The following is a 62175-nucleotide window of genomic DNA, read 5'->3' as shown; positions in this document are numbered from 1 at the left end:
ATCTATCTATCTATCTATCTATCTATCTATCTATCTATCTATCTATCTATCTATCTATCTATCTATCTATCAAGCACTGGGTGAGAACCTTATTTATGATTAATGTTGCAAAAAACGCTCTTTTTTATAAACCTTGAAGACATTTAAAAGATCAATTATGAACAGAAATGTGATTGAAAAAGTCAAATAAAACAATACAAATTTCATTGATTAAAATAAAAGTACATTTAACCAAAGTTTAATAATTTACACACAAAAGCATAAAGTCATTTTAAGAAGACAAGAAGCTGAGCAGCATCAGATATGAGTTATAATAAATGTTATAAACATTACATCATAACAGACCATAGACGTCATGTTGAGTTAATCTGCAGCAGCTGGAATCCATTCCTACACAAGGTGGAGTCTTCTGGCACGGATGGATGTGATCAATTCAAGTGAAATCATCGTTGTTGATGAAACACCAACTTGCAGATGTTGAACAGCTGTGAGACATTATAAACTACAGCATGGGGAATAACTGATTATGAAATATAGTATTCAGTTCAAGCTGCAGTGTTTTACATCCAGGGGCTTGTGAGACTGAACTCTGCTGCATAAATCAGACTGACGTAAAATTCATCTGAGAATGTTTTCATATCTTCAACCCAAAACAGAGAAAAATCTGATGTTTTTCTGCTGCTGAAATAACGCAGATAAAGAAAAGGGACCATAGGATTAATTTGTAACTTATAGTCCCTGATGTTCATATCATTTCAAACGTTTCCACATGTTGTCATGTTTCAGCCTCAAACCTGAACATTTATTTTATTACATTTTAGGGAGGTTACATACTGGCAGTTTTAGATTAAAATGATCTTCAACTAAAACATTGTATTAGTTGTAACTTTGTTTCATTATTCTATTTATATTTTATATATTGCTTTTGAGATGTATTATTAATAAATTAATTCACATTATTATTAATGTTATTATTAACTCACATTCAGCAGAAAATCATTTTTATTTCTGACCAGTTTTTCTCCTGTTTCCACTGATATTTTAAAGTAGAATTTATCTTTAAATGATCTTTTGGTGATGAGCTCCAAGTCTTTGTGGTTGGAACATTAAAGTTCACCGATGCTGTTCATCTAATCTAATATGCAAAGATCTAGACACGTAAGACTGGTGAACATGTAACCTTGACAACTATGCACCTGAACTGGTCTGTCACAAAAAGATCGGAACAAAAGCACTGAATCTGTGATTGTAGCGTGAAAACGTTCAGATGATGAAATTAAGACATTTTAAAAGAACCACAGCAGAGTTGTTGCTTGATCCAAATATTAAAATATGAAGATGAAGAAAGACAAGACTGAGCAGTTTGGAAATCATAAAATAACTGGAAAATCTGAAATGATAAATACAAGAAGATTTTAAAACAATAAAATGATTGAATATTATGAATTTAGATGATCGTTTTAATCTGCTTCTAAACCAGGAATCAAATTTCTGAAGAAGTTTCCTTTCAAGGAATCAGAGCAGAAAACGAGAAACGTTGCTCCAAAGTCTGGGCAGGAATTTAACAATAAATAAACGTCTAAAATGAAAACTTATATTTCATAAACAGCACAAACGAAGCACTAAAAGAGTTCTGACTATTTACTGGATTTTTCATGAGGGTGTGGAGTCCACTTCAGGTTGTTTTCCATTAAACGTCAGATTGAATAAAACCAAGAGATTAAGAGAAGATCAGAGATTCATGAGGAGAAATGATCCAACTGTAAGAATTATTCAGGCTTCAGGGCAGAAAAAGGAGATTTGAGCAGAAATCAGGAGCAACAAAGATTTATTTGAAGGTCATCAATGAAACCAAAGTAAGAACATCTCAGCACTGCTGATGACCTCCATACTATTCCAGGACTGACAGCAGCTGTTGGACCTTCATCCCTGCTGAGATGATGAGGAAGATGATACAGAGTAAAGAGCTGTGATGAAGATCTGCTGAGGTTCTCCTGAGGTCCATGGTGGAGAACACCTCAGACCCTGAAGACATCTGGTCCTACTCTTACTGCTGCTGGACAGACAGACGGACCTTCACTTCAAACCAACATGAGCTCCTCTGAGGAGGTTCTTCAGGGTCTCAGATCAAACACTGAACTGATGAACCAGGCTTTGGTTCTGGATGGTTCTAGATCTCCATCAAACGGTCCTCATCCCAGATGATTCTAACAATCATGAAGGAGAACTTGATGGAAATCCTGGAGATGTTCTGGTTCTGATCAGAGTAAAACCAGTTTGTTGGATAAATTCTGACCTAAGAGGAGGAGCAGCATCATCTGGCTCCAGTTGGTGTTGTTCTGAAGTCCATCTGGAAGCAAAGCTCCTCCTAAAATCACCAGAACTAATAAAGTCGGGTTTTATAGAAGAAGGAACTTTCCAGATGAAATATTTGCTCTAGTTTGAAATATGTGATAAAAAGTCAAGAAAATGAAGGAAAAGTTCTTCAAGAACCCGACTGAGAAGAGACGATTTGAGGCTCGTTAGTTGGAGATGATTGAACCACAAAGCAGACGGATGTTTTCTGGACCTCCTAGAAGACACCATGTCTGAGCTGCAGGACAGAAGTAATGTTCTCTGTTCACAACGTTGGAAGCAAATCTTCTGATTTCTTCATCATCCATGTTGTTAGATCATCACTAGACGTTGTTTCATCGTCACAAAGTTCATGTTCAGCATCTAAATCGACCACTTTATTAGGAACAGTGTTCAGAAGACCTGCCAGAAACCATCAAACATCAACAGCTTTTAAATCTGACTTATTTTTATGGTTTAATCTGCTGTAAAAACCAGTTGATCAGCTGCATGAAACTGGGAATGGTTGAATAATTAAAATGGTTCAAGGTTCATTCTGCAGATTCAGTGTCGAGTTTAAAACTCAGAAAGACACAAACTACGTCTCCATGATGAAGATTTAATGAAGCTTTGGTTGCAGGAGACCTCCTCTCCGTTCAGCCTGCTGCTCCTGATGAAGAGCAGCAGACCTCCTGGAGAGAAGGTCCCGTTTCATACACAGCAAACATCTCAGTGCAGTAGATACATGTGACAACTTTATAATGACTGGATATATAGAAGAGAGGAGGAAGAGCAGCAGAGTGAAGAAGAACTTAGAAAAACACTGAAACATCCAGGTTGACTCCACAGAAATCCTGGAGATACAAACTGCTTCTCACACAGTAACAGAGGTCCGTAGAAGATCAAATATGGATCAGAACATTGACAGGACATAGAAATACAGAACCAGAAGCGTTGATCAGAACTTGATAAAATGAGTTGATCAGGTAACAGATGTAGAAAAAGCTGCTAGCAGTTTAAAACCTGGACTAATGGCTGCCTGGATAGAAGAACTAATATTTAACATGTGAGCTGCTGTTGATCAGGACTGGAACCATCTCTCTCTGCTGCATCGTCACACTGAGGAGAACAAGTTCTAACATGGTTCTGGAGGATCAGTCAAACTGGACCTGAAGTAAACCCTAAAGGAACAAAATATTTACAGCTTTTCTTTGGTCAAAACATCCAAATTATTAACTTGAAGTAAACAGTTTTCATATTTTTCCTCGTCTGGATTTGAGTTGATGAGAAAATAATGATGGAGAGGTTGTTCCTCAGGAGGTTCTGGCTGGTGCTGGGTCAGATTTCTGGGTCCGATTGGGCTCAAATGTTAAATCTGTTGCTGTTCTGACTGCAGCATTAATAAATCCCACCGTTTCTCTCCATTTAAAACCAGAACCAGTCCTCATAAAATGGTTCTCCAGCTCAGACACAGGCAGCAGAAATGATCCAGTTACCTTCATACCTTCAGCTTGAGAACAACTGCTGGATTGGACCTCATAGAACCTAAAGTGGTTCTGATCTTTAACTGGAAACATCCACCTGACTTATTCACACCCAGGTTGAGTCCGATTCTTCTACCTGAAAAGGCTTCAAGTTCTCTATAATCAATACTGATCAAGGTCTGCAGACTGGATCAAGGTTCCTCTGATGATCCATCAGAACCTTCACTGAGATCTTCTCTCTGATCCAAAGTCAGATTGGATCAGTAATCAAAGATGGATCAACAAACTGATCAGACTTGATGTTCAGCCATCAGAGGAGTCGGATCAGTGGAGCTGGTTCTGGTCCTGATGTCCTTTGGTTGGTTCTGGACCGGAACTGTTGGTGCTGAGGAGACAGAAGACAGTCAGTCAGAAGACAGATGGACAGAAGACAGATGGACAGAAGACAGATGGACAGAAGATAGATGGACAGAAGATAGATGGACAGAAGACAGATGGACAGAAGATAGATGACAGAAGATAGATGGACAGAAGACAGATGGACAGAAGATAGATGGACAGAAGATAGATGACAGAAGATAGATGGACAGAAGACAGATGGACAGAAGATAGATGGACAGAAGACAGATGGACAGAAGATAGATGGACAGAACATAGATGGACAGAAGATAGATGGACAGAAGATAGATGGACAGAAGATAGATGGACAGAAGATAGATGGACAGAAGACAGATGGACAGAAGACAGATGGACAGAAGATAGATGGAAGGAAGACAGATGGACAGAAGATAGATGGACAGAAGACAGATGGACAGAAGATAGATGGACAGAAGATAGATGGACAGAAGATAGATGGACAGAAGATAGATGGACAGAAGACAGATGGACAGAAGATAGATGGAAGGAAGACAGATGGACAGAAGATAGATGGACAGAAGACAGATGGACAGAAGATAGATGGACAGAAGATAGATGGACAGAACATAGATGGACAGAAGATAGATGGACAGAAGATAGATGGACAGAAGATAGATGGACAGAAGACAGATGGACAGAAGATAGATGGACAGAAGATAGATGGACAGAAGATAGATGGACAGAAGATAGATGGACAGAAGACAGATGGACAGAAGATAGATGGACAGAAGATAGATGGACAGAAGACAGATGGACAGAAGATAGATGACAGAAGATAGATGGACAGAAGACAGATGGACAGAAGATAGATGGACAGAAGATAGATGGACAGAAGATAGATGGACAGAAGATAGATGGACAGAAGATAGATGGACAGAAGATAGATGGACAGAAGACAGATGGACAGAAGATAGATGGACAGAAGATAGATGGACAGAAGATAGATGGACAGAAGACAGATGGACAGAAGATAGATGGACAGAAGATAGATGGACAGAAGATAGATGGACAGAAGACAGATAGACAGAAGATAGATGACAGAAGATAGATGGACAGAAGACAGATGGACAGAAGATAGATGGACAGAAGATAGATGACAGAAGACAGATGGACAGAAGACAGATGGACAGAAGATAGATGGACAGAAGACAGATGGACAGAAGATAGATGGACAGAAGATAGATGGACAGAACATAGATGGACAGAAGATAGATGGACAGAAGATAGATGGACAGAAGATAGATGGACAGAAGATAGATGGACAGAAGACAGATGGACAGAAGATAGATGGACAGAAGATAGATGGACAGAAGACAGATGGACAGAAGATAGATGGACAGAAGATAGATGGACAGAAGATAGATGGACAGAAGATAGATGGACAGAAGACAGATGGACAGAAGATAGATGGACAGAAGATAGATGGACAGAAGACAGATGGACAGAAGATAGATGGACAGAAGATAGATGGACAGAAGATAGATGACAGAAGATAGATGGACAGAAGACAGATAGACAGAAGATAGATGACAGAAGATAGATGGACAGAAGACAGATGGACAGAAGATAGATGACAGAAGATAGATGGACAGAAGATAGATGGACAGAAGATAGATGACAGAAGATAGATGGACAGAAGACAGATGGACAGAAGATAGATGGACAGAAGACAGATGGACAGAAGATAGATGGACAGAAGATAGATGGACAGAACATAGATGGACAGAAGATAGATGGACAGAAGATAGATGGACAGAAGACAGATGGACAGAAGATAGATGGACAGAAGATAGATGGACAGAAGATAGATGGACAGAAGATAGATGGACAGAAGACAGATGGACAGAAGACAGATGGACAGAAGATAGATGACAGAAGATAGATGGACAGAAGACAGATGGACAGAAGATAGATGGACAGAAGACAGATGGACAGAAGATAGATGGACAGAAGATAGATGGACAGAACATAGATGGACAGAAGATAGATGGACAGAAGATAGATGGACAGAAGATAGATGGACAGAAGATAGATGGACAGAAGATAGATGGACAGAAGATAGATGGACAGAAGATAGATGGACAGAAGACAGATGGACAGAAGACAGATGGACAGAAGATAGATGGACAGAAGATAGATGGACAGAAGATAGATGACAGAAGATAGATGGACAGAAGACAGATGGACAGAAGATAGATGGACAGAAGATAGATGGACAGAAGATAGATGGACAGAAGATAGATGGACAGAAGATAGATGGACAGAAGACAGATGGACAGAAGATAGATGGACAGAAGATAGATGGACAGAAGACAGATGGACAGAAGATAGATGGACAGAAGATAGATGGACAGAAGATAGATGGACAGAAGATAGATGGACAGAAGATAGATGACAGAAGATAGATGGACAGAAGACAGATGGACAGAAGATAGATGGACAGAAGATAGATGACAGAAGATAGATGGACAGAAGATAGATGGACAGAAGATAGATGGACAGAAGATAGATGGACAGAAGATAGATGGACAGAAGATAGATGGACAGAAGATAGATGGACAGAAGATAGATGGACAGAAGATAGATGGACAGAAGATAGATGGACAGAAGATAGATGGACAGAAGATAGATGGACAGAAGACAGATGGACAGAAGATAGATGGACAGAAGATAGATGGACAGAAGATAGATGGACAGAAGACAGATGGACAGAAGATAGATGGACAGAAGATAGATGGACAGAAGATAGATGGACAGAAGATAGATGGACAGAAGACAGATGGACAGAAGACAGATGGACAGAAGATAGATGGACAGAAGATAGATGGACAGAAGATAGATGGACAGAAGATAGATGGACAGAAGATAGATGGACAGAAGATAGATGGACAGAAGACAGATGGACAGAAGATAGATGGACAGAAGATAGATGGACAGAAGATAGATGGACAGAAGACAGATGGACAGAAGATAGATGGACAGAAGATAGATGGACAGAAGATAGATGGACAGAAGATAGATGGACAGAAGATAGATGGACAGAAGACAGATGGACAGAAGACAGATGGACAGAAGATAGATGGACAGAAGATAGATGGACAGAAGACAGATGGACAGAAGATAGATGGACAGAAGATAGATGGACAGAAGATAGATGGACAGAAGATAGATGGACAGAAGATAGATGGACAGAAGATAGATGGACAGAAGACAGATGGACAGAAGATAGATGGACAGAAGATAGATGGACAGAAGATAGATGACAGAAGATAGATGGACAGAAGACAGATGGACAGAAGATAGATGGACAGAAGATAGATGGACAGAAGATAGATGACAGAAGATAGATGGACAGAAGACAGATGGACAGAAGATAGATGGACAGAAGATAGATGGACAGAAGACAGATGGACAGAAGATAGATGACAGAAGATAGATGGACAGAAGACAGATGGACAGAAGATAGATGGACAGAAGATAGATGGACAGAAGATAGATGGACAGAAGACAGATGGACAGAAGATAGATGGACAGAAGATAGATGGACAGAAGATAGATGACAGAAGATAGATGACAGAAGATAGATGGACAGAAGACAGATGGACAGAAGATAGATGGACAGAAGATAGATGGACAGAAGATAGATGACAGAAGATAGATGGACAGAAGATAGATGGACAGAAGATAGATGACAGAAGATAGATGGACAGAAGACAGATGGACAGAAGATAGATGGACAGAAGATAGATGACAGAAGATAGATGGACAGAAGACAGATGGACAGAAGATAGATGGACAGAAGATAGATGGACAGAAGACAGATGGACAGAAGATAGATGGTCAGAAGACAGATGGACAGAAGATAGATGGACAGAAGATAGATGGACAGAAGATAGATGGACAGAAGATAGATGGACAGAAGATAGATGGACAGAAGACAGATGGACAGAAGATAGATGGACAGAAGATAGATGACAGAAGATAGATGACAGAAGATAGATGGACAGAAGACAGATGGACAGAAGATAGATGGACAGAAGATAGATGGACAGAAGATAGATGACAGAAGATAGATGGACAGAAGATAGATGGACAGAAGATAGATGACAGAAGATAGATGGACAGAAGACAGATGGACAGAAGATAGATGGACAGAAGATAGATGACAGAAGATAGATGGACAGAAGACAGATGGACAGAAGATAGATGGACAGAAGATAGATGGACAGAAGACAGATGGACAGAAGATAGATGGACAGAAGACAGATGGACAGAAGATAGATGGACAGAAGACAGATGGACAGAAGATAGATGGACAGAAGATAGATGGACAGAAGATAGATGGACAGAAGACAGATGGACAGAAGATAGATGGACAGAAGATAGATGACAGAAGACAGATGGACAGAAGATAGATGGACAGAAGATAGATGGACAGAAGATAGATGGACAGAAGATAGATGGACAGAAGATAGATGGACAGAAGATAGATGGACAGAAGATAGATGGACAGAAGATAGATGACAGAAGATAGATGGACAGAAGACAGATGGACAGAAGATAGATGGACAGAAGATAGATGGACAGAAGACAGATGGACAGAAGATAGATGGACAGAAGATAGATGGACAGAAGATAGATGGACAGAAGACAGATGGACAGAAGATAGATGGACAGAAGATAGATGGACAGAAGATAGATGGACAGAAGATAGATGGACAGAAGATAGATGGACAGAAGATAGATGGACAGAAGATAGATGGACAGAAGATAGGTGGACAGAAGACAGATGGACAGAAGATAGATGGACAGAAGATAGATGGACAGAAGATAGATGGACAGAAGACAGATGGACAGAAGATAGATGGACAGAAGATAGATGGACAGAAGATAGATGGACAGAAGATAGATGGACAGAAGATAGATGGACAGAAGACAGATGGACAGAAGATAGATGGACAGAAGATAGATGGACAGAAGACAGATGGACAGAAGATAGATGGACAGAAGATAGATGGACAGAAGATAGATGGACAGAAGACAGATGGACAGAAGATAGATGGACAGAAGATAGATGGACAGAAGATAGATGGACAGAAGACAGATGGACAGAAGATAGATGGACAGAAGATAGATGGACAGAAGATAGATGGACAGAAGATAGATGGACAGAAGACAGATGGACAGAAGATAGATGGACAGAAGACAGATGGACAGAAGACAGATGGACAGAAGACAGATGGACAGAAGATAGATGGACAGAAGATAGATGGACAGAAGATAGATGGACAGAAGACAGATGGACAGAAGATAGATGGACAGAAGATAGATGGACAGAAGATAGATGGACAGAAGACAGATGGACAGAAGACAGATGGACAGAAGACAGATGGACAGAAGACAGATGGACAGAAGACAGATGGACAGAAGATAGATGGACAGAAGATAGATGGACAGAAGACAGATGGACAGAAGACAGATGGACAGAAGACAGATGGACAGAAGACAGATGGACAGAAGATAGATGGACAGAAGATAGATGGACAGAAGATAGATGACAGAAGATAGATGGACAGAAGACAGATGGACAGAAGACAGATGGACAGAAGACAGATGGACAGAAGATAGATGGACAGAAGATAGATGGACAGAAGATAGATGGACAGAAGATAGATGGACAGAAGATAGATGGACAGAAGACAAACCTTTGACTTTGAGATGAACTGTTTTCTGTCTCCAGATGTTCTCGCAGTAGACTACACATGTGTACTCTCCACTGTCTCCATCTGTGGGACGTCTCAGAACCAGACTGAGGTCTCCAGTTTTCAGCAGTTCTTCATTCATCTTGGTTCTGTTTTTGTAGAACTGGTCCTGTTCGTCAAGCTGATCAGAACCGTTCTTATACAAATGGACCTCTCTGTCTTTACTGTCCCACACCACGTTAGCATCTTCTGGCAGATCAGGTGTTGTTCTGAACGGCAGCAGGACAGACTCCGCCCCCTCCTCCACCTTCACCTGACAGACTGAGAGAACAACAAAGAGGAAGATGAGCTGTAGAGACAGCAGCAGCAGCAGCTCTTCATCACTTTATTGACTGATTGTGTAGAAAGCTGAAGGCCAGAAGAAGATGAGAGCAGAAGGTAACAGAAAGGTTCTGCAGATGATCAGAATCCTGATGCTGAGATGTTTAGTCCATGTGCTGCTGCACGGCAGTGTGCAGCTGCTGCTTTTCTTTCTCACATCTACATCTGTGTATCTAGAGAGGAACACTGAAGAGAAGAAGAGTTCACCTCCAACATGTCTTCTATCAGAGTCTACACAACATCTCACATCTTCATCACATCACAGCCTCCTTGTTCCTGCAGCAGCAGCAGGATCTACTCAGATCATCTCTACATCTCTGTCAGATCTATCCAGATGATCTTTCTCACTCTGCTGCTGCAGAACCAGAACCCATGAAGAACTCACTAGGTTCTGGTTCTAAAGCTGCAGCTGATCTCTTTGTTCTTCACCAACATGATGTTTGGAGAGAAGAAGCTGGATCCCTGCAGAAACACCAAGTTCTCATCAACATCACGTGAGAAGCAGCCTGAAGATTCAGAACCAAACACCATCACTGGTTCTGATCCAGTTTACTCTGGAAATGATCTTCAGTGGATCAGCTGCTGCTCAGACAGACCTCAGATCTGCTGCTTCTTCCAAACAAACTCCATCACTGAGTGGTTCTGGTCCATTGGTTCTGTTGGACCTTGGAACATGTTTGCAGGATGAAGCAAACGGACCAAAGCTTCAGTCTCAGAGCAGAACCACAGCTTGAAGAGACAAAACTCTCCTGATCCACATTCAGTGGGACTTCTGGACTTTAGGAATCCAAACTGTCTGCTGGAATCTTCCAGAACTTCACAGCCAAATATCTGGACCCGTCTCCTACAGAGGAACTTCTACAGATGTTCAGGAGAAAGTTCTTCAAGGTTGAATTTTGACTTTCACTGATGCAACATCTGCTCCCTGTTGGACCTCCAACTAGTTAATGAGAACCAGACAGAAATGTTCCTGTGCTGATCCAAACAGTTCCCTTGGAAGAACCTATCAGAACCTGGGCCTCAGTTCTTCTGCTATCATGTGAATTTAGTGAGAAATGCAGCAAATCTTGATGTGATGTTGGTTCTGCTGATTTCAGGACAAATGTTCCTGTCAGATGTGAAACCAGCGGTTCTGGTTCTAAAGCTGCAGGAACTTAAATGCTGATGTTTCTCTTCTGATCCGTCTGTCGGTTCTGAACCCAAACCCGTTTCTCCAGCAGTGGAAATGGTCCCGAGTCAAAGCGTCCAGCTGCTTCTTCAGTCCCACCAAAGCTTCCATTGATCAGATTAGTGTTTGTCATGAGAAGTGATGAAAACCTGGAGCTGGAAACTGGTCCCTGTCTGGACTGGACCTCTGCCTCCTGCACTGGTTCCTCATCTTCATCATTCTAATGTGTTGCTATGGAAACATGCTGCACTCATTACATCACATTTACTTTGACTCTTCCACCTTCTAATGAGCCTCTGATCACTATTGATCACAACTAATCAGCTGATTGGAAAAATACAACAACATCAGATTTAAACCACTGACCTTTGACCTGGAGATGAACTTTATTCTTCATCAGGATGTTTCCCTCACTGCTGGAGACGATGCAGGTGTAGATGTTACGGTCTTCATCTGTGGGATGTTTCAGAGTCAGACTGAGCTCTCCAGTTCTCAGCAGGTCTTCATTCATCTTGGTTCTGGTTCTGTAGAGCTGGTCCTGTTCTTTAGGCTGATCAGAACCGTTCTCATACACATGGACCTTCCTGTCTCCTTTGGTCCTCCACTCCACTGTAGCATCTTCAGGCAGGTGAACTGTGGTTCTGCAGGGCAGCAGGACCGACTCCACCCCTGAATCCACCTTCACCTGTTGGACTGAGAAGACAACAAAGGACAAGATGAGTTGGACAGACAGCAGCAGCAGATCTGAGGACATTTTCTTTGACTGGATGAAGGTCCAACATGCTGGACTGGTTCCAGTCTCAAATGGGCCCCATGTCTCCACTGAACAGAGACAGTGTTGTCTTTGCTGTGGGTCCAATCAGCAACAGAACCGACTGTTGGACAGAAAGTCCTCAGTGTGGACAGGAGACCCAGCAGAACCCTGCAGACTGACCCAACCAGCAGTCAACACTGTGTTCAAGCTGCTGCTGCAGTTCTTCACAGCTTCAACATGTTGATCCAACATCTTCATCTAGCTGCTGGTTCCCTCAGACTGGCAGAAAGACAAGGACAGGTCCAACTGGAGACCAGAACCAGACAGGCTCTCAGTGGGACCAGTTTTCAGCAGCTCAGTCTTTTCAATGTGGACCAACCAGAAGAAATGAAGCAACACTTCAGATGTTCTTGTCCTCTAGTTTGATTCCTGACATGTTGGAGGAAGAAGATCCAGTTGAAATGAGGTCCGTTAGTTCACTGCAGCACTAACAGGGTTCTGGTTCTGTCTCATCATCAGAGGACATGAGGACGTCCTTTCAGTCCAAATGAACATGAAGCTCTCTGAGTTCTCCTGAGTCCATCAGCTTCTTCCTGGTCCTCACAACCTTCAGTGAAGAGAAGATTCTCTCTGACAACCTGACCGGGTTCTGGTAGTGTTGATGAAACTACTGTAAGGTGATGGTTCTGATCCAAGATTACAGTTACACAGCACAACACTGAGATGTTGGATGTGGTTCTGAAGCTGTGCAGAGATCCAGAACCTTCCAGAACAGCTGACAGGAAAACTGGATGAAAGGTGAGAGGAGCTGAAGCTTCTGGACCTCTGAGGCCTGGTTCTGCTGGATTCTGGAAGGATTCAGGTATTTCTGATGGTGGTCAGAGGTTAAATGTCTCTGAAACAGAACCAGAACCACCTCTCTGTTGGACCTCCAACTAGTTAATGAGAACCAGACAGAAATGTTCCTGTGCTGATCCAAACAGTTCCCTTGGAAGAACCTATCAGAACCTGGGCCTCAGTTCTTCTGCTATCATGTGAATTTAGTGAGAAATGCAGCAAATCTTGATGTGATGTTGGTTCTGCTGATTTCAGGACAAATGTTCCTGTCAGATGTGAAACCAGCGGTTCTGGTTCTAAAGCTGCAGGAACTTAAATGCTGATGTTTCTCTTCTGATCCGTCTGTCGGTTCTGAACCCAAACCCGTTTCTCCAGCAGTGGAAATGGTCCCGAGTCAAAGCGTCCAGCTGCTTCTTCAGTCCCACCAAAGCTTCCATTGATCAGATTAGTGTTTGTCATGAGAAGTGATGAAAACCTGGAGCTGGAAACTGGTCCCTGTCTGGACTGGACCTCTGCCTCCTGCACTGGTTCCTCATCTTCATCATTCTAATGTGTTGCTATGGAAACATGCTGCACTCATTACATCACATTTACTTTGACTCTTCCACCTTCTAATGAGCCTCTGATCACTATTGATCACAACTAATCAGCTGATTGGAAAAATACAACAACATCAGATTTAAACCACTGACCTTTGACCTGGAGATGAACTCTATTCTTCATCAGATTGTTTCCCTCCCTGCTGGAGACGATGCAGGTGTAGATGCCACTGTCTTTATCTGTGGGATGTTTCAGAGTCAGACTGAGGTCTTTAGTTACCAGCAGGTCTTCATTCATCTTGAATCTGGTTCTGTAGAACTGGTTCTGTTGTTCAGAATTATCAGAACCGTTCTTATACACATGGACCTTCCTGTTGTATCTGTCCTTCCACTCCACTGTAGCATCTTCAGGCAGGTGAACTGTGGTTCTGCAGGGCAGCAGGACCGACTCCACCCCTGAATCCACCTTCACCTGTTGGACTGAGAGGACAACAAAGGACAAGATGAGTTGGACAGACAGCAGCAGCAGATCTGAGGACATTTTCTTTGACTGGATGAAGGTCCAACATGCTGGACTGGTTCCAGTCTCAAATGGGCCCCATGTCTCCACTGAACAGAGACAGTGTTGTCTTTGCTGTGGGTCCAATCAGCAACAGAACCGACTGTTGGACAGAAAGTCCTCAGTGTGGACAGGAGACCCAGCAGAACCCTGCAGACTGACCCAACCAGCAGTCAACACTGTGTTCAAGCTGCTGCTGCAGTTCTTCACAGCTTCAACATGTTGATCCAACATCTTCATCTAGCTGCTGGTTCCCTCAGACTGGCAGAAAGACAAGGACAGGTCCAACTGGAGACCAGAACCAGACAGGCTCTCAGTGGGACCAGTTTTCAGCAGCTCAGTCTTTTCAATGTGGACCAACCAGAAGAAATGAAGCAACACTTCAGATGTTCTTGTCCTCTAGTTTGATTCCTGACATGTTGGAGGAAGAAGATCCAGTTGAAATGAGGTCCGTTAGTTCACTGCAGCACTAACAGGGTTCTGGTTCTGTCTTATCATCAGAGGACATGAGGACGTCCTTTCAGTCCAAATGAACATGAAGCTCTCTGAGTTCTCCTGAGTCCATCAGCTTCTTCCTGGTCCTCACAACCTTCAGTGAAGAGAAGATTCTCTCTGACAACCTGACCGGGTTCTGGTAGTGTTGATGAAACTACTGTAAGGTGATGGTTCTGATCCAAGATTACAGTTACACAGCACAACACTGAGATGTTGGATGTGGTTCTGAAGCTGTGCAGAGATCCAGAACCTTCCAGCACAGCTGAAAGGAAAACTGGATGAAAGGTGAGAGGAGCTGAAGCTTCTGGACCTCTGAGGCCTGGTTCTGCTGGATTCTGGAAGGATCAAGGTATTTCTGATGGTGGTCAGAGGTTAAATGTCTCTGAAACAGAACCAGAACCACCTCTCTGTTGGACCTCCAACTAGTTAATGAGAACCAGACAGAAATGTTCCTGTGCTGATCCAAACAGTTCCCTTGGAAGAACCTATCAGAACCTGGGCCTCAGTTCTTCTGCTATCATGTGAATTTAGTGAGAAATGCAGCAAATCTTGATGTGATGTTGGTTCTGCTGATTTCAGGACAAATGTTCCTGTCAGATGTGAAACCAGCGGTTCTGGTTCTAAAGCTGCAGGAACTTAAATGCTGATGTTTCTCTTCTGATCCGTCTGTCGGTTCTGAACCCAAACCCGTTTCTCCAGCAGTGGAAATGGTCCCGAGTCAAAGCGTCCAGCTGCTTCTTCAGTCCCACCAAAGCTTCCATTGATCAGATTAGTGTTTGTCATGAGAAGTGATGAAAACCTGGAGCTGGAAACTGGTCCCTGTCTGGACTGGACCTCTGCCTCCTGCACTGGTTCCTCATCTTCATCATTCTAATGTGTTGCTATGGAAACATGCTGCACTCATTACATCACATTTACTTTGACTCTTCCACCTTCTAATGAGCCTCTGATCACTATTGATCACAACTAATCAGCTGATTGGAAAAATACAACAACATCAGATTTAAACCACTGACCTTTGACCTGGAGATCAACTTGTTTCTTCATCAGGATGTTTCCCTCCCTGCTGAAGACGATGCAGGTGTAGATGTCACTGTCTTTATCTGTGGGATGTTTCAGAGTCAGACTGAGGTCTTTAGTTACCAGCAGGTCTTCATTCATCTTGGTTCTGGTTCTGTAGAACTGGTTCTGTTCTTTAGGATGATCAGAACCGTTCTTATACACATGGACCTTCCTGTCTCCTTTGGTCCTCCACTCCACTGTAGCATCTTCAGGCAGGCGAACTGTGGTTCTGCAGGGCAGCAGGACCGACTCCACCCCTGAATCCACCTTCACCTGTTGGACTGAGAGGACAACAAAGGACAAGATGAGTTGGACAGACAGCAGCAGCAGATCTGAGGACATTTTCTTTGACTGGATGAAGGTCCAACATGCTGGACTGGTTCCAGTCTCAAATGGGCCCCATGTCTCCACTGAACAGAGACAGTGTTGTCTTTGCTGTGGGTCCAATCAGCAGCAGAACCGACTGTTGGACAGAAAGTCCTCAGTGTGGACAGGAGACCCAGCAGAACCCTGCAGACTGACCCAACCAGCAGTCAACACTGTGTTCAAGCTGCTGCTGCAGTTCTTCACAGCTTCAACATGTTGATCCAACATCTTCATCTAGCTGCTGGTTCCCTCAGACTGGCAGAAAGACAAGGACAGGTCCAACTGGAGACCAGAACCAGACAGGCTCTCAGTGGGACCAGTTTTCAGCAGCTCAGTCTTTTCAATGTGGACCAACCAGAAGAAATGAAGCAACACTTCAGATGTTCTTGTCCTCTAGTTTGATTCCTGACATGTTGGAGGAAGAAGATCCAGTTGAAATGAGGTCCGTTAGTTCACAGCAGTGGAAAAAGGGTTCTGGTTCTGTCTCAGTGTCAGAGGACACGAGGACGTCCTTTCAGTCCAAATGAACATGAAGCTCTCTGAGTTCTCCTGAGTCCATCAGCTTCTTCCTGGTCCTCACAACCTTCAGTGAAGAGAAGATTCTCTCTGACAACCTGACCGGGTTCTGGAAGTGTTGATGAAACTACTGTAAGGTGATGGTTCTGATCCAAGATTACAGTTACACAGCACAACACTGAGATGTTGGATGTGGTTCTGAAGCTGTGCAGAGATCCAGAACCTTCCAGAACAGCTGACAGGAAAACTGGATGAAAGGTGAGAGGAGCTGAAGCTTCTGGACCTCTGAGGCCTGGTTCTGCTGGATTCTGGAAGGATCCAGGTATTTCTGATGGTGGTCAGAGGTTAAATGTCTCTGAAACAGAACCAGAACCACCTCTCTGTTGGACCTCCAACTAGTTAATGAGAACCAGACAGAAATGTTCTTGTGCTGATCCAAACAGTTCCCTTGGAAGAACCTATCAGAACCTGGGCCTCAGTTCTTCTGCTATCATGTGAATTTAGTGAGAAATGCAGCAAATCTTGATGTGATGTTGGTTCTGCTGATTTCAGGACAAATGTTCCTGTCAGATGTCAAACCAGCGGTTCTGGTTCTAAAGCTGCAGGAACTTAAATGCTGATGTTTCTCTTCTGATCCGTCTGTCGGTTCTGAACCCAAACCCGTTTCTCCAGCAGTGGAAATGGTCCCGAGTCAAAGCGTCCAGCTGCTTCTTCAGTCCCACCAAAGCTTCCATTGATCAGATTAGTGTTTGTCATGAGAAGTGATGAAAACCTGGAGCTGGAAACTGGTCCCTGTCTGGACTGGACCTCTGCCTCCTGCACTGGTTCCTCATCTTCATCATTCTAATGTGTTGCTATGGAAACATGCTGCACTCATTACATCACATTTACTTTGACTCTTCCACCTTCTAATGAGCCTCTGATCACTATTGATCACAACTAATCAGCTGATTGGAAAAATACAACAACATCAGATTTAAACCACTGACCTTTGACCTGGAGATGAACTCTATTCTTCATCAGGATGTTTCCCTTCCTGCTGGAGACGATGCAGGTGTAGATGCCACTGTCTTCATCTGTGGGATGTTTCAGAGTCAGACTGAGGTCTTTAGTTCTCAGCAGGTCTTCATTCATCTTGGTTCTGGTTCTGTAGAACTGGTTCTGTTCTTCAGGCTGATCAGAACCGTTCTTATACACATGGACCTTCCTGTCTACTTTGGTCCTCCACTCCACTGTAGCATCTTCAGGCAGGTGAACTGTGGTTCTGCAGAGCAGCAGGACCGACTCCACCCCTGAATCCACCTCCACCTGTTGGACTGAGAAGACAACAAAGGACAAGATGAGTTGGACAGACAGCAGCAGCAGATCTGAGGACATTTTCTTTGACTGGATGAAGGTCCAACATGCTGGACTGGTTCCAGTCTCAAATGGGCCCCATGTCTCCACTGAACAGAGACAGTGTTGTCTTTGCTGTGGGTCCAATCAGCAGCAGAACCGACTGTTGGACAGAAAGTCCTCAGTGTGGACAGGAGACCCAGCAGAACCCTGCAGACTGACCCAACCAGCAGTCAACACTGTGTTCAAGCTGCTGCTGCAGTTCTTCACAGCTTCAACATGTTGATCCAACATCTTCATCTAGCTGCTGGTTCCCTCAGACTGACAGAAAGACAAGGACAGGTCCAACTGGAGACCAGAACCAGACAGGCTCTCAGTGGGACCAGTTTTCAGCAGCTCAGTCTTTTCAATGTGGACCAACCAGAAGAAATGAAGCAACACTTCAGATGTTCTTGTCCTCTAGTTTGATTCCTGACATGTTGGAGGAAGAAGATCCAGTTGAAATTAGGTCCGTTAGTTCTCTGCAGTGGAAACAGGGTTCTGGTTCTGTCTCATCATCAGAGGACATGAGGACGTCCTTTCAGTCCAAATGAACATGAAGCTCTCTGAGTTCTCCTGAGTCCATCAGCTTCTTCCTGGTCCTCACAACCTTCAGTGAAGAGAAGATTCTCTCTGACAACCTGACCGGGTTCTGGTAGTGTTGATGAAACTACTGTAAGGTGATGGTTCTGATCCAAGATTACAGTTACACAGCACAACACTGAGATGTTGGATGTGGTTCTGAAGCTGTGCAGAGATCCAGAACCTTCCAGAACAGCTGACAGGAGAACTGGATGAAAGGTGAGAGGAGCTGAAGCTTCTGGACCTCTGAGGCCTGGTTCTGCTGGATTCTAGAAGGATCCAGGTATTTCTGATGGTGGTCAGAGGTTAAATGTCTCTGAAACAGAACCAGAACCACCTCTCTGTTGGACCTCCAACTAGTTAATGAGAACCAGACAGAAATGTTCCTGTGCTGATCCAAACAGTTCCCTTGGAAGAACCTATCAGAACCTGGGCCTCAGTTCTTCTGCTATCATGTGAATTTAGTGAGAAATGCAGCAAATCTTGATGTGATGTTGGTTCTGCTGATTTCAGGACAAATGTTCCTGTCAGATGTGAAACCAGCGGTTCTGGTTCTAAAGCTGCAGGAACTTAAATGCTGATGTTTCTCTTCTGATCCGTCTGTCGGTTCTGAACCCAAACCCGTTTCTCCAGCAGTGGAAATGGTCCCGAGTCAAAGCGTCCAGCTGCTTCTTCAGTCCCACCAAAGCTTCCATTGATCAGATTAGTGTTTGTCATGAGAAGTGATGAAAACCTGGAGCTGGAAACTGGTCCCTGTCTGGACTGGACCTCTGCCTCCTGCACTGGTTCCTCATCTTCATCATTCTAATGTGTTGCTATGGAAACATGCTGCACTCATTACATCACATTTACTTTGACTCTTCCACCTTCTAATGAGCCTCTGATCACTATTGATCACAACTAATCAGCTGATTGGAAAAATACAACAACATCAGATTTAAACCACTGACCTTTGACCTGGAGATGAACTTGTTTCTTCATCAGGATGTTTCCCTCCCTGCTGAAGATGATGCAGGTGTAGATGTTACTGTCTTTATCTGTGGGATGTTTCAGAGTCAGACTGAGGTCTTTAGTTACCAGCAGGTATTTATTCATCTTGGTTCTGGTTCTGTAGAACTGGTGCTGTTCTTCAGAATGATCAGAACCGTTCTTATACACATGGACCTTCCTGTTTCTACTGTCCTTCCACTCCACTGTAGCATCTCCAGGCAGGCAAACTATGGTTCTGCAGGGCAGCAGGACCGACTCCACCCCTGAATCCACCTCCACCTGTTGGACTGAGAGGACAACAAAGGACAAGATGAGTTGGACAGACAGCAGCAGGAGGTCTGATGGTCACATGACTGTCTCCTCCTTGTCTCTGAGTCTCATGTTGGTGGAGGACTCTCAGGATGAAGAAGGTCCAGCAGGTTGTTTGAGGACGTGGACCAACCAGGTGACCTGAGCTCACCTGACGTCTGTCTCTTGTCTGACAGAAACCAGTTTAAACCAGTTTCTGATGAAGACGTATTTTCTTCTTCAGGACATTTGGAGGAGCTACCAAAGGAGTCAGAAACTATCAAGGAGCCAATCAGATGGATGAGTGAGAAGATTGTGGAGCAGATGATGATCAGAGAGCTGAGAACCCTCTGAGATCCTGAGTTCATGAACCATGATGGAAGCATCAGGTCAGAGATATCTGTCCAGCTTCTGATGAAGATCTGGGAATCAGCTGCTGACTGACAGCAAACTAAAAAGTTCTGCTTCATCCTCAGTCCCTGACCCATTAGGTTCTGGTTCTGTTTGTCCTCAACCTGACAGAGACATGAAGCTGCTGAGATCTGACCCAGAAACCACCAAAAGGTTCCTCAGAGACACAGAGAGGAGCTTCTAGAGTCCTGCTCTGGATCCTCATGGAGAAGGTTGTGGCAATGACAGGAGATCAGTTAATGACCATCAGCATTATGGGTAATGTAGTTTTAGAGACTCACCTGACATGAAATAGTGCCGAAAATGATATAAAAGACCAGCAGCAACAATTAGAACCAGGAGAACCAGGAGAGCTATGGCCCAGGATGGAAACGGTTCTGTGGAGACACATGAAGAACATCATGACCTTTGACCTGGATCTACAGCAGCTGTCTGTTTATATTTCTGACCTTTAACCAGCAGTTCTACGTCTGTAACTCTGTTCTTCTCACTTTAAATTTCCCACTGAGAGACAAATATTGGACTATTCTTCTGTTCTTCTTCTAACTCGATGTTCTGGTTCTGGTTCTCTGCCTCGTTGTGTAGAACTTCCTGGGTTAAAGGTAATAATTCTAATGTTATTAAGTTATTAAATTATTAGAATATGTAAATCTATCATGGAGTCAGGTTTTACAGTGTAAGTTCTCAGCAGGTACGTTAACTGAACACAGAGCTGTCCTTGTTGAAGATGAAGAAGATGATAAACTGTCCCATGATGACATCTAACGTGTCCCTGATGGGAAGAAGAGTTTAACTTATTGTTTTAATAATGTTGCAGCAGCATCTAAAGGAGACAGGAGCCTGTTTTAGCTGCCGGGCCGCAGCCACCGGATCTGGGTTCTGTTGGGGATTCAGAACCAACTTTCTCTATTAAGTTCTCAGAGATTACTGATCGATTAGGAATCAGAAATAAATCCAGTTTGATGTGGTCAGAAAACTGTTCATTGATGCTGATGAAATGGGCTGAATATCAGTTTAATGAGCAACCAGACCAGAACCAGGAGGAACCAGTGGCGTCCCTCTGGTCAGACGTTGTCCTGTAATGAGAGGTGATCTAGTGAAGACTGACGGAGCAGTGGTTGCAGCTGAGGAGTCTGAGGACCAGAGCTTGGTGAACGTCACAGGGCTGGAGCTCAGCCAAGCATCAATTTTTGCTCTGAAAGAGAGGACAGCTGGATCTCTGGGTTCCTGTCTCTCAGCAGACTCTGTACTGGTACCGGTACTGAAGCTAAGACCCAAGAGGAAGATCTTGAACTGCTGGAGAGTCAAGTTGTTTAGATCTTTCTAAAGTTTCCATTCTGTCCATCATCTGCTGTTTAGTTGTAGGACCTTTCAGACTGCAGTCATAATCTCAGCACTGGGGGTGAAACACAGCTAAGGTTAAAGGTCAGTTAAGGCTGCAGGAGCCCTGAGACTGGATGATGTAATCCAGTGATTTATTAGAGCACAGCGTTGTGTTGCTGTGGCCAATGGGATGTTTGAGTTAGACGTGGTTCTTGGTGAGGAGTCGGTACACCTGCTGCAGGCCGTGTGGCTGGGCTGGGAACTGTTGGACCTGGTTCTGTGTCTGGGTTCTACACCAGAAGGCATCATTATTACAGTACTGCAGTATGTGAACAGGTGGAAACTTATCCTTTTTTTCTTGCAAATGTACAACTTTGTGACATCAGGGAAGTATTATCTTGAAAAGATGTGAAGTTAATCTAGAAATCTCTGATTTCTCTTCTAGTCCAGATTATTTTTATTCTTTATCAACAATGACCCCAATTCTCCATCTTAGCTGTATGACCTGATGATGAAGACACAGAAACAAATATTAAGATGTTTAAAATAAATGCTTCCAGTGTCAGAAACGTCCTAAATGCAGCTGGTTGAATCTGAGAAGGTTTAAGATGTTAAATTTACTTTTAGTAACGAGTCCAAACTGTCAGGAATCTCTGACTGGATCAGGGAGAAACTATCAGGTAGAAATGAGTTTTATCCTTCATGTTGAAAACTTCTCACAGGTTGTCCTGGATGATCACCTTCATGGTCCAGTCATGTTCTCAACTTCAGATTCTGATAATGGAGGTGGGTTCGGTTTGATGATGAATATTTCTGTCTTCTACGGCGCAGCAGAACAGGAACAACAGCAGAACCAGATCAACTATCAGTCCATTCCTGTTCCCTCCATCCTCTTTGTTCCCTGCAGAACAGAACCAGGTGTGATTCTGATCCGTCAGGTAGGAGGTGACTGATGATCTGCTCTCTGATCTCAGACCAGCTGCTTTCTACAGAGTCTCATCAACACAGCAGGTATCTCGTAGAAGAACATGTCCACCGGTTCCCAGGCAGCATGGAGGCAGATCAGTGAAGAAGACAAGAATTAACTCCATTTTAAGAAGATTTCAACTTGTCTGCATCTTTCTGGAATCAGTCAAATTTAACTCTAAAAGGTTCTTTGAAAAGCATCTCAGCACCAGCTGCCTGGACTGGCCAACTAGACTGGATCCATTCCTGAAATGTGGTCCAGGGGCCACAAAATCCATCCTAGGGCCACAAATGGCCCCTGAGCTACAGTTTGGGACCCCTGCCATGACCTCTATGAAACAATCTGAGATGAATGCTGTTTTGGTCTCATTTTATTCTTCAGGGGACGTCATCCACATAAACAGCCCAACTTTTAGAGCCAACAGTGGAACCAACAGCCTGGTGGGTCAGAAGGTTCTGGGACGTCCCGGTCCGGTTTCAAAGCTGGAAAGTGCAGATTTCTAACCCTCTCCTAGTTTCTAACATTAACAGGTGGAGATATGATGATTTTTAGCCTGATAATAAACATAAATATTTCTCCAGGTGTAAAAGTTGGATGGATGAGATGGACAGGTCTGACATGTCTTTAGATGTTTCCATCAGTAGAATCAGATCATATTGATTCAATCATCTTCCTTCACTTCATTTGGTTCTAGTTGATGTTTGATTGATTGATTTTCTAGAGCTGCAGCTGATGAGGTAAAAACACCAACAGATTTACAGTTTTACAGGAAATATTTGCTTCTAGTTTTACTTCATTTCAACGTTACCTTCATCTTCATATCTGCAACCATTGTTGACTTTTTCTGATTCTAAAACAGATAATTGATCATTTTTGTGGTTTTTATTGTAATAAATAGTATTTTTAAATTCAGATGAGATGATTTCAGAGTTTCTTTGAGCCTGATGTGTTTAGAAAGTAGATTTAGGTGAAAATGAACCATCAGATCTCAGTTCTGTTGGACATGAAGACCATGAATCATTGAAGTGTTTGTGTCTGTCCATCTAATGCAGACAGAAGCTGCAGACCTGGAGAAACAGAGCTTAGAAAACACAAACATCTGATCTGAGATGTTTCTCTCATGTCAAGAACCAGGAAGCTGCTGGAAGTTCTGATCCAGAAACAAACAGACTCACTTGGTTGAACCATCAGATCAATGATGCTGATGAGGTCAGTGTCCTGATTGGATCTCTTACTGCAATCATGTCCTCCCTGATCAACTCGACACTCATATCTTCCTGTATCATCAGTCGTCACTTTCTTCAGAACCAAAGACACGTCTCCATTCTTCACGTCCTTCAGATCCACCCGGTTCTTAAAGGATGGAGACTGAACCTCTGGATCAACCTGCTTGGATTTGTATAAAAGAACAAACTGATCTGACTCCAGATCAGTTCTGGTCCACTCTACAACTAGAACATCTTTCTTCTCAGCTGGTCTACAAGGCAGAATGACTTCTTCTCCATGTTTAGCGCTGATGATTTTCTGATCTGCAGGAGAGGAAACATCACAGAGCAGAGATGTTAAAGCTCCACATTCAGAATAAGAAGATTAATAATTTACTGTCTAATGCTGCTTTAGAAACAGACTCTAGTTGATTAAAACATTATAATTATTGTCTATTTATAGCTGAAACCAGATCTTGACCTTTTATGGCCCCCAGGCCTCACCTGACCTTTGACCTCTCCCAGACCAGAGAAGAGTAAAACCTCTCAGCTTCATCTCTGGCTGATTGATTGATTGGTTCTTCTCTGATATAAAGTTTCAGATAATTATCAGCTGATCAACATCAGATTTAATCTACAGTGAAAACCAAGAACAGATGATTGAAGTTAAAGTTTTCAGATCATGTTAAACATTGTTAGTGTTAATATCACGGTCCGGTAGAACCATGGTATATTTATTGAAGGTTATCCCACCATGAGAATCTCAGTTACTATAAATGTATGATATTTAAACTAAGATTTTCTCTTTCATTGTAAAGTCTGAAACTTGAAGGTTTTCTAAATTATTTGCAACATAAATCCCAGAAGTCCTCTAAGGTTGAGGTGGAGCATTTATGGGATGAACATCTGGATATTTCCCAGCATGTAAACAGCAGATCCAGACTCCTCCAGAATCAGAACATCTCCCAGCTGCAGACTGGATGCAGCCATGTTGCAGCTTCTTCCTCGCTGCTACAGGCGGGTTTTCCAGAACCTCTTAGAGACGTTCATGGTGGGTCTGAACCCAGGAGAAGTGGTTCTGATACAGGACAAGAACACGGCTGTACCATTTAACCTCTGGAACATGTCCAGATGTGCAGCTCCTAAATTTACCATTTTAATCTTAGAGGACTTCTGGTACTTTAGTCTGACTTTATAATCTCAGTAAACTTCTACGTTTCTTCATGCAAACATCTGACTTTACAACATTAGAGAATATCTTAGTTTTAATATCAGAAATTTATGTCTTAAATCCTGGAAACTTATCCTTTTTTTCTTGCAAATGTACAACTTTGTGACATCAGGGAAGTATTATCTTGAAAAGATGTGAAGTTAATCTAGAAATCTCTGATTTCTCTTCTAGTCCAGATTATTTTTATTCTTTATCAACAATGACCCCAATTCTCCATCTTAGCTGTATGACCTGATGATGAAGACACAGAAACAAATATTAAGATGTTTAAAATAAATGCTTCCAGTGTCAGAAACGTCCTAAATGCAGCTGGTTGAATCTGAGAAGGTTTAAGATGTTAAATTTACTTTTAGTAACGAGTCCAAACTGTCAGGAATCTCTGACTGGATCAGGGAGAAACTATCAGGTAGAAATGAGTTTTATCCTTCATGTTGAAAACTTCTCACAGGTTGTCCTGGATGATCACCTTCATGGTCCAGTCATGTTCTCAACTTCAGATTCTGATAATGGAGGTGGGTTCGGTTTGATGATGAATATTTCTGTCTTCTACGGCGCAGCAGAACAGGAACAACAGCAGAACCAGATCAACTATCAGTCCATTCCTGTTCCCTCCATCCTCTTTGTTCCCTGCAGAACAGAACCAGGTGTGATTCTGATCCGTCAGGTAGGAGGTGACTGATGATCTGCTCTCTGATCTCAGACCAGCTGCTTTCTACAGAGTCTCATCAACACTGCAGGTATCTCGTAGAAGAACATGTCCACCGGTTCCCAGGCAGCATGGAGGCAGATCAGTGAAGAAGACAAGAATTAACTCCATTTTAAGAAGATTTCAACTTGTCTGCATCTTTCTGGAATCAGTCAAATTTAACTCTAAAAGGTTCTTTGAAAAGCATCTCAGCACCAGCTGCCTGGACTGGCCAACTAGACTGGATCCATTCCTGAAATGTGGTCCAGGGGCCACAAAATCCATCCTAGGGCCACAAATGGCCCCTGAGCTACAGTTTGGGACCCCTGCCATGACCTCTATGAAACAATCTGAGATGAATGCTGTTTTGGTCTCATTTTATTCTTCAGGGGACGTCATCCACATAAACAGCCCAACTTTTAGAGCCAACAGTGGAACCAACAGCCTGGTGGGTCAGAAGGTTCTGGGACGTCCCGGTCCGGTTTCAAAGCTGGAAAGTGCAGATTTCTAACCCTCTCCTAGTTTCTAACATTAACAGGTGGAGATATGATGATTTTTAGCCTGATAATAAACATAAATATTTCTCCAGGTGTAAAAGTTGGATCCAGAAACAATCAGACTCACCTGGCTGAACCATCAGTCCAATGGTGCTGATGAGGTCAGTGTCCAGATTGTTTTCTCTCTGAACTCGACACTCATATATTCCTGTATCATCAGTCGTCACGTTCTTCAGAACCAAAGACACATCTCTATTCTTCACATCGTCCAGATCCACCCGGTTCTTAAAAGATGGACACTGAGCTGCTTTAACAAACCTATTCCCTCTGTATAAAAGAACAAACTGATCTGACTTCAGATCAGTTCTGGTCCACTCTACAACTACAACATCTTTGTTCTCAGCTGGTCTACAAGGCAGAATGACTTCTTCTCCAGGTTTAACTGTGATGATTCTCTGATCTGCAGGAGAGGAAACATCACAGAGCAGAGATGTTAAAGCTCCACATTCAGAATAAGAAGATTAATAATTTACTGTCTAATGCTGCTTTAGAAACAGACTCTAGTTGATTAAAACATTATAATTATTGTCTATTTATAGTTGAAACCAGATCTTGACCTTTTATGGCCCCCAGGCCTCACCTGACCTTTGACCTCTCCCAGACCAGAGAAGAGTAAAACCTCTCAGCTTCATCTCTGGCTGATTGATTGATTGGTTCTTCTCTGATATAAAGTTTCAGATAATTATCAGCTGATCAACATCAGATTTAATCTACAGTGAAAACCAAGAACAGATGATTGAAGTTAAAGTTTTCAGATCATGTTAAACATTGTTAGTGTTAATATCACGGTCCGGTAGAACCATGGTATATTTATTGAAGGTTATCCCACCATGAGAATCTCATATGTGTTGGTTTTAACCAAGGAGACGTTTAGGATTCACTATTTTCTTCTCATAGGCCTGATCTTAAATGAGGAAATTACGTGTGCTACTGGTTGTCATCATGGAGAGCATCGGAGAGCAGAGCAGCCATAAATGAAAGATGAAGGTTGAAACCATGGAGATTTTTAACAAAACCTTTATTTAAATGAAGCTCAACTATAAAAACCAGTTTAAATTAATCAATGGTCACAATATTCTGATAAAAATCAAATCAGCAGCTTGTTGTACTGCAGCTCTTCTTGTTCTGACACTGTACATAAAATGTCATTATGCGTCCACAGCTGCATAAAATCCAAAAGGAATCCCGACCAAGTATTGAGTGCATAACTGTACATGATTATTTGAAGGTTGATGTTTTTTGTATTAAAAACACGTTTCTTTTATTGGTCGGATGAAATATGCTAATTTTGTGAGATAGGAATTTTGGGTTTTCATGAGCTGTATGCCAAAATCATCCGTATTAAGACAATAAAAGACCTGAAATATTTCAGTTAGTGTGCAATGAATCTAAAATATATGAATGTTAAATTTTCATCATGACATTATGGAAAATAATTAACTTTATCACAATATGCTAATATTTTGAGAAGGACCTGTATAAGGAGTTTGTAAAAAGTGTCAAAAAAGCTAAAACAAAACCTTAGTCTCTTACAATCAATAAAAACATGAAAAACATCTTCAGACAAACCACAGAAAGGACACTCGTTTAAAACACCTGGATTAATAACTAATAAAAAGAGTTGATGGCAATAGCACCGTGTAAATTTCTCCATTGGAGATCACCAGTTGGTTTTTTTAGCGGAGGTATAAAGTCCTCCACTGGGGAGCTCGTCCTCCAAGTCTGTCAGACCACACGCTTACAGCTCTAGTCTGTAGGTTTCTCTTATTTAACGCTTTCATACAGCACCTGTGAAGCATGAGTTGCACGTTTTTGGATCAATTAATGTAAACAGGCAACACGATCTAAATACTCCTTGGTAAAATCCAGGTAACATTTTTAACTTTAAAAAGACTGAAGTCAGTTAAAAACAGAGCAGCATCCAGTCCCAGGTTGCTCACACACCTGAAAATGCAGCTGACCACGTCCCTCCACACTAACTCAGGAGGTCCAGCCAGGTATTTCTGAACAAAGATCACGTGAAAAGCAGCTGTTCTGCTGGTCAGGTGGACAAGGCCCTGGCCCACTTCTTCTCTGGGTAAAAACATCACCGACTGCAGGACCCAATGTAACTCGTTCCAAAAGAAATCAATTTTTGTTTGAGCTTTACCAGCAAGCCCGGCGGTAGGTCCAAACAAGAACGTTTATGCCACAGTTGTGATGCAACAAGGTTGTTTAAAACCAATACCCCTAGAGGACATTTGGAGTTCAACCATCTCCATTTAGCCAACTTGTGTTCAACTTGTTGTTCAATATTTTCCCAGTTCTTCTTTTCAGTGTTTTCATCATCTAGAAACAGACCGAGATATTTAAAACCATTCCTGTTCCATACGCGACCTGCGGGGAGAACTGGGAGCCCTTCGTGCCACTCGCCAACTGCTAGAGCTTCGCTCTTTCCCCAGTTCACCCTCGCAGCAGACAACATATGGAGATCATCTCTCTGTGATCTCCATCAGATTGTCCACATCATGCTGATTTTATGTAAAAACATCATCAGCATAGGCAGATAAAATCACTGCTATTAAAACCAGGTAAAACCAAACCGTGAAAACTCGAACGTATCTTTTGAAGCAAGGGTTCCAGGGAGAGGGTGTAGAGCATCCCTGACGGCGAACAGCCTTGCTGAATACCTCTACACACCCTAAAAGGAGCACACACACCACCGTTTATCTTTAGCACACCCTCAGTGCTGCTGTACATCACCTGGATCTAGGCAATAAGACCGGCGCCGAACCCAAACCCCTCCATTGTTTTCCAGAGGAAGCCGTGTTCAACACGGTCAAATGTCTTTTCTTGATCTAATGATAGAGTCGGTATATTCTGATGATGGAGGCAGAGTCTCAGAGAAACAAGGGCAGTTCTGTTGGCTTCTACTGAAGCACTTAGGATCATAATGTCCTTGATGACTGACAATGATGACTGTCGTATCATCATGAATTTTCCACGGTGGGACAATAAAAGATATTTCTATTATATTTATTAAGACAATTGTGTCTCCACAGTCACTCAAACCAACATAACCTATATTACTGTCAGTAAACATTAAGTTACTTTTTTCAAATGAACCTTATTTATCTTATTTTTTATGTTGTTACAGTTTTTTATTTTTATTTTTTGTACAGTACTGTTTCCTTACATGTGTATGAAAATAACAGGGCAGTAAGTCGTCTACCAATATTTTCTTTATGTCATAACATTTACAAATACAAGTGATGCTCTCCTCTTCAAATCTTTTAGAAAGTCCCTTTTCATCAATTATGTTTAATTGGGAGAAGAAATATCCCCAGGGTTGAAATATCTCTGCTGTTTAATTATATAATTTAGCTGTGAGACATTAATGGGGTCCCATGGTGGATCTATAGAGTAGCAATATTTACCTGTAGTTTAAAACCATATGTCTATCATTATCAATTAATCAATTGGCTTTTTCTATTTCATGCTTATTACATAAAAACATTGTTAAGGGGAAAGATTTTTGCTTTAAGTGACTCATTATATTTCTAAGTGTTTATCTGATACGCTGTCAGGCCTCATGATAGTTTAGGAAAGGCACATATTTATTGTCTGAAGGGTTTTAAATGGGACTTATCCAAAGACAGGCAACGTCCCTCAGTGGACTTGTGACACTGAAATATAAATATACAGATACATGTGGGATACTGTTGGTCCATTATTTGGATGGGGCTACAAATTTTGCCAGGGTCAGCCTGATATTTTTTGTATCCCCCTCTATTGTATAAAGAGCTAACAGCTCCAAAATGTCTGGAGTAGATCATAAGAAGTGTTTAATCAAGAATGTGGGATACTGTTAGTCCATTTTTGGAGGGGGATACAAATCCTGGCAGGCTCAGCATGATAGAGTCTGTGTCCCCAAAAAACAGTGGAAATTTGTTGGCTGACTTTGTGCAAGATTAGGACAGAATGACATAAAATAAAAAGACCACTAATTATGGATGGTGATAGTAGGATACTTCCAGGCAGCCTGCATGACTCTGCTGCAAAGACAAATGTCAAAATACCTTTAGAAATATGTAAAAAAGCTGGTTAGCACTTATAAACTGGGCTGGGCTTTAAATCAGTAAAACTTTTAACATTCAGTATTGAGAAGTCTAAATAATTTTAAACATGCCATTTTAATAAAATAGATGTTTTAAAACTCATTATACATCGTCATATTTTTAAAAGTCCTGTTTCTATACTTCTTGGTAGAAATAACATCTCTGCCAGATAGGACAGCTGTGATGGACACAAGAAGGTAGATGTTTGGTTTCAGCAGACAGACAAGCGACAATCTAATAACTCAAAGTAAATAATATTTCCGTGAGACATCCGGAAATGGCCACAGAGCCGTTTACTTGTTGAGAACACGTTATATTGATGATCAATCGAGTTTAAACAGACATGATTATCCTCATATTAGGCAAACGGTCTCGATCTGTTCAAACAATCCTGTACCACGTCATAACAATAAGTGTAAAATTTTCAGTTTTAACCACTAACTGAACAATAATGTAACAACACTCTTTTACTTCATTAACAAAAGTAAAACATCTCTATTTTCACGTCTAGTTGGTTGGAAATGAGGCGGAGCTGACTGGATTCACTCTTCCTGCTGAATGCGCGCTCCTACGCAGGGGATGCAATTTCTGTCGGAGATAACTCGTTTTGTACGACACCGGCTCCCACTTTGTGGGCGCGGAAACGTCCCGGTTCCCACCACCAAGGCGTCTAAGGACACCGACCATCTGGGCCACACCTGGCGGCCACAAACCCCGCAAAGACTCAACAAAAACACATTAAACACAGAACAAAACCACAAAATACAATAATATACTCACATTTTTTACCCAGTGAAAAAAGAAGAAAGGATAAACAAAAAAACCACTCAAAAAGATTGTCACATGCTCTCTCTCTTCTTCTCCTTCACTCACACTCCTCTCAGATGAAGATGAAGACTACATTTCATTTATACATGTATCTCAAAGTGGAAAATAACAGTATAAACATGAAAGTAATAAAAGCAATGATAAAATATGTCATAAAACGTGTAAAAGTTCCACTGATGTCCTACTGTGTCTAGGCTAACATCAACATAGGAGCACACAGCTTGTTGACTGTGTTGCTCAATGTAACTCGCAACAGTTGCAGCTTAGAAATTGGCCAATCAATAACACTAAAAAAGACAAATAAGTTTGTCAATGAAAAATTATTTTAGCATCCTGTGTGCAAATGAAGGATTTATGCTGCTTTATAATGTCTTTATTTCTTTCCTATTAATTATATTAACATCAGAGCACAGTGTGTCCTTTGCATGATGTACAGTTACAGTTAAACAAGCTTCTCTGGCAGATGATCAGGTTTGTCCTTCAGCAGCAGATGATCTCACTGACAGCAATGGTGAGCTGGAATGATCCAGATACAAGAACAAAATGTTGCAAGGAGTTTTATCATAGGAGAAATGTCATGGCTTCTGTTTGTGATTGGCTCCAAACCAAAAGTAAAACCGAAAGTGTCTTGGAAAGTAGGTCCTTTTAATAGCAAGCAATAATTTAATATCATAAATATGTCCGCTTTATAGATCTACATTTTAATAATATCAAAATGTGTATTACATATGTTATATTAAAACTATTTACAGGACATAATATAGGACAATATAATTATGGGTGGAAATACTCATTTCCAGTAGCGCATTGAAAAGCCATCCGGAGGTCATTTTCTTTGCACATGCGTAAATGAGCTGATGGTACGGATTGGGTGGTGACGGTAGTGACAAGGACTTCGGTGACGTCAATGACAAGGGTCCATTTTCGCTGGAGTTCAAAAATATGAACTTTTCGGTAAATTCGCATTGCAACAACCAATCAGGGACTGGATGCGGTTGTGACATAAGATGAAGGACCGCAGCTGTTTTCATTGTGTTGGGGCCATCCATTTTGGTCGCACATGTTGACATGCGCAACTCAACAGACGTCGCAGCTCTGACGTCACCAAGAGTGTAAAACCCACAGGAGATGAAGTCTCGTTGACATTTCCGCGTGTCTCACAGGACAGCGCATCGGAGGCGCATATCTGGAGAGACAAAAGCTCGCAGGCAAACTTTTGATCCACAAGGCCATTCCTGGAAGAGCTTGAAAGCTGGAAATCTGTCTGATACGAGAAGATCAGCAGATTTCTTGGCCGATCAAATCCGGCGCAGGTGAAAACCCACAGAGGTTCTATTTCCAAGGAGATGAGTTTTCCTCGTTATTCAGTCGACTAAACGGTTCTTCATCTTTTCCCCTCCTGAACGGATGAGAAATTATCGTTTTTCTTCTTAATTTGATCACGGATGCGTGATCCCCCCCTTTTCTTCAGACCTGATCCATCCTCAACCAGAGAAGAGAAGAAATCAACGTCAAAGTAATTTCGTTCTTTTCATATTAAACCGGATAGGTGCATCTAGAGGTCTGGGCAGGTTGAGGCAGTTAAGGTGATCTAGAATCACTAGTAGTTAATCTAAGGTATCAACTTGTTGCATGCAACACTGATTGAAGTGTTTTATGCTGAGCTGCGTTTTGATTTGCTGCTGAATTGTAGGCGTTCATGTTTTGTCCGGCTGACCCCAAATCAGCCAGGGGTTAGAAGTTGGACTTTTAAAGGTTTTTCTTTCCTTTAGTCCAGTTTTATTGCTGAAGTTTTTTTCCACTGAGTTCCTGCCTCAGAGTTTTATGATCCTTTGTCAAGATTTGGGGCGTTTAGCTGGTTGTGGCTAAAGGGGCGTGGCCCCACCGTTTTATCAACTGATCGCTGAATTCGAGACATCAGCGCCAAGAGGACTTCTCTTTCCATTTAACCCAAATTACACATTTTGTCCATAAAACTGCTGGTTTGTTCTTCATAGACACTAAATGCACATATATGTTTCCTTTATTATTATTGTTAGGTAGTCATTTTTATTCCCTTTGTGTAGAACGGTGCTTGTTAGTTAGGTGAAGGTTTTTGGACCAGAATAATTATATATCAGGATTATTTGGCTTCAATAAATTTTCATATATATATATATATATATATATATATATATATATATATATAAACTAAGAGAAGCATTTGTGTTTATTTTGTGCAAGAGTGATTTATCTTTCAAAACAAGGTCAAAGTTCCCCCACCTTCGGTGAAGTGGTTGAATAAACAGTGACAGTTTGTGGTTTGGTTAATAATTTGTAATTATTAAAGAGCTTTGAGCCCATAATCACAACAACAGAGGACATCTCTGATTTCTATTCGTAAGTGATGATTTTTAGTTAAGAAATAATTTTTTTTTTCAAATTATTATTTTAAGTTATAATTCTTGATGAATATTAATTAATCAATAATCATAATCTTTACAATTGACAATTTGCTCCACTTCTTGATGCCATTCCTTCAGGCATTATCAGGCTGCATGGAGGTACAAGTTTGCCTTCAAAGGTCTCAGTTTCTCTCTCTAATGCACTAAATTCAGAAATAAAAAAAATGTGTTTCTCTTCTCACACAAATTTTAATAAAAGCATTTATGTCTTATTCCAGAAAGAATATACTTCTCTCTCTCCTGTTGTATCATACTGGGGTCAATTTGTAAGAGACGTTTCATGGAGAAAAATATGGACAATCCCCAACAAATATTTAATAACAAATGAGGTGAAGGAGGTTTGATATAAAATTATCCTCAAGTATTACGCTGCTAACCACTTTATGACAATTAAAAAGGGATATTGATGTATATTGTTCTTTTTGTGGTGGTCACGTAGAGACAATTCAGCACCTCTTGTGGACACGTTCTCACTCCAAGAACATTGAAGTGTTTTAAGATGGGAAAATATTGTTTTTTGCTTTTTCAGACAGCAACAAAATGCTGATTTGTTTTTTTTAGTATTAATCTACTCATTTTTCTGTCCTAATTCTACATCCACAAATGCAAGTACAGTAAGCAGAACCCCAACTTTACTCATTTCTATTATGACACTCTTTCTGAAATAAAAATATTGGGGCGCAGCACTGGTGGTGTAGGGGTTAGCGTGCGACCACATATTGAGACTATAGTCCTCGAAGCGGCCGTCCCGGGTTTGAGTCCTGGACCCGGCGACCTTTGCCGAATGTCTCCCCCTCTCTCTACCCCTCCTTCCTGTCTACCTACTATCAAAATAAAAGGCCTCCAGTGCCGAAAAAAATAAATAAATAAATGGACTCATAATAAAACCATCAACATTTGTTTAAAATATAATTAATTTAAAACTGTAAAATAATTTTATAAAGCTGTTTTTTGACTGTATTACCCCCTGGTTCATGTTTCTTTGTTAACACACTCTATAGAGTTCATTGAATAAAACTTTATTTAAAAAAAAGCTGTTTTCATTGAAGATGGAGGACAAGAACATAGTGGCGGTAGGCCTGAGTTTTATGACTCAACCAACTATTATTATCGAGACAAGTACAGAAAGGAGTTGGTCTGGAGAAGAGTCAGTGAGGAGACTGGAGTGGCAGGTAAAACTTTAAACTTAAAATGTAAAATAGCCTGGCTACCATTTATTTACCAAAGCATAATAATAAGACGATATCATGATTCATCCGTGACATTGCAACCACAGACAGGCTACAACTGCACTTTGCTGCCGATTTAAGCCTCTTTCTAGTATACACAAATATTCCTTTGTTCAGCAATTTAATAACACGCCTGTACAATAAAAGCATGTTATTCTGTACACCTGAAAACCTATAATCTTCCACAACCTTTTAAATGTTGTACAATATTGTTAGCCATCAGCACAGATCCTGGCAATCATGGCAAGAACCGCAAAACAGTCTTCATTTGCAAACGTTTTTGGAGACATAACAGTTTTGAGCATATAGAAAAACCCCGACCTCAAAAACGAGGAAATCACCATCAAAATAACACAGAGGGAGGTGGTCCTACCAAACTGTTCTTACAGCAGCTACAACTTCAGCCTCTAAAGGCATCAGACGCCACCTGCTAACATTATTTAGCATCACTGTAACTGAGGGACTGTAACAATGAGCCATTGTTACATGTATATTTATATTTGTTGGTGAAAGACAACAGTTAAACAATATCTTGTTTGGCAATTTAGTTTATTTTGGTTATTTTGGGTGCAAACGATTTGTTTGGGGTGTGGCTTCTTTAGCAGGCCTCATCTTGGGTTTCCTGTAAAGGTAAATTAAATGATCTTTTCAAGATAATAAATGATTGTTAAATTTTAATTGCATTAAAGGAAAACATATGAAAGTTCAATTTGAGTACTTACCCCTGCCATTTCCCTTTCCCAGCAGGTGTGCACAGGCAAAACATTCCCCGGGAGCTTGAGCACATTTATTGGTTCTGGGACGCACCATCAGGGAATGGGAAGGGAGTTTGGTTTCACATATGTTTTCTATGTCAAGTTTGGAGTACTTATTGGGATTAAATTTAAATATTTTCTGTTTTGTCTTGATCTGTAATTTATTTTATAAGCTGTTAATTTAATGTAAATATTTTTGTTTGTTTATCCTTTTTGCAGTTGTGTGTCCCTTGAAATGGTTTCTCCCAATTTAGTTTCACCTCTATTTAAGTAGTATGTCTGTCACTGTCCGGGTTGTTGTTGGTGGTGTGGCTTGGTTACTTTGCTGCATCAAAAAGATTAAAGCAGTTTCAACCAAATGTTTTCGGAGCCTGCTCTTTTTTGTTTCAACCGTTCTTGGGTCCCACCTCCAAGACCGCTAGTCCTCCTGACAAACATGTGACAGGGACAATGGTAGAAAGTATTCACCCCCAGAAACTGTAATAAAGAGGTTTTGGAGACAGAACCTGGGTTAATCTAAACATTTATTTATCTCCTTAGTTTGGATCAGCTGATTGTGGCGCATAGGTAGGGAGGTTTATTGATCACCATGTTTAACAGCGGAGGGAGGGTAAATAACAGCAGGTTGACCCCCGTCAAACCAATCAATCACCAACTAGAAAATAAACTGTAATGAACTGAATCCTGCAGGTCAGGTGGTTCAAACTGAGATCTGGATCAGAGACTGTCTGCAGGTCAGAACATTTTCAGCTTCTAGCTGATAGTTTCAGACCAAGCTAGGAGCTCCCATCATCAAGAACATGTGGAGACAGAAAGTCTGAGAGCATCAATGAATTGAGCCTCAGTGCAATATTAAGTATTAATAAATAATATGGAAATGAGAATCTCGCAGTTAACCTGGTTTAATTGGTGCACAGCTAAAAGCTGCTTCTCCATGTTTGGTTCTGGTTCTGGTTCTGCAGAGTAGATTTGAGCCAGAAGACCTGAGAGGTCTGGGTGGTTGATCCACTGACAACAAGTCTGTAATGTATTTTGGTGCTAAGCTATTCAGTGATTTATAGACTAACAGAAGTATTTTAAAGTCTATTCTCTGAGCTACAGGGAGCCAGTGTAGGGACTTTAGAACCAGGGTGATGTTCTCCACTTTCTTAGTTCTAGTGAGGAAGCAGCGTTCTGGATCAACTGCAGCTTTCTGATCGACTTTTTAGGCAGACCTGTGAAGACACTGTTGCAGTAATCAATTCTACTAAAGATGAACGCATGAATTAGTTTTTCAAGGTCCTGCTGAGACATTAGTCCTTTAATCCTGAAGATGTTCTTTAGGTGATAGAAGGATGACCTTGTTACTGTCTTTATGTTCCTCTGAAGGTTCAGGTCTGAGTCCATCACTACACCCAGGTTTCCAGCCTGACTGGTGGATTCTAGCTGTATTAACTTTATGACCGGCAGAAGCGCCGGCGCTTCCATTTGTATATCTATTTTTAAACGCCTGTAGAATTGTGACCAAATTATCTAGAACAATACTTTTTTTTGCAAATGAAACCGGAGAGTTCAAATTAAATATTCCTCTCACCACGTGTTCCGGAGCACGGTTCTTATTTTCCAGAAACTGATGCAAAAATAAGGTTAAAAAAAAAGCAAAAAGCAAACATTAAATCCAGACCGCAGTGTACTTCCTACATCGGAATATGCGTGATGACAATGGTGGATGAACTATCACATGGTTTTCTTTCACACCAATGCCCGCAACAACCGGAAGTGGTGTCATTTCCCGGGTGTTTTTTCACGGGAGTGGTCTTTTTTTCCCCAGACGTTGTAGTTTTTGAAGATGGTCTTATGAACATATGTGTGTGCTCATAGGTATCTGGCAAACTTAAAGATTTAATTACACTTCTGTAAATAGTTTATTTTGATGTACATATCTTTTCCCAAATTGTTCACAATGTACACTTTATATTCGTTTTGGTCTCTGTTCATAAACAGTTGTGTATTTCAAAAATGAAGTTATGGACACACTCCAAATAAATTTCCTGTGGTTTGAAAGGGTTTTGTGCAACTTTTTTATATTGCAATTTTTGAGGGATACAGCTATGATATTTCTGTATTTAGGAAAATATGTGCAAAAAAAAAAAAGATTAAAATTTTTTGGGTGGTTAATTGCACAATTTACTTAGTTATATGGAGTTATTATATAAAAAATATAAAAATTTAGGATGTAAGGCTTGTATTGAAATGCTCAAAAAAATGGCTCTACAGCATGTACAAATGTAAAAATTTGCTCTGGCGAACTTGTTCTATGGTAGGTCATAAAGGGTTAACTGAAGCTGTGTGCTAACTTTTAAACACTCTTCCTTTGGTCCAAAGATTATTACTTCAGTTTTGTTTTGATTCAGCTGAAGAAAATTTAGGCCCATCCATGCATTGATTTCTTCTAAGCATTTACCCAGCGCTTGAATGGGTTCATGGTCACCTGGTGACATCGTAACGTATAGCTGTGTGTCGTCTGCATAGTTATGACAACTTACGTTGTTGTTTATTAAAATCTGAGTTAGGGGGAGCATGTAGATATTGAATAGGAGGGGCCCTAAGATGGACCCTTGGGGAACACCACATGTGATTTTTGTGGTCTCTGATGTAAAGTTACGTACTGACACAAAAAAGTCCCTGTCCTTCAAGTAGGATTTAAACCAGTTGAGTGCTGTACCAGAAAGGCCGACCCAGTTTTCCAGGTGCTCTAATAAAATGGAGTGATCAACAGTGTCGAATGCTGCACTAAGGTCCAATAATACCAGCACCGTGGTTCTTCCACAGTCTGCATTTATACAGATGTCATTGAACACCTTGACAAGAGCAGTCTCTGTACTGTGGTGAGCAGGAAGCCTGACTGGAAGACATCGAAGCAGTTGGTCGTTGTTAGGAAGTTGTTTAACTGCTGAAACACAGCTTTTTCAATAATCTTATTGATGAAGGGGAGGTTTGATATAGGCCTGTAGTTCTGTAGTAGCAGCTTGTCCAAGTTGCTCTTTTTCAATAGAGGTTTGATAATTTCTATTTTTAGGGCCTGGGGGAAAACACCTGACAAAAGGGACGTGTTTATTATTTGAGTTAAATCAAATGTTATTACAGGCAAATCTTTCTTAAGGAAAGCTGTGGGTAAAACATCAAAACAGCAGGAAGAAGAGCTTAGTTGCTGTACAAGTTCTTCTACGTTTTTGTAGTTTATTTGGTGAAATTGGGAAATTTTGTCAAAATCAGTTCTACTTGGAGACAACTTTTAGGGATGCACCAATATGTCGATATTTTACAACTCATTTGACAGATAACCAATATTTTTCCCCTAGTCCTACTTATAGAGACTATGTAGTTCCCGATGTAGTGGAAGGAAAACATTGCATTATTGTGCATACTCTAGGTCAAATTGGCCTGCTGCCAAACGCAGGTGCAAAAAAAAGATGTACGTGATGTAATATTTCAACTTGCATTATGTGTAATATATCAAATTCATTTAAAACATTTGTTCTCCCTGGGACTAACAATTCTCACAAACAAAATTACAAATTAAATAAGGCAATTTGTACAAATAACTATGCACATAACCTCTGTTCACAAACATGTGAAAGGTGCATTACTAGAAGTGCACTAGAAGCCAGATTGGCATAACAGACAGGTGCTTAAATTACAAATTAACTGAAAACAGAAGCCCTATATGCCGGTATGCTCAAAACAACTCAACTCTCAATTAAATCTTCACTGGGCAAACAAAGTCAAAAGTGCAAAGAGAATATTGTCAGCGTTTGTCAGAACATAGTCCTCTTATCTGGGCTCTGTCTTCACTGCACTATTATATTTCCTATAAACATTGTTAAAGAGGATATGATTTGCAAAGAGGAAAATGCCAAAGAACATGCACTACATATTAACAACAGTATGCTAATTTTTGTCCAAACCCACTCCCCCTTTAGAAACACAAATACAAATAGCAAAAACATGGTAATAAATATCGGTTAATAAAATCGTCCCAGTTTTACGTATCAGGCCGATACCGATATTTAAATGACTAATATCGGCCGATACCAATGTCACTGCAGATATATCGTGCATTCCAAACAACTTAGGTACTGGACTTGATATGGATGTGCTGACTAGGTTTTTTCAGTGAAGAAGTTAGCAAATGTGTTGCAGACCTTTGGTATTTGGGCCATTGTATTTGGCGACGGAGGATTTAGTATCCCCAAAACCACACAGACTTCTAGATTAATTTCACATACAGGTCCTTCTCAAAATATTAGCATATTGTGATAAAGTTCATTATTTTCCATAATGTAATGATGAAAATTTAACATTCATATATTTTAGATTCATTGCACACTAACTGAAATATTTCAGGTCTTTTATTGTCTTAATACGGATGATTTTGGCATACAGCTCATGAAACCCCAAAATTCCTATCTCACAAAATTAGCATATTTCATCCGACCAATAAAAGAAAAGTGTTTTTAATACAAAAAACGTCAACCTTCAAATAATCATGTACAGTTATGCACTCAATACTTGGTCGGGAATCCTTTTGCAGAAATGACTGCTTCAATGCGGCGTGGCATGGAGGCAATCAGCCTGTGGCACTGCTGAGGTCTTATGGAGGCCCAGGATGCTTCGATAGCAGCCTTTAGCTCATCCAGAGTGTTGGGTCTTGAGTCTCTCAACGTTCTCTTCACAATATCCCACAGATTCTCTATGGGGTTCAGGTCAGGAGAGTTGGCAGGCCAATTGAGCACAGTGATACCATGGTCAGTAAACCATTTACCAGTGGTTTTGGCACTGTGAGCAGGTGCCAGGTCGTGCTGAAAAATGAAATATTCATCTCCATAAAGCTTTTCAGCAGATGGAAGCATGAAGTGCTCCAAAATCTCCTGATAGCTAGCTGCATTGACCCTGCCCTTGATAAAACACAGTGGACCAACACCAGCAGCTGACACGGCACCCCAGACCATCACTGACTGTGGGTACTTGACACTGGACTTCTGGCATTTTGGCATTTCCTTCTCCCCAGTCTTCCTCCAGACTCTGGCACCTTGATTTCCGAATGACATGCAGAATTTGCTTTCATCTGAAAAAAGTACTTTAGACCACTGAGCAACAGTCCAGTGCTGCTTCTCTGTAGCCCAGGTCAGGCGCTTCTGCCGCTGTTTCTGGTTCAAAAGTGGCTTGACCTGGGGAATGCGGCACCTGTAGCCCATTTCCTGCACACGCCTGATTACGGTGGCTCTGGATGTTTCTACTCCAGACTCAGTCCACTGCTTCCGCAGGTCCCCAAAGGTCTGGAATCGGCCCTTCTCCACAATCTTCCTCAGGGTCCGGTCACCTCTTCTCGTTGTGCAGCGTTTTCTGCCACACTTTTTCCTTCCCACAGACTTCCCACTGAGGTGCCTTGATACAGCACTCTGGGAACAGCCTATTCGTTCAGAAATGTCTTTCTGTGTCTTACCCTCTTGCTTGAGGGTGTCAATAGTGGCCTTCTGGACAGCAGTCAGGTCGGCAGTCTTACCCATGATTGGGGTTTTGAGTGATGAACCAGGCTGGGAGTTTTAAAGGCCTCAGGAATCTTTTGCAGGTGTTTAGAGTTAACTCGTTGATTCAGATGATTAGGTTCATAGCTCGTTTAGAGACCCTTTTAATGATATGCTAATTTTGTGAGATAGGAATTTTGGGTTTTCATGAGCTGTATGCCAAAATCATCCGTATTAAGACAATAAAAGACCTGAAATATTTCAGTTAGTGTGCAATGAATCTAAAATATATGAATGTTAAATTTTCATCATGACATTATGGAAAATAATGAACTTTATCACAATATGCTAATATTTTGAGAAGTACCTGTATATGCTACGATGTTTTCTTTAAATTTCTGCATTTGTGGGAAAAGCGCGTCACAGGCACAGAGTAAAGGAGTACTGCCATCTGCAGGACTGAAGGTGTATTGCAGTTTTCCTAAACAACTTCCCCATATGTCCTGATTTAAATAAATGGTCCAAACGACGCCCTGGGATTCCTTTTAGCCAAGTAAAACAAAACCTGGGACTTTAAATGCCAGGACCTTCAGTGGAAATGGGGTTATTGTATTACACAATTAATAAACCCTTTTCCAAACAATACGCAGAGTGTAAAAATGTCCATGACCAACAAAATACTTGTAAATTGGCACTTTTCATCCTCCATACAAAAACAGATTTTTTTTTTATTTCCAATTTCCAAAATCCACCAGTTAAACCAGTATTATCCAGAATCAGAGGTTAAATATGACAGATCTCATAGTTTAATCTCTACATGCAGCAGGTTACATAGAGACAGACGGTTTGTTGAGATGAGCCTAAAGAAACTCTGAGTTACTTTAAAACCAGGTTTACAGTAAATAATCTCACATGAAAACTCATTTTTCCATCTTGTTATCAAAGATAAAAACTTACCAGCAGAAACAGCCATGAAGGAGCAGAAAACCAGCAGAGTCCATGTAGAGGACGCAGTTAGAAAAGGAGCCATTTCCTCATTGAACTCCTCAGAAAGTTTTAATCCTCCGAAAAACAGTTTAACTTTAGTAAGAAACTCTGTTAGATCTCCGTGAGGTTAGATGGAAACTCGGACTCTAGTTTAGGCTGAATAAATATTTCTAGTCGAGAGAAACTCAGGGTTGAATCGAGGACTCGCTGCGTCCCGGAAGAAGGAGGAGCTGAGAGACAACATGGACCTACGGCCGTTAAAAACTAATCTACCATCAGTTTCTAACTCAACACGGTGACCAACATCGGAACCAACCAACAAACTGGTACCGGGTCCAACATCTAACTCCTTTAAAGGCCTTCAATAAGAACTTGAAGACGGCCAACGCCCAAATATCTGCAGACGACACTGCGCATGTGTCAGTCTGCTCTTCATGGAAATCACGTGACTTGTACAGAAATGAAGCTGAACTCATGAAGTCTAATCTGTGTTGCCAGGTCCGCTTATTATCAGCCACTTTGGACTTGTTTTTCTCTAAAGTCGTTTATAAATCTTCTGAGTCGCAGGTTGTGGTTTTTTAGGCTTATTTTTGAACGTGAAATTGTTTATTTGGGTTTGGCTTTTATTCCGAGTGAAACGCCTTGTTTATCTCCCAGCTTCCCACAAAAAAGCAAAACACGAGTGGTAGGTAGTTTGTCCCTTCCACGCCCCCGTTTACTTGAGACCTACGTGTGTTATCGCGCCCACCAGAGTTGACTCGGCACACCACAAACACACTTAGAGTCACAAGGAAACGAGTGATAAAACAGCATGAGAATGAGTTGCAATATGTGGGGAAATATGGGAGAAATATTAAATGTGTCTTTTCCTTTAAACAGAGTTTAAAGAGTTTTTGGTTGACTGTCTTTACTGTCATTCTGCTGTAATGTATACAAAAGGCACTTTTCTTTTGATCAGTTTAAAAGTATGTTATTCCCAGAATTTGTAAGTCAACATTAGCGTGGTGAAAGTGATTAACATAATTTTGCAGTTGCTTATGTATAATTCCATAATAACTATACATTTATACTGTTTTACACTGTGGTGGGTGTGATGTCGGGCTTGTTTTCATAGCACTGGTTGCTTGTTTCTCTTACGAGATCTGGCAACACTGAGTGTAACTGAGTTTATTTCCATTTAACCTGTTTTAACACATCAGCACCAGCTTCTTCAGATCTGCTGTAAGACAGAGCGCTACAGGAGATCCTTCCTGCCCACAGCCATCAGCATCTCATAATAATAATAATATATTTTCTCCCACTCTGTCATACAGCAGCACTGCGATTCAAAAACAACAGGCGAAGAAAATAGTTTTATAACTTATAACTAAGTTAAATTCGGCATTAAATTTGACACAGACATGCAGCTGCCTGAAAACAAAGATAACATTTCTGCAAACAGCAGAAGCTCGTCTCTGCTGAGAGCTCTGATAAAGATTTTAACTCTACCCTGCATGTGACAAAGCCCGCGGGCCAAAACCGGCCCACCAGAAGTTTATGTGATTCTCTAGAAGTAGAACCTTAGATATGATAACCTTTTCTATCTCAACAGAGGGAAGTAGGAAAACAGCAGAGGTCACTGTGCTGATTCAAAGCAACAGGTCCCATTTCTCAAAAGCCATAAATTGAAGGATAATTAGAAAAATGTCACAACATATTTTGTGCAACCGTATCAAATCTGCAATCAGTTTAATCAAAAGGTTTCATTAAAAGCAGGACACCTATGCAAGACTAATTAATAGAAGACTATTAATAGAAACAGCATTTGAAAACTGAATGATACTAAATCTAAAACAAATGAAAGTGTTGTGGCATGTTTGTTGCAAGTAATGTCTGAGGATAATTAGATTATTATTGTGTTGGATGGGATTAAAAACATATCCTACGGCAAAACATACCACCACCCATTTTTAGCCTAAAATAGTCTCTTCTGTAATAATAATGCCTCAGGTAAGTGCAATGATGTATGGTGGTACTGTGGAGGAAGTAAACTGTTGGGATGGTTACCTGCTAGTTGAGCAGGACAATGTGCTCTCTTTTTTCCTCTCTCCTCTCCAGGTGATTCCAATAATGGATTTAGAAATACCATCCAGATACCAGAATATAAATATACACTTGCATCAAAGCAACAATGAAAGACATCCAATTTAATTGGGAGGAGGGCTCTCTGTGTGATTGGATGCTATAGGTCTCCTGAGAGGAGTGCTTGACCAATTCAAACTGGCTGATCAGCCCCAGATGGCTCTCTGACAAAGACCCCACAAAGGTTGAGAGCCGGTGAAATGAAATGAAATGAAGGAATATTCAAGAACAAAAAATCCATTCTATGATTTATTTGAAAAAGGTTTGCTAAGTGGGGAACCATAATGGGTTTTCTTAGACTCTGAAGAGACACCCACGAGGACCAAGGAAACGTTTTAACAGTTTATTAAGATACAGGTCCTTCTCAAAATATTAGCATATTGTGATAAAGTTCATTATTTTCCATAATGTCATGATGAAAATTTAACATTCATATATTTTAGATTCATTGCACACTAACTGAAATATTTCAGGTCTTTTATTGTCTTAATACGGATGATTGTGGCATACAGCTCATGAAAACCCAAAATTCCTATCTCATAAAATTAGCATATTTCATCCGACCAATAAAAGAAAAGTGTTTTTAATACAAAAAACGTCAACCTTCAAATAATCATGTACAGTTATGCACTCAATACGTGGTCGGGAATCCTTTGGCAGAAATGACTGCTTCAATGCGGCGTGGCATGGAGGCAATCAGCCTGTGGCACTGCTGAGGTCTTATGGAGGCCCAGGATGCTTCGATAGCGGCCTTTAGCTCATCCAGAGTGTTGGGTCTTGAGTCTCTCAACGTTCTCTTCACAATATCCCACAGATTCTCTATGGGGTTCAGGTCAGGAGAGTTGGCAGGCCAATTGAGCACAGTGATACCATGGTCCGTAAACCATTTACCAGTGGTTTTGGCACTGTGAGCAGGTGCCAGGTCGTGCTGAAAAATGAAATCTTCATCTCCATAAAGCTTTTCAGCAGATGGAAGCATGAGGTGCTCCAAAATCTCCTGATAGCTAGCTGCATTGACCCTGCCCTTGATAAAACACAGTGGACCAACACCAGCAGCTGACACGGCACCCCAGACCATCACTGACTGTGGGTACTTGACACTGGACTTCTGGCATTTTGGCATTTCCTTCTCCCCAGTCTTCCTCCAGACTCTGGCACCTTGATTTCCGAATGACATGCAGAATTTGCTTTCATCCGAAAAAAGTACTTTGGACCACTGAGCAACAGTCCAGTGCTGCTTCTCTGTAGCCCATGTCTGGGGAATGCGGCACCTGTAGCCCATTTCCTGCACACGCCTGTGCACGGTGGCTCTGGATGTTTCTACTCCAGACTCAGTCCACTGCTTCCGCAGGTCCCCCAAGGTCTGGAATCGGCCCTTCTCCACAATCTTCCTCAGGGTCCGGTCACCTCTTCTCGTTGTGCAGCGTTTTCTGCCACACTTTTTCCTTCCCACAGACTTCCCACTGAGGTGCCTTGATACAGCACTCTGGGAACAGCCTATTTGTTCAGAAATGTCTTTCTGTGTCTTACCCTCTTGCTTGAGGGTGTCAATAGTGGCCTTCTGGACAGCAGTCAGGTCGGCAGTCTTACCCATGATTGGGGTTTTGAGTGATGAACCAGGCTGGGAGTTTTAAAGGCCTCAGGAATCTTTTGCAGGTGTTTAGAGTTAACTCGTTGATTCAGATGATTAGGTTCATAGCTCGTTTAGAGACCCTTTTAATGACATGCTAATTTTGTGAGATAGGAATTTTGGGTTTTCATGAGCTGTATGCCAAAATCATCCGTATTAAGACAATAAAAGACCTGAAATATTTCAGTTAGTGTGCAATGAATCTAAAATATATGAATGTTAAATTTTCATCATGACATTATGGAAAATAATGAACTTTATCACAATATGCTAATATTTTGAGAAGGACCTGTACACGGTTTAAGGTTGGACTGGAACCTGGACTCGAGCAGCAGGCAAAATCAAGATCTCTCTGAAGGAGGAAACAGACACTGATAAACACTTTGGGTAGAAGTGGAGAAAATGTCCCCTTTAGAGGCTTTACATACAGGGGTTGAGTTCTTGGAAAGACTGGGGAGGTAATAAGTCCTTTTTTCCATGTTGGCTTGAGGCTGACAGGCTGTGCTCGGTTCTTGGAAGGTAAATTACTTTGTTTCTTCGCCTGTGTTTCTTCTCTTCCAGGAAACCCCACTGTGGTTGGAGAGTTAACATTGGAGGGTGGACAGGCAGGTTGATGGTTAGGTTTAGGTGGCTTCTGATTGCTCTCAGATGAGCTACACCTGTGCAGCAGCACCTGCCAGTCACACCCTGCACAGAAAAAACACAGCACACAAACACATCTTGCACACAAACCACCGTGGATATGACAAATTGTAAGTATATTCATATGCAATATTATTGCAATTACTGTTTTTCTAATTGTGGTTGCTGTGCAAGAACGCTCATCCTCAGGTGTATTGATCGTGCGATTGGTTCCAGTGATACCAGAGGTTTGAGATTACTAGAATATCAAATGGATGTAGTGCCAGAGCACACAATGATGTTGTCCACTGAATATTTGAGCACAGGTAATGATGTGGATCTCATGGAATCAAACCAAAGTGCTGGAGAAATTATGATACTGTGCTGTGAGGAGGAAGACCAAACCCATTGTTCAGAGCCAGCCTGAAAATTGGAGCAAAATCAAATCACAGCCATAAACCAAGGATGCAACACCAGGCCTTGCCCAAGACCAACCAGGAATGGGGAGGCAAGGATGCCACACCAGGAGGATGACCAACCCTTTCCTGCGGCCTGGAGGAGGACCGGACCAGACAACTGCAATAGATAATTGAACAGGGTCTACGATTTAGGGTCTACAATATACTGATACACATTGTGCTGCTCATTTCCACTGCTCTTCTAGGTTTTTATTATTTTTGTTGTTTTTAAGTTTTCAACAGGGCATCATTATCTATTTGTGATGTTTTAATCATTTAATTTTCAGACACACATCACAGGTCTGTTCTATGGGAAACAGAGGGGGTGCATACACTGAGGGCTGGAGGCAGTTACTGGAGAAATGGCACTCCGTTTAGGAGGCGGAGTTACGCAACGGCTAGAAGGAACTGCCTGCCATATTCTAGCTTAGGTCCATTTGCACTAGACACATTGATTGATGTAAGGTGGGTTTTTCCCACCTCAAGAGGGAGATTGTTATGGATGTATGATTCTGTGGCCTTTTCTAATTATCTTTTTTCTGCCTTAATTAAATATATCTGCTCTTGTTGCTTATCTGCTGCACCGCTCACTGCTACAGCTTACACAACATAACTGTTGATTTCACATAAGATGCAACACATAGTCAAAGATAAACTGATACAAGAGGATGACAACCTTTAGGAGGGTTAAGAACAGGCATAGATAAAAGCAGGACTCACTCTCCATTCTTTGCTCTTCTCGGTTCATCCCTAAGATGGGCTGAGGGGGGCCCGGTACCGCAGGAGAATGTCACTCTGTATCTGTTCAATTGTATACTCTGTACACTGATCATTTTGGCATTAAATCTTGATTTTATACTTAACCATTTCTCATTATTTCACAAGGTAAATATTTGCTGGTTTTACTGGTTGAGTCTCGGAACTGGAGAGAAACGGACCCAGTGGTGCACAGGGAGGACAGAGAGTTAGCACTCAGTGCTTTGATCTAAATAAATTCAAAAACAAAGTTACTGACATCTATCCGTCTAGAAGGGGTTACAGAGACATTTCTAAGGCTTTGGGACTCCAGAGAACCACAGTCAGAACCATTATCAACAAATGCAGAAAACATGGAACAGTGAGGAACCTTCTCAGGAGTGGCCAGTCTACCAAAAGTCCTCCAAAACTTATAAACCACCAGATGTCCGATGCGTGCGAAGGAAAACTATCTTCCCTTGCATGCAATAAAGGAACTTCCCTTAGATTTTAGCTGTCTTTTAGAAGATTGTACCGTTTTTCCCGGGCTAACAGTGTTAAAATCGCACCGCTTATTAACACTTCTATCACTTCTTAACATGTTCGCAACAATTATTCTGAACCATTTCTCTCCCTCCAAGAATTACAAAAACAGCTCAATCAGAACTAACAACACAGCCAGAGTGTTTTTGCAGGAAAACACTGGAGATTTTTAATAGGAATCTCCCTATCATTTGGTTTGCGGCCGCAGCTGTGATGTGTTGTCCTTTTGTGGCAACCCTATCCAAAAGTGGTTTTCGCTTCCGGGGCGCGGGCGGGAACACCAATTTGTCCGAGCTACCGCACCCTGTTGGCGGTCAGACGCCTCGGAGCTCTTCCGATACTTGGTCCCCATGAACAAATCACACACTTTATCTAACACTGACTCTTAAAATGAACGACTCTCAACCAGTTTCTAACTTTTAGCTCTTTTTAATCTAAGTTAAGGCAGAGGAATGATTACAGAGATCAGCGCTGAGGCTCCCGTCTCGGACCGTCGCCGTCTGTTAGGGGATGACGAAGAGCCTCGATAGAAGGTCACATAGCAGTTTTTATATCTGGCACTTCAATGCAATGGATGTTCCCTCCCTCTGTGATTATCAGTAGACTATTTGTCACCATTGTGGTGTCTATCTGATAGATTGTGTAGTAGCGGGTGTCCTTCATCTATGTGTGCTGTAGCTTTCTAATCAAACCAGTTATACCAGCTGCTCCACTATCAACCCCAGTGCCCCAGCTTCAGGTCATTTATGACAAACTGTTGGATGGGTGCAAAAACTTGTTATCACTCATGTAAAAACTTTGTGTTGCAAGGCACCTGCACTATGCCTTCCTCCCTGTGTGTGTGAGATCATTGTTATCTCTGTGTGAACCAGCCTCCTTTCCGTCTCACACACACACACCCTGTCTGAACTGTCTGTTGAATTGTGCATATAAATAAAGAGATAGGGTGTCAAAACTTTGTAGTTTCACTGCAAAGTGGGCTACCCTTGCTGCAGGTAACTCTGACTGTATCGTTCTTACCTCTGAGTTGACTAAATAATACCTAACATTTATTGGTCCTTCGTAGCCGGATTAATTCAATAACCTTATTTCTCTTTGCTTTAACAGTGACTCTGGGATCCGTGGGGGAAGCCTGACGTCGAGCGAAGCACCGCTGCACAGCCTCCTTTAGCCGGAGTGGCTGAAAGTCCCGGTGTGTGTGAATTCACACCTGGCCAGTGGGTTATTGCCTTCCTCGGCGCGGGGTGACTCTCACAAGGTCCAGAGAGTCACTAAGAAGTCAACTCCGAGGTGAGACAGTTTTAAAATACAGTTCATAGGAAAAGTACTTAACAGTCGTTGGTAGTGCGTCGCCGGTAAGGACGCTGCATTGGGATGGTTTTATTCCACCGTGAAAGGAATAGTGACAAATTAAGGTAGGGCCCCGCCAAGAAGGGGGCCAAATAAAACGACTAAGGGTTATTCCCCTGCGAGGGAATAGAATAAGCGCTATAAAAGTAAAAAGAACGGAGTAAATTGAGCTCATAAAATAACACCAAGTTAACTTAGAAAAATTACAAGGTACCTGAAACTAACTGTGTGACTGTGTTGTGTGTGTATGGAGGACTAAGCATTTTAATAGAATCATAGCAGGATTCTGCTAGTCCTGTGTTTTCTTTTGCCCAGATTAAAACTACGTACTGGTGACTTTGGAGATTCAGGTCGGATTTCATTCCAGAAAATTAACACCGCTGCGAATTAGTCGCAGTAGAAGGGCGTGTTAATGTCCTCTCCATAAGTCTCATGTAGTGTGTGAATGTGTGTGAATGGGAATGACTGATTTCATTGTAATGCATCTTTGAGGGACCTTAAAAGCGCTAATAAAGGTCTGATGTTCTGATGATCTTTGCCAAACTTATATCTTAATAAGGTTTCCAGAATCTTTTTCGAAAAATCATATAAAGAGGTTCTACCTGTATTGAAAATACTGATAACCATAAGAAAGTTCATAGATCCGTCTTCAATTTTTCATAATTCTTTTACAAACAGGTTATTTAAACTTTCATGTGGCCAAATGTCTGTGTTTGACTTTCTGTTTTTGTGAAATAAATGTCTGTTTCATGTTATGTAAAAATTAGAGTCCTCAACATTACCATAATAATATTAGGTCAGTTCTCTATGGTAAAACAAAAAGATTTTAACAGATGTTTAGACTTTTTCCAGTCAGGTTCAAAATGATTGAATTAGACTCAAACTTAATACAAGATGAAATGAACCTTAACAGAATTACTGGACTGGACTGAAATAGAGAAAACTTCAGTTAATTGAAACAAACTTTAGTTACTTGAACTAAATACAAAGCTGACTGAAACTGTATGTTGTATCTATAAAACTGGGTAAGATAAACTAAGATTATAAGATATAATATGCCCTTCATTTTTTGTGTTCATCAGTGAGTGAGTTTTTATTTTTTATTTTTAATAAGAACTAAACCAAGCATTATTTATAATAATAGCAACTACCAACAATATTGATCTCATTTTTAAATTTAATAAGGACTTACTTTATAAAATATGATAAAAAAGAATAATAAGAATTTGGAAAAACAGAGGCTTTAAACCTCTGCAGGAACAGCACTGACACTGTCAAAGGTAGATCCTAATACAGGAATCTGGAAGCTCATTCTAGGGTGGATAGTCAAAGTCCATCCAAGGATACATTTAGATGAGGCAGAGGGACAAATACAGGGCTTAGCTGAGAGCAAAGAGAGCAACATGCATTCTGCCCTAGCTGCTGTCCCACCTGAACTGTGGTCCCAATCATCAACTGATGTAGGGCTTATAAAGGGGTTCCCACCGTACAAGGTTAAACTAATATCTGAAAAAAGGCCATTAATCCGTCAATACCCCTTAAAGCCAGAAGCTGAAGAAGGTATTAAGTCAGTAATACAAGATATGTTGAAGTCAGGAATATTAAGAGAAGCACCTGACGCTACATGCAAGGCATATCACACTGACATCGCTATTATTATCACAGCCAAACATAACTCTAAAAAGACGTGCCCTTTAAATCCAAGTACTCTAATACCTACTGCAGAAGATGGAAAACCACATTCTTATAAAGCAAAAGTTGAAGAAGACACCAAACCCAGACAAGACATTTCTCAAACCCTTATACCAGATTCATGTGTTGTGTTTGTAGATGGCTCAGCATCTAAAGATGAATATGGAAAGAATAGAGTTGGTTATGCAGTAACAACCATCGATAGGATAAAAGAAGCTAAATCTCTACCCAATACATGCTCAGCCCAAACAGCAGAATTATATGCTGTAGTAAGAGCATGTGAATTACATGAGGGACAAATACTTACTATATACACAGACAGCCAATACGTGTTCGGATCAGTACATCACCATGCTAAGATTTGGCAAAATAGAGGTTTTAAAACATCATCAGGGACAGAACTAACTCATTTCAACCTATTAAAGAGAAAATGTCAGATCTGCTATTTATAGACACAGACGTGCTGAAAGACGCCCAACAGTCAGCAACCAAGACAGAAAAAAAGGCCTGGCTAAAGAGAGGAGCACAGAAAAATGATGACATCTATCAGATAGAAGATAAACCAATCCTCCCAAAACATTTATACAACACAGCGGCTACAATGACACATTGGGAAGACCCACGTGTCAAGGGGGGAATATGTCACATCTGGTAAAGCATTAATGCTACACTATAAATATTTCTGACTATGCAAATCATTTTTGCAGATCATGCATAATTTGTTGCAAACACGGGGGAAGAAATATTGCCTAGTTGTAATAGATGAACCTAGTGACACATTTTTTCCCCACATATGGTATCCCACAGATTATAAGGTCAGATAATGGAACTCATTTTGTAAATAAATTAATAGAACTAAGTTCTAATGCATTAGGGTTTCAGTTAAAGATTAAGGAAAACAATGGAAGAAACAGGGAGGCCATGACCCGAATGCCTATCCCTGGTTAATTATGGATGAGAATAACTCCAAATCAAACTGGTCTTACTCCATTTGCCACCTACTGTACATCATTGTATAACTCCACCCACTATATTCTGAGCCTGAGATCACGTGACACCAAGTTGCTGATGTGAATTTGTATTCTCAAAGAAATAGTACATGGCGGACCGTTTTCTCTACCCTCTGACATGAATGAAATAGAGAAAGCACAACAGGAAACTTCATTAGCTGAGTGGATGAATAAAATGTTGCAGACAAAAGAAGAACAAATGTCCAGTGGTCTGCTGATAATCTCTGCTCCTATCCCACAGAATGACCTGAGGCCTGGAGACCTGGTCCTGATTAAGACACTCCACCGGAAGGATTGGAGCACTCCTCGGTGGAAAGGGCCGTTTCAAATACTCCTGACAACGCCCACAGCTCTGAAAATAGCAGAGAGGCCTTCCTGGATCCATAAAAGCCACTGTAAGCCAGTTTTGCCGTTACAGGAGCCAGATCAACCGACGGGGTAGCAGAGGAAGTCCGGGTTCAAAGGAGTTGGAGGACCCCTATGGCCCAGCGTCTCAAACCGGTGAAGAAAACAGCTGATCCGCGCCCAATTATAAAATGGCTCTCTGTAACATGTGGACAGGACTGATAAGCCTGAGCTTAATTCTGGTAGCAGGACTCTTTCTCTGTCTAAATCAGGATCCACAGGAGGTGATACCGAACCAGAAGAGATGGACATCAGACGGGACCCATCTCAGACCACTGACGGAAGGACATGACACACACCCATTTCTGCAAAATTACTGGTATCGTTATGTGTATGACACAGCTAAAACTCAAAATAAAACTGATTGTTATGTGTGTTCTATAATGCCCGTGCATTCCCAAGGCCCCACTATATATGTCAAAGCTATGAACCTCACCGAGACAAGTTGCGCCATATCAATGGGCCTGATAGGATATACAAATAAAAAGTTATTTCTTATGCCAGACCAATCTTTCAGTAACCAGAGATTAAATTATAGCTGTGACCCAGAAAACTGCACTTGTGACAGAAAACAATGGCAACCTCTCAACATTACAGGGAAATCAGAACCATTCAAAGCATATGTAACAGACCCTGGAAACCATCGACACTGCATAAGACAAAATATTACAGGGAATCATACTCATTTTGTAGGGAATACTACGAAATGTAACTACTTCTACACTTACAGGAATAATCCCGGAAATGGCACATACTGGATAGAAGGGGTGGCATGGTTATGTGATAATAATGCTTATTATGTACTTCCACCCAGTTGGTATGGTGTATGTGCCCCAGTTTTCACATCAGATCACACTGTGGTACTTAGTAAGCAGACTATAGTTATACCACATAGGAGATCAAAAAGGGAAATAGATGTTAAACCACATGACCCCATTTGGGGAACAAATGTCCCAGATGAATTTAAACTTTGGTCTAAAGATGATAAAACATTATTATCTCTCTTACCCTGGTTAGGTGTGGGCAAATTAATGCTGCGCGTGGAAACTTTAAGTTATCGATTTGGATTGTTTCTAAATAACTCCATAATAGTAGAAGAGGGTCAAAACATGGAAATGAGCGCTATGCGAGCCATGATAATTCAGAACCGCATGGCTTTGGATATTCTAACAGCATCAACGGGGGGTGTTTGTGTTCTGTTGAATAACACCTGTTGCACATATATATATATCCCAGATAATATACACTCTGCAAACATAACGGGAGCATTAAACAACCTACGGAATCTGCAAAATGTCATGGCACATGACCACCCAGATCCTAACTCTTCTTGGTTAGATTGGATGCTCACAGGGGGATGGATAAATCTGTTTAAGGTTCTCTTAGTTGCAGTAATAGCATGCATGGGCCTTCTGTGTCTCCTGTCAATATGTATTATCCCATGTTGCAAATGCATGGTACAAAGAATAGTAACTCAGTCAGTCACGGTGGCATATGCAACACTGAACCAGGTAGAAATGCACGAAAATGAAGGGGACGATTATGATGACATGTAGTAAATAAATCACATCGAAAGCCTGAGTGTACTCATACATTGTATTTCATAAAATGACCTTACAGCAGAAAATCGAAAGAAGTTGTTGCTTAAGTGAAATGAGAAAAAGTACAATGATGACATAAACAGGGCAGATTTTTAAATTCCTTTATTATGTTTCACTGTTTTCATTAAGTATTATTCTTTTATTTTTATGATTTCAAGTATTATTCTTTTATTTTTATGATTTCAAGTATTAATCAACATTTAACTTTCAATGGTTGAGTATTTCCCACAAAACATTTTCCACAAAATATAATCTGTTTACCGTCCGTGGGTTTCTGCTCATACAGAGTATTTTTCTTATTTATTTTTATATTAAATGTTTTTACTTGTGATAAAAGGAGGGACTGTTGGATGGGCGCAAAAACTTGTTATCACTCATGTAAAAACTTTGTGTTGCAAGGCACCTGCACTATGCGTTCCTCCCTGTGTGTGTGAATTATTGTTATCTCTGTGTGAACCAGCCTCCTTTCTGTCTCACACACATACACCCTGTCTGAACTGTCTGTTGAACTGTGCATATAAATAAAGAGATAGGGTGTCAAAACTTGGTAGTTTCACTGCAAAGTGGGCTACCCTTGCTGCAAGTAACTCTGACTGATCGTTCTTACCTCTGAGTTGACTAAATAATACCTAACACAAACCTTGGGCCATTTATCCTTGTAATGTGTGTTTATGAGCTTCTTATCCTATTCTAACAAAAGGGAAACATTAGAACTTATATTTTATATTACTATGGTATAAGTGGGAAAAACAGCTATGAGCATATTAATAAAGGTTATTCCTAACACAGAAGAACCCAGAACATTATCTAAAGCTCTCCAGGCCTCATAACCTCAGTGTGCTGTCCTCACAACAAGGTCTCTACACAACTCTTGCTTTTCTTGACAGAAGATCCTTTATTAATTAATGGTTTTCCTTTTTTGTAACTGAAATATACAGAATGAGAAACTAAATTATTGACTGATTCCAATGCGTTAACACTGGACAAAACGCCCTACTATCCGGAGAGATCCCACAATAGGCAAGTTTACGTATCTGCCACATATCCAACATGTTTCCAGGGGTATACGGAAAGATCAAATCTGTAACAGATCCTAACACAGGAAACCCTCTGTATACACATCCCTAGTAAATCCTAATAGGGTATTCGCTGGAAACAAATCTGTGAGAGATCCTAGGACTGGATCTCTTCTGCATACACATCTATTATAGATCCTAGTTAAGGATATTTTCTGAATACTCATCTGTGATAGATCCTAGTATTGAATACATACATTAAACGTTTTCTGCCTGTTTTAATAAATCCTTTAAACAACTTCCATCCTGCTCAGAAATACTCAACATTTAATCATTTTCAGGAATGTAAATATCAAGGATTGTGTTCAAACAACAGTCTCACTTTAACATGAGTCTCACATTAAACATTTTGTTTAAACCACTTAACAATACTGTTACTCAAGTACATGTAACTGAGTAAATGTAACTAACTTACTACCTACCTCTGTTTAAATGTCTTCTTTTCCTTCTGTGTTCTATGCTAGTACTTGGATGCTGGAGGTGTTTTTGTCTGTGTGTGATGAAATCCAGCTTGAACATTTCCAAAGTTCTTCTATCAGTGACCAACCTTAGCACATGTAAAAGATCACCATCAGTCACTTTACGTCTTTAACTTCTGGAAGAATAAACAGATTAATGAACCTGTGATGCTACAAACTGAAAACGTTTTGCTGATGCTTTGAAAGACACTGTCCCAGTATGGGACTGGGGGAGGTTATGCCCAGTCTGTTCCCAGTTATGTTCCGTCTGTTCTTTTTGTTGTGTTTTTCTTTTAATTTCTCTTTCAGTGATTTTGTGTTTTTACACACCCAAACACAAATTCATTGTGTATGAAAACTTGGCAATAAAGACCCATTCTGATTCTGAAAATGCCTATTTGTCAGAGATGCTGAATATCAATAAGAAAATAACTTGAAGTAGCCAGTCAACTTCCAAGTCATACGCTTTATTGCAATATTGAATATATGGTTTGTTTCATATTTGTCAGGGAGAAAACTAATCTTATTCCAAAAATCCTTAAAAAATAGGGGGAAATTGTCATATTAAGTTTAAAGGATTTGACCCACATGCAGAAAGCAATTCAGGAGACTGTATTGTTCGGTAAAGTGTTTATTTACAACTGGGTGAATAATGCAGGGAACTGGAACCAGGATGCAAGCTGTAGAAATAAACAAGAAGGTAAGCAGGGATAACTCTGGGGCTGAACTCGTGAAAATAATAAATCTGTCTTACAAAGAATGGTGGAGGGATCCGCCACAGGGGGAGTGGAGAAACCAAGGGGTTGTTTGCCGGTGAGACTGAAGTTGGTGGATATGGTAAGCCAGGAGAGTTTGTAATCCAAGAGGTGCGATGGAAGGAGGAGGGTGGACAGGGTTCGCAGATGGAGGTCCAAGGTACGCAGGAATCAGGAGACTGCCAGCCGGCGTGATCCAACGAAGTCATGAGAGGCTTGAGTCTTTGTTCATGGAACTGGATTGCTTCCTTCCAGAAGACGGTTTATCCAGGCAGGATTCAATGCAAGGCAAAATCAGGTTCAGGAAACCTGCAGGATACAAAGACTAAGTTACTTGGTGTACAAGGCTAGGTCAAAGGCATAGGATGTGCTGGAGACAAAAGGTTTGACTTGAGAGACATGAAATACAGGATGGATGCGTAGACTAGAAGGCAGGCGTAGGCGAAGAGCCGATGGACCGATGACAGAGTCAATGGTGTAGGGGCCAATGAAACGAGGAGACAGTTTCTTAGACATAGCCTTAAAGGGTATGTCTCGAGAGGACAACCAAACCTTTTGGCCAGGCTGGTACGTAGGAGCTGGCCGCCGTTTGCGGTCAGCGTACTTCTTGTTCTGGTCAGCTGTTCAAAGGAGAGCTCTGGTAGCATTTGCCCAGATCCATTTACAACGCCATATGTGGTGCTGCACGGATGCTACCCCTATGTCCTTCTCGTCAGCTGAAAACAAAGGAGGTTGAAAACCGAGGGAAATCTCAAATGGTGAGAGGCCAGTAGCAGATGAGGTTTGTGAATTGATAGCACACTCAACCCAGGGGAGATAAACACTCCAGTCGAGAGGTTTGGTTGTGGCCAAACAAAACTGTTCCCAAACACGAGAGATAAATTGGGGACCACGATCTGACAAGATGTCCTGGGGAATGCCATGAAGGCGGAACACGTGTTGAACCAACAGCTGGGCAGTCTGAAAAGCAGAAGGGAGTCTTTTTAGTTGCACAAGATGACAGGACTTAGAAAAACGGTCCACTATAGTGAGGATGACTGTATTCCCTTTGGATATAGGCAAACCTGTTACAAAGTCCAGAGCGATATGAGACCAAGGGCGTTTAGGCGCACTGAGCAGCTGGAGTAACCCATAGGGAGGCTGATTGCTCGACTTTTGTCTGGCACAAACCGAACAAGCCTGAACATTCTCAGTGATGTCCTTGTGGAGGGACGGCCACCAAAATCTTCTAGAGATGAGTGAGATGGTTCTACTGACCCCTGGGTGACCTGAGAATTTAGCTGTGTGAAACCAGCGGATGAGCCTTAACCTCACGGAAGTGGGAACATACTTCTTGTTGGGGGAACCCGTACCTGGGTCCGGTTCGTTTCGTAGGGCATTATTTACAAGGTTCTCCACCTCCCAAACTAGGGCCCCAAAAGTCCAATGGGAAGGCACAATGGGTTCTGCCTCCTTCTCAGTGGAGTCCGACGAGTAAAGTTGGGAAAGAGCGTCCGGCTTGCCGTTCTTGGAGCCAGGCCTGTAAGAAATAGAAAGATCAAAACGAGAGAAAAACAGTGACCAACGTGATTGCCGTGGGTTCAGTCTCTTGGCTGATCGTAAGTGTTAGGTATTAATTAGTCAACTCAGAGGCAAGGAACGACACAGAGTCAGTTTTACTTGCAGCAAGGGTAGCTCACTTCTGCAGTGCAGACTACAAAGTGTTGGCACCCCTCTCTCTTTATTTATACATGCTGGTTCACACACAGTTCAACAAACATTTAGGGGGTGTGTGTGTGTGGGGTCAGAAAGGTCAGGGTTCATGTGTCTTGATTATAAACAGAGAGGGAGAGTGGGGACTTGGTAGAGCAGCCCCTAGATGTTGCTGATAAAAGCATAACTCACTCCTGTCCCCCATCTCCCTTTCTGTGGCATGTAGGATACATGTAAAAGAAAACACTCTGTGTGAGCGAAAAACCCACAGACGGAAAGCAGATTATATTGTGGGAAAAATACTCACACGCCCCTTCCCCCAAGGGGCATGGTAGAGTACAATAATAATAAAACAATATAATAAATCAAAGAAAACAAAATTTAATAAAAGTAAAAGAATTAAAACAAGCCTTGTTCATGTCATCATAGTCATCTGTCTTTAGCTTCAGTGTGGTGTCAACATTTACACACAGTATTTAAAGAGTATGTGGGTGTTACCTCAACTTAAAAGAGTTTGTGCTTTATGGCCCTAGACCGTTCTCAGGTCAGGGGTAACAAAGCTATCTATGAACAGACCATCTGATTTTCCAGAGACATCACCCAAAAGGAATGGGTTTTGACCATTAAACATCTGAAACTGGTTTTTACAGCTTCCTCCTCTAACACAGATGTTCTGAAGAAAGATAGGTAACCTAAAGGTCATACACTTTGGAACACCTCAGAGCACTTAATACAAGAATTTCCATTACAACACCTTTCTTCTGATTACAAGGTAATCACAATTAAAAGAAAAATAAATTATTCAAAACCATCACCCCTCTCAGCTAACAGATAATCCAAAGCCATCCTACTTTGCAAACTCATGTTCTAAGAGCTTGCTGCTCCTTGGTCAGAACAGTGAAACCTTCCTCTCTAATAATGGGCTGATTGAATTATAAGTTGTGACTGTAGGTAGTAAGTGAGCTAGATAACATACTCCAGCCCAATTAGCAGGCAGATACAGATATGATATATTTCCACACATCCAAACCATGTTCTTAGGACATAAGTCCCCATCTCTACTAGGAAAAGTAACAAGAACCCTGGTTAATTTATCTGTCTGGTCATACAACTTACTTCCATGCGGTAAGGCTGTAAGATTAAGAGTTAACACAAAGGGATCTGGGACCAAAGATCCTGAAATGGTATAAGGATCAGTTCTGATAGGACATGACTCAAATTTATGTCTGTTGATTAAAGCACATGAAACAAATATAATAGTTTTGCAACCTTCTGTCTCTTCAAGGAAATAAGGTGTGTTTTCCTCCTGTGCGATACAAATATCTGTACCTATATCTGGATATCCAATTGAGTCCTATTACCCCAAAATCTATAAAGAATTACTGTAGTAGCACATATTAAATTAGTTTCACTAGAAAATCTACTAACATTTCTGCTTTGCCTTACAATATAATTCCTCACCCAAGGACAAATAACCTCCACCAGCTGGTTATGTTGCCTATCTGGAAAGAAAGTAGTATTAATAAGAACAGGTACTAGAAATGGTTGATCATTAATAACACGTGGAATTGAACAACAAACATAGCAACTGTCTTTTCTTATCTTCCTCACAGTTTGATGCATCAGTTGTCACCAGACATTATCAGCATGATCATAGTAGTCAGAAAAGTGATGAATCTCTCTTCGAATCAGCTGATGACTATTATTGGCGTAATTACTCAGATTAACCACAAATTATCTTTGCTGTACCTTTCCCCAAATGAACACAAGAGTAATAAAAACACTTGCAATACCAATCATTAGCATCAGAACAGACCATCTTCCATATAGCTGCATCGTGACCTTGAAGTGGAATGTCCTTTCTTCTGGTACTGAAAGAAAACTGTTTTTTTTTCTCAAAGAAAACTAATTTTAAACAAAACTTAAAAATCCTGCTGTCTCTCCTGAGTGGCTTCAAGCTGCCCTGTTACCAGTCTGGTACAGGTGGGCGGTCGTAGGAAGCTCCTCTAGAAATATGTTTAGAAACAGGAACTCTAACCTGCTGGAAGTTAGGCTTTCATAGTCCAACTAAACAACGGTGGAAATGAACACATTTCAAATTTGTAATAATACCATAATGATAGACATCAAGCAATAAACATGAAAGTTAGATAAAAGCATCCGAGATTTCCTCCTCAGAGTCTGTTTCACTGTCAAAGTGGGAGAAAAGAATTTGGCTGACCCTCGCTGTCCAGGCAAAGGAGCTCCTAGTAGCCACCAAATGTTAAGAAATTAAGGAGAATAAGCATCATGGCGCATGTTTGACTGTCTCTCTGTTGCACTGCCCAAGGGATTATTGTGCCCTTGTAAGAACAGTGTTCTTCAATCACCTCTTCAATCACTCGCCAGTGATCAGCTTACAGTTCTTTGTCTTGTGGTGGTCCGCAGTTAGAAGATGACTTGTGTCCTGGAAGCCAGATGAAGCTGGAGGAGCTAGAGCTTTCCTGCAGCTTTCCTGGGTGTCTAGTAGGATCTGATATGGGCCATTCCAGCGCCTGGACTTCCTGTGTTTTCTCCTAGATTCTCTTACCAGAATCCAGTTGCCAGGAATAAAGGACTGGAGGGTGGAAGTGGCTGTTTCTGGTAATGCAGCCTTCACCGTCTGTGAAACTTGAGAAAACACAGTGGACAGGTTTTGACAGTAAAACAACATCCTATCTTCACACAAAGATGTGGAAGAAAATTATCTTGGCAATTTCCCCATGTTACTTTATTCTGACATTCCCCTCTCCTGGCGCAGGGTCCAACCCATGCGACAATCCAGCAAAAGGTTTAAACAAGAATGTTCTAGTAATCAAGATCACATTACATAGAACCAAAGAAATGAATTCTGACATAACTATGTGTCTCTATGAATTTAATGAAAGCAACATAAAGAAAATCCAGATGTTTTTAACTGTAACTCAGTTCCATTAACAACAAAACACAAACTTCAGTTGTTATACAGTTCATCAATATTTCACTTAGAAATAAGTCACACATCTTCCTGATTTGTCTTGTATGAAGATAAGTTTTAGATTAATGTAAATCTAATGTAATTCTGATGCATACACTCTACAAATTTGAATCTAATAAATTTATCAAAAATATATTCCTTACTTTTGCATATCTTGAACAGTCAGTTAGTTTAATGGCACCAGGGAAACTTTCAATCTAATAAATCACCAATGATCCTGCATGAAAAACTAATTCTTCAAAGTAGTTTAAACTATTTCATTAACCTTTTAATAATAAAACACATAAATCTAAAAGTCATGCTACATCCTTAATTATTATACAAAAAACATGTTTTTAAGGCAACAATCACTACAAGCATTTTGATTCTATTGTCTCTTAAACAGTGATAAAACTCAGGAAGGGAGGTGCTGAGCGTTACCATGACAACAAAGGCGTGAACCAACCTGATAGGTGGGCGGAGTCAGGCAGAACTAACCTCTGATTGGCAGCCTATGGGCGGAACCACAGTTTCTTCATTCAAACCCATTTTAGTGAACCTTAAACTACAAAACTATTAACATGCACCTACCTCAGAAACAAGCTGCTTCTTAAGTCTCCTAAAAACTCAAAGTTTAATCAATCTGGGATTTAGAAACATTATTCTAAACATGGATTATTGTTTCATGCAACATATAAACAAACATTCAGTCCAACAAAACAAAGACAAAACATCAAAGACAGACAAATGGCCAAATTTGAAGCTTCAAGAATTCAAAGACATTTTTAACAATCTCTTTTCAGAATATGTTTTCTCAGCCATATCTTTTAATGCTGTAATTGATCAATTTTGTTATGACAATCTTCAGGATCCTTTTTAAATGAGTGCACATAATCCAAAAAGATCTCAAAGTATTTAGAAGCACAGCAACAGTTTTCTCTTAAATGAATCCAAATTCACTGATGCTGAAACCTTTTGCC

The 62175-nt window shown here is 41.0% G+C and overlaps 1 protein-coding gene across 4 annotated transcripts; it reads right to left on the bottom strand.

Annotated features, from left to right (window-relative positions):
- Nucleotides 1-2939: 2939 nt before the first annotated feature.
- LOC124880489 (immunoglobulin superfamily member 10-like) lies at nucleotides 2940-42699 on the bottom strand. Of its 4 annotated transcripts, XM_047385636.1 has the most exons (11): nucleotides 42045-42699; nucleotides 26446-26627; nucleotides 23725-23896; nucleotides 20541-20636; nucleotides 19521-19847; nucleotides 17604-17930; nucleotides 15687-16013; nucleotides 13770-14096; nucleotides 11853-12179; nucleotides 9941-10258; nucleotides 2940-4203 (listed from the first exon to the last, which is right to left on the bottom strand). In XM_047385636.1, exons 1-11 carry the CDS (start codon nucleotides 42115-42117, stop codon nucleotides 4109-4111), a joined length of 2571 nt encoding a protein of 856 aa, XP_047241592.1. In that variant the 5' UTR covers nucleotides 42118-42699; the 3' UTR covers nucleotides 2940-4108. The 4 variants fall into 4 exon arrangements, with proteins under 4 accessions (XP_047241592.1, XP_047241591.1, XP_047241594.1 ...); XM_047385635.1 differs by lacking the exon at nucleotides 26446-26627 and having other exon boundaries at nucleotides 23725-24078; nucleotides 42045-42695; XM_047385638.1 differs by lacking the exons at nucleotides 15687-16013; nucleotides 26446-26627 and having other exon boundaries at nucleotides 23725-24078; nucleotides 42045-42698.
- Between the last annotated feature and the right edge of the window lie 19476 nt (nucleotides 42700-62175).

The sequence above is a fragment of the Girardinichthys multiradiatus genome, chromosome 14, assembly GCF_021462225.1.
Source record: "Girardinichthys multiradiatus isolate DD_20200921_A chromosome 14, DD_fGirMul_XY1, whole genome shotgun sequence".
NCBI classification, from domain to species: Eukaryota; Metazoa; Chordata; class Actinopteri; order Cyprinodontiformes; family Goodeidae; genus Girardinichthys; species Girardinichthys multiradiatus.
Note: the sequence above shows the minus strand (reverse complement) of the source record. Positions and strands in the feature narration are given on the sequence as shown.

Bases quoted from the DNA above. Each gene is read 5' to 3' on its own strand.
- LOC124880489 (XM_047385636.1), bottom strand. From the start codon at position 42,117: ATGGCTCCTTTTCTAACTGCGTCCTCTACATGGACTCTGCTGGTTTTC. The intron at 23,897-26,445 runs GTGGATCTGGAC...TTTAAGAACCGG, and splicing joins GTCCATCTTTTAAGAACCGG to GTGGATCTGAAGGACGTGAA. The intron at 19,848-20,540 runs GTGAGTCTCTAA...TTGTCCTCTCAG, and splicing joins TCGGCACTATTTCATGTCAG to TCCAACAGGTGGAGGTGGAT.